The sequence below is a fragment of the Theobroma cacao genome, chromosome 1 (assembly GCF_053813885.1).
Source record: "Theobroma cacao isolate CCN51 chromosome 1, ASM5381388v1, whole genome shotgun sequence".
In the NCBI taxonomy this organism is placed as follows: domain Eukaryota; kingdom Viridiplantae; phylum Streptophyta; class Magnoliopsida; order Malvales; family Malvaceae; genus Theobroma; species Theobroma cacao.
In genome coordinates this window covers 31,881,673-31,951,972 of record NC_142639.1, presented here as the reverse complement: position 1 = coordinate 31,951,972, position 70,300 = coordinate 31,881,673, and the positions used below count along the sequence as shown (strand labels likewise).

The following is a 70,300-nucleotide window of genomic DNA, read 5'->3' as shown; positions in this document are numbered from 1 at the left end:
TTATTTTATTACTTTTTTAAATTGTACAGAATTTAGGATAGAGGGATGTGAGATTGTCCGTCAAAGGTTGGTACGTTCCTTCACACACATGACACATGTTGTATTCATGCATAAGCCTTCTACTCGGGCTTTGTCCTTTATTAGGAAGGAGTTTAATAGCTACGCTCTCGTGAGGTGATAACCTTAGTATGGACTAGTGAACACTCCTACTCAAATTGAACCTGGTTCATTTGAAGCTTGTAATGGGTAGGTGAGGACTAGGGTGACTTACTATGTTACGACTCGGTACTCCCCTCGAGCCAGTGACAACCGTCGTGACGTCTCAGTAGACATTCGTTACTCGTAGTGTCAACCAGAATCCCACAAGGCTTTAGTACCATTTTTCTCATCTCCCTTGTGAGTAATCATCACCAAACCTGGTTTTTAAAGAATTTTAAGCTTTTTCCCTTTCAAAATCGTGGAAAAATAATTTTTGCCTCACAGGGGCGTTTTCATCATTTTTCCTCGAGATTTTTCGAACTCGACTAAAAATATAGTAGATGAGTGGAAAACACATATTTCATGATTTAGAATAAATTTGGGTGTCTAAAACATTTATTAAAAATGATATTGCAACTATTTGAATAAAATAAAAATATTCAATAAAAAATTCTAACTTCTCGTAAAAGAATATTTATAGAGTCATTGGTAAATAATTTTTGTAATGTAAAAGCTAAATAAATTCATTCATACTATAATACAGATAACCGGGATATGAAATTTACTTTATAGTGACTCGTGGGCCCACAAGCAACAAAAGTGCACAAAGACAGTAAACCTACAGTTTTTGGAGTAGTAAAGCCGACTATAATCCTTGACGATATCTACTATCCACAGGCTACCTCGGGGCCTGAAATGGTTGAAAAGGAGGGTGGTGAGATTATAAAATTTCAGTGAGTAAACAGATACCATTTAAACCATCTAAAGTCGAGTAAATGGAGACAATTAAAATAAGTCATCATACTATAATTTCATTACCTTTCAACTCATTTCAACCAAATAAACAACTAGGCTTATGATTTCCTGAAAAGCTTGGCTCGTGCCAAAAATCATTCTCATACTCAGTTATCAGGGATACCTTAGCCGAGGGCTATCCCAATCGAGTCCGCCAAGGCTGTTAAAAAGTTATGTACGCATAAAATCATATTTTTATTTTGAAAACATAGCCGTTACTTGGCGTTGGCCGAGTTCACCCTCACGTGGTGGTTTGGCGTGAAGCGAACTTTAAAGTGTTAACCTCAGGAGTTATCCATCCGCGCCTCTCATACTGAGGTATGAATATGACCAGGTTTCGTGCCCCTCTAATAGGCTAGTCCATAGAACCAGCCCACTGCAGCAAGCTAAACCCACCATATAATAAAATTTTGCAATAGCATGACAATTATTTTATTTTATAGCCTCTCAAGGCAAACAATAATTTATACATTTCAACACAAATACCAATTTAGCCATTCATGCCAATATTGTCATAAGTCATTCAATTTAAACCTTGAATTTACAAGATATGAAAACAGTCTCCAATTACTCTATTTTCCAAACCATCATTTCATTTCAAGACAATTTACAAAATCATTTTATTAAATCACATTTTAATTACAAAACATAAAGATTTACCATTTAACTCATTTTTCATAAAATCACAAAATTGGATAAAAATCACTTTAGATAATTAAGACGATAGTAAGGTTACTCACTGTACTAGGAGTTCGATATACTCCTATTCCCAGTCTTCGGGGCATAATCTCTTTACCCTTGTTAGAGGGCTTACCACCTATACATCATCCGTGACATGAATTTCAATAAATTGTGTCAATTTATCGTAAACTATTTCAGGCTCTATAAATCTATATGAATGCATGAAATGTGATGCAAAATGTCTGAATAGCCGTTTAAATACGGTATTCGACCTAATTCGTACTATTTTCGGTGTAATTGGCTAAAACCTTCAATTTAACTCCAAATTGATTTCTTTCACTTTTTACACTCCAATTATACTTAAAATACCTCAATGACTGTGAATATGATTCAATTTATCGGTCCGAACCATAAATCGCACATGTCTATACATTAGGTAAAAATTTGGATTTTCATGCTAAAATTTTTTATTAAATTTCTAGCCTCACCAATCATTAAATACCCCAAATTTATCATGAAATATCATCAATTTCAGCCTCAATATCCTCCCTAGAAAATTCGGCCTCTTGTGGGTTTGTTAAGAACAAAGTGATTCATTGCTAGATTTTCATACTTTCCATTACCAACCAACCAAAAACACTTAATTAGCTTGAAATCTAGCAAAATCAATGCTAAAAACCTCTCATCTCAAATTCGGCCAGCATGGGTTCATCATGCAAACTTGAGTTCTAAGCATGGAAAATGAAAAAGAAAGCATGGTTAATGTAAATCACAAGATAAAATCACAAAATTTTACCTTTATTAGCTTAATCCCTTGAAATCTCACACTTTTTCTTCAGTTTTCCCACCTAGGGTTTGTGTTCTTTCCTTTCCTCTTCACTTCATGCTTTGGCCGGCCATATGGGTGTGACTAAGAGAGTTTTAAATAGATTTTACAAGGAAATTCTAGAATAATCCAAGCTTAACACATGGCACGTTTCCATTGGTCCATGTGTAATACTTATCCATTAAGCAATCTCTCTCCACCACATAAAATGTTTTAATTATCCACAACGTAAAATGTTAATGGCTGAAATCCATGGGCATGACAAGTGTTAGGTGGTGTAAAATTTCAAAATTCTAACTTTGCCCCAATAAACTAGTAAAATTACCGTTTTGCCCCTAGGACTCCAAAAATGTCAAAATTTAAAATTTTCACCTCTCAAACTCAAATCATACTCCAATGAGTCAAATGTGATAAAAATTTTTTCTAAAAATTCTTATTTTGTCATCGAGTGACAAAATTACCATTTTACCCCTAGAACATGAAAATTTCAAATTGATTCCAATTCAGCCCTCGAACTCCAAATCATCATTTTAAGTCATTCTGGGGTTTTAAAATTCTCAATTTCATCTTAAGATCTCTATTTAGACTAGTTTGAAGTTTAATTCAACTTAATAGTACCATTTGGTACAATATCGACTTTTGACGATTTTTCGGGGCTTTCCAAGTATGCAAGCATATTGTCAATCACATGAAGGACATGACAAGTACTTTATAAGATCGAGCTTGACATCCTAGTCCTAGTGGACGATAGTGAGGAACAATTTGGGAACCTTTAGCCTCATTCAAAACCCAAATCCAACATATAGAGTGTCCGTAAGTGCCATTTCCCTAGGTAGACCTTCACCCATGCATTAAAGAGTAAGACCTTGAATCAGGACACTTGAAGGAACAAATCTGTCCTAGTAGTCTTTTTTGATAAAATAAAAATAACACGTGTTAAAGTGATTTAAAAAAAAAAAACACAAAAAATGCTTTCCTTTTCCATCTTTAAAAAAAAAAAAGAGAAAGGAAAAAGATTTTTGACATTCATTATTTTTAGAATACTTTTCTCTCTACTTTTACTTTAAAAATCTCATATGAATAGCTTTCTTTATTTTCTCTTAAAAAAAAAAGATAAACATGAAAAAAAGGGAGGATTTTTTTTCTTTCACGAAAAAAAACAAAAAAATAAAAAAAAAACAAACAAAAAAAAAAAGAGAGAAAGAGATATTCCCTTCGAGTGAGGTCTTCTCAAAAAAAAAAAAAAAAAGAGTCTTTAGTTCTTGTTGTCCAAAGAGAAAGAGAGAAAAACTTCTTCTTTTACAAAAAAAAAAAAAAAATAAAATAAGGAAGGTAAAAAGAGAAAATGATGTTTCTTGCGAAAAGGAAAAGAGAAAGAAAATGGTTCTTCATTTAAGTAGAAAGAAGAGAGAACATAAAAGGGTTTTTTTTTTCTTCCATTTTCTTCAAAAACCACAAAAAGAGAGGGATTTTAGTTTAAATAAAATTTTCTACCTCTCACTATACATGATTTCCAATAATGTGGTTTTCCATTTCATTTCATACCATCCATGCATCAAGGCATCATAGCATTTCATGCATACATGCAAATATCATATTTTCATCTATATGCAATCATTTCATGTTTGTTCTAATTAAGAAGAACCTTACAATGTTGTTAGCTGTGTAGGAAAGAGAATAAATCCCTTTTTGAAAATTTTTTTAGTAAAGTTTCAAATTTTTTGTTTTTAATTTATTTTGGTTTGGGTTAAAAGGATTGAACGATATGGTACATCAATTGGAAGTAAGTATAAGTGCATTGGAACGTAATCAAGAAGAATTTGGACATGACCTTCGAGAGATGAAAGGACAAATGGCCAAATTGATGGAAATGGTTGAACGTCTCAATGAAGCCAAAGGAAAGCACCCTCAAGAATCCCATGCTTCAAATCGAACCAAACCAAAAGTAATCATTGAATAAAAATCAATTTATCCTTGATGAACCCAACACATTGCTTAGTGGCTCAAGTAAGGATCAAGGTCTGGAAAAAAATTGTAAAAGGGATGGATGAGTTGAACACGTAAATGATTGAGTTAAAAAGTTTCATGACCAAGATGGGATCTCCAGATGCTACACAACCACCGAACAATGGGTTGCAACCAAGGGCATTTTCTAAACCCACCACTTTTCAACACGCAAGAATCAATTTGCACCCAAATTCATACTTTTGTCCAAGCACTTTTCGACCTCCTTTTCAACAGGCCTTTCAAAGCCAACCACGGGCACAGTTATCAATCACCCTTACTCTTAGCTTAGGCACCCCTAAAAAACAATCCAGAAAGAAAAAAACAATTTGACCCTATACCCGTTACCTACAAAGAACTCTTTCATTAATTAGTGCATGATCATCTTATTGCCCCAATGCCTTTGGAACCCTTACGACCTCCATACCCAAAGTGGTTCAATTTAGATGCAAGATGTGATTATCATGGTGGAGCTATGGGAAATTCCATCAAAGATTATAATGCCTTCAAGTATTGAGTGCAAGCATTAATTGATGCCAAATGGTTCGATCCAACAAAAGTGATAGGGCATGATTGTGGGGAGCACAATTAAGTGTCAAGATGAAAGAAAGTTTGACTGTGCTGATTTTTTTTAGAAAAGTTTTTGTTAAGACCTTAGGATATTTTAATCTTTGACTTTTTTTGAATCTTGTAAGAATGGGTTCATGTTTTTGAAGAATTATGTTGACTTTTGAGGTATTGTTCAACATTTTTCTAAATGTTGTTTTATAAAAAAAACCATTAAAAAATAAAAAAAGAAAGTTTATTTGAAATGTAATCAGGTTGGTGCACTATTCATAATCAAGTGTCTTTGTGTTTCAAATCACTCGTCATACATTTAATCATCCCATCATGCATTCAAACATCCTTCGATTTGGACACACATGCATGCATCATTCATCTTCCTTTGTTGCAAGTAGCATCACCTGACTTTACTACATTCCATGAAAGAAGAAGTAAAATTACTGTTGATTTTCACGAATAAAAGATCTCTTTTTTAATTATATTGAAAGAGCGAGATACTTAGAAAGATCTTTGGTATAATTTGTTTTCATCTTGTGAAAGGAGAAAAACTTGAGGGAGCCCACTTACAATTGGCACAATATAAGGGCTCAAGCCAGAATCATGGGAGATGAATAATCAAATTTGATAGACAAGATGGAGAAGACTCAAGGAAAGATGAGAAAACAGTTGGCAAAGCTAATGGAGATAGTGAATGCCAACGAAAAGAGGGGGACTATCGAAGGATCTTTAATTTTCAAAGATTAAGCCAATTGTCAACGCAAAGGTAAACTATGCAAATTTTGGGGGCAAATCTTTCTAATCAGGTTCTTTCACTTGACTTGAATGACTTTAAGGAACACGAAAAATTGAAAGTGGACTTATCAAGACCAAGAAAAAAATTGAGAATGCAACAAAAGTATGACATTTTAGAAGAGCGCTTCAAAGCCATAAAGGTAACGGATCTTTATGATTTTGTTAAGGCAAGGGAATTAAGTTTGGTGCCTAATGTGGTTATCCCACCCAAGTTTAAAGTCCTGGAGTTTGAAAAGTATGATGGAACCAAATGCCCTAAGGCACATTTGATCATGTATTGCAACAAGATGGCTCCATATGCCCATGATGAGAAATTGCTCATTCATTTTTTCCAAAATAGTTTGAAGGGAGCTGCGGTTAAATGGTACTTCAAGTTGGAAAAAAATTATATTTGCACATGGAAAGATTTGGCCAAAGCATTTTTGGGACGATACATGCACAGGCTAGAAGCAATTCTTAATCGAATAATCTTCCAAAACATGAAAAGAAGCCTTTCTGAAAGTTTCAAGGAGTATGCTTGTAGGTGGAAGGAAATAGCATCACAAGTCCAATGTCAAACCCTGCTTTGTAAAATAATTATAATGTAATTTACATGCTCGATAGAATGTTTGTATATTTAGGAAGTTCGAGAAATCGTTAAATGATGATATTGCCCTTAATGATACCATTGAGTCGATTAAGCCTCGAACTAGTTTAAATAGGAATTTTAAGGTGAAATTAAGAGTTTCACAGTTCAGGGATGACTCAAAATGGTAATTCGGAGTTCGAGGATCAATTTGGAGTCAAATCAAAATTTTCACTATCTAGGGGTAAAATCGTAATTTTTCCACTCGTAGACAAAATTTGAGATTTTGAGAGAATTTAGATCACTTTTGACAAATTGGAGAATGGTATGAGTATAAGGGATGAAAAATATGTCTATGGGCAATTTTTCAGTTTTTGAGGCAAAAATGTAATTTTTCACTTTAAGGGGGTAAAAGTGTAATTTTTAAAAATTTACCCCACCAAAACTTTGGAAAAGTCTAGAAATTTCATGGAAGACATGGATAAGTGAAGAGGATTGAGTGGTAGAAAAAGAAAGTCAAAAAGATGGCTAGAAAAAAATAAAATAATAAAATATTCAAAAGGTAAATAAAATAATAATATTTTATTAAGCCTATTAAAAAGGCTTGAAAATTCCAGAATTATTCATTGGGAGGGTCAGCCAAAACCAGCAGGAGAGAGAGAGAAATAAGAACAAACCCTAGAGTGAGAAAATTCAAAGAAAAAGTGTGATTTTTCAAGGAATCAAGTGTTTAAAGGTATGATTTTTCAAGCTTAGCTTAAGATTTATCATTTCCATGCATTTCTCCTTATTTTTCATGGTTAAATTATGTGTTCTGATGATGGATTCAAATCTGATCATATGGGTTTAGAGAGAGAAAGTTGTTAGATTAATTTGATTTTGAACTATGTTAGTGTTTAGTGTTAGTTTAGCATGTTTATGAGTAAAACAACAAGAAAAATATTCATTTTCTCCATGAATTTCTCTAGCCCGAATCTAGCCAATGGTGTGTGAGGATGAGGTTGACTTTATTTTAAGAGAATTAGATGGAAAAATGATGAATTATGAGGTTGAAAATTTAATGGGAATTTTTGGTGCAAAAAATTGAAATTTTTACCCATTAGGGGTAAAAGTGTAATTTAGGATCCGAACTGATAAATTGGACCACATTCACAGTCATTGAGGTATTGTGGATATAATTGGATAATTGAAATTGAAATGGATGGACTTGGAGTTGAATTGAACGTTTTAGAAATTTACACTGTGTATAGGCGAGTTAGGTCGGACACTGTGATTAAGCGATTGTCCAAACATTTCACACCCTATCTGGTGCATACGCATGGATAAGAGCCTGAAATAATATATATTGATTTGACACAAATTATTGAATTTTTTTGTGTCATGTATTGTGGATAGGTGGTGAGCTATCTGATACGGGTAAAAGACTACACCCAAGGGCTGAGAATAAGAGTATATCTACTCCTAGTACAGTGAGTAAACTTACTATCGTCTTAATTATCTAGAGTAGATTTATTTAATTGTGTGATTTTATGGAAAAATGGTTTAATTGGAAAATTATTGTGTTTTATGGTAAAATGGGATTTTATAAAATAATTTTATAATATTTTTGAAAATTTAATAATGATTTCAAAAATAGAGTAATTGGAGACCTATACTATGATTGTGTTGTTTATCCATGATTTTACATTAGATGGCTTATGATAAATGTGGGTATGACTGGTTGTTTTTATGATTTAAAGAATATGTGAACTGCTTTGATTTGCCTTGAATGTGTTAAGTGAGCCATGTCATACTATTGTGATTTTATTGGTTGGTGGATTATAAAGTGGGCACTGCAGTGACGGGGGTTCCGTGGGCCAGCCTAATTAGAGGGGCACGGTTCCCAATTATTGAGCGTACCTCGATTGGAGAGGCGCGTAGGATAACTCTTGAGGTAGGATTTGAGTACACTTCACGCTGGCCACCACGTGAAAGTGGGACTCAGCCAATGCCAAGGAACGACTGTGTTGTCAGAGGTGAAATGTGTTTGTGTGTGTGACAATAAACAGCCTTGGCGGTCTCGGTAAGATGCTTTCGCGAGGTATCCCCGAGAATGGATTTTTGGCAAGGGCCAAGTTTTTGAAAAGTGCATAAGCCATGTTGAGTAATTAGATGAAATCCAATTATTTATATGGGTTGAGATGAATTATTTTAATTGTCTCATATTACTCGGTTTTAGATTATTTTGATGATGTCTGTCTACTCACTGGGATTTTATAATCTCACCCCTTATTCCTATACATTTTTCAGGCTCAAAATAGGCAATAGACTGTCAATTGCATCGAGAAGTAAATTTCGGAGTTGCATCCTAGAAAGCAAGGTTATAGACTTAAACCTTCTTAGTTATTTGGGGGCCCACGTGTCATTGTAATTTAAATTGCATACTCTAGTTTTCTATATTATAGTATGTATAAATTTATTTTATTTTATGTGCAGATAATTAATTTTTGATGTTTCAAAATATATATATATATATATATATTGTTTTACATTAAAATAGATAATTTTAATTAATATTTTTATTTTATTTTATCATTCAAAAAAAAAAGGAAAAAAGAGAGAGGAATGGAAAAACTGGTACAAAAGCCTTGCGAGGTCTCGAAAGGTGTTCGGGGGAAGAATGTCTATAGAGGCTTCGCGGCGGTTGTCACGGGCTCGATGGGAGTTCCGGGTTGTGACATCCAACCACCCCTTACTAGTAGAGAATTAAATTCTCTATTTGTTGATACTCTTCCTCCTCCATATTATAACAAATAGGTGGGTAATGCTTATTCATATTTCACGGATTTGGTGTTCTCCGTGGGAAGGATTGAAGATGGAATAAAAAAGGGAAGGATTGTAGACTCTCGAGCAAATGATCTTGTCAAAAGAGAATATGATGCTTTTGATAAAGGAGTTCAAGCAATGACTTTTGAAAAAAGAAACAAAAAGAAATTTTGTGACATAGAAGGAGATCTTTTGGGCGCTCATTCACACATCAGCATATGTCCATAATCTACCTTGACCTTTCGCTCAATCATGATTTACACAAGCTCTTCTACCTTACATGCCTTCAAAGCAATAAGAGAAAGAAAGCCAAAGTGTACCATTCATTACCAATGTCCTACGTAGAGCTTTTCCCTTATTTGTACAAAACCATAAGGTCTCCATTATTCCTGCCAAGCCTAGGAAACCTCCTTACCCAAGATGGTATAACCTAAATGTTAAATGTGATTACCATTATGGGGTTGAAGGTCATTCCACGGAGAATTGCATTGCATTCAAGAACAAAGTTCAAGCTTTAGTCGATGTAGACCTATCTAAATTCAAAGAACTTGTCAACAACTATCGAAATCAGGAGTGATGGATGCAAGGCTTGGGTTTTAGAACAATCGAGTGGCATGCCAATTCGAGGGCAATTCTGGTTCACTTTTTGGTTGTTTACATGTTTTGAGGGTAGAAACTCTTGGGAATATGGACTTTTGTCTTTCATGCAATTTGAGTTAAGTGTATTATCATAACATACTATCATGAGTTGAATCAGGTTTGAAAATTTCTCAAATTTCTTTTGGTTTTTATTTATTTACTGTTCTTTCTAAAAGAAAAAAAGAAAAATGGAAAAAAGTTCTTTGAATGTTAGTAATTTTAAAAATAAAGCCCCATATTGCTTATTTTCAAAATCATACATGAAAAAGAAAAAAAAAAGGAAAAAAAGGTTCTTACAAAATAAATGGTGAAAAGAATCTCGAAAGAATTGGTGGTTGCTATTTGCAAATGAACTCATCTTCAAACACTTTCAATGTCTTAACCAAGTGAATAAAGGCCATTCAAGGGCCTGAACCCAAAAGGAAGCAAAAGCTCTAAAACTTCATCAATCTCATCATTTGACATCTAAGGATGATGATCTTCGTCTAAGTAATGATTAATGTCGTGACAAGGTAAAATTCATTTTTTTCAAAAATAAAGAAAATCTTACACTCTTGGAAAGAATTTGAATTTGGTAATTTGATAAATGTCAAGACTAGCCAGGGCTTCAAATACATCGAAACCATTCAACTTCTTTCAATTGGATCCAAAATGTGAGCTTTTCCACCCATTGCCTAAAGTTGTCCTCCATCCATACTCTGGGGGCAAGATGGTTGGAAAAGGAAAAATTTCCCAATACTTCCAAGACAATCGACTTGTAAAATAACTTTTGTTTCTCCCTCGTTTAGAAATGCTAATAAGAGAAATTTGCGAAATTGAAGATTGAAATGAGATCTCTGAAGGTTTTGAAAAGGCATAATTGCTCAAAGTTTGCTTAAGCCTTCGTTTGAGTGGTTGATCGAGGAAAGGCATCCTTAGTGAATTTTTCATTTTAGAAAATTTGAGTCAAGCTTTGAGTTGTGAAGGTATGAAAAAAGAGAAAAAAAGAGAGAAAAAAAAGAAAAAAAAAGAATGTAGTGAGAAAAGTTGATAATAAGATCATGTACTGAAGACATTCAAACAATGTCAAAGAAAGAAAATAAAAAGAGAAAAAATCAATTTTTACTTCAAAATTCATCCATTCTAGGGATTGCTCTTCAAGGCAACTAACCACATTTGAGATGAGAAATGGCCATGTTTCATTCTCCCATTCGCAAATGAGAAATTATCCACTTGCTACCCCTTTAAGCCTATCAATTTTTTTTCTAAATGCATCTTAACCAAGGATAACCTCTCATTTGAAGAATAAGATCTTGTCCAGGAACATGAAGAATAAGATCTCATTTGAAGAAAGAAAACACTCTGTATGAAGAGGTGAATGCAAAAGAATTTGAGTTTTAAACCCATCAAAAAGAAAAATGGAAAAAGATGATCAAAAAGTGATGAAAAAAGAAAAGAAAAATTGATGGAAAGACATGCTTTGAAAAATTGAAAAGATAAATGTCTCAAAAGATTTTCACATGAATGATCCTTGGTTGATCACCCTTAAATACATGTTTTGAGCCTTTTTATCCATTTTATCAAAGCCCTTAACCTTAACCTACATTACGTGCTTTAAAAAGTCCATTTTGATCAAGTGTGGATGTTTAAATTGAAGAGCTTTCTTATAGAAGGCATCATAAAATCAAAGTGGCCTTGGCATTTTTTATAAAACTTGACCCTATAAACACATGTCATGACATACATGCACTGAGTAGCATATTATTATGCTAGGAAAGTCCTTAAGAATAGACGAAACCCGGTATTGTACCTAATGGTACACTTGAGTTGATTTAACCTTGAACTAGTTCAAATAGGAATCGTAGGATGAAATTTAATATTTTACAGTCCAAGAATGACTAAAAATGATTGTTCGGAGTTCGAGGGTTCATTTGGGGAAAAATTAGAAATTTTGATGTTCAGGGGAAAAATCGTTATTTTGCCACCTAAGATAATAATTTGATCATGGAGTGAAAATTTTGATCAAGATTAACTATTTGGAGTGTAATTTAATGATTGGAAGTGAAAATTTTCAATTTCGACAATTTTCGAAACATAGGGGTAAAATGATAATTTTGTTGCCTCGGGGTAAAAATCGTAATTTTCACCACCCAAAACTTGTCAAAATCATAGGGTTTACTTATTTTTGGTATGAATAACTATGGTGTGTTAAGTGGTGAAAAATTGAAGTTTAAAGGATGAAATTTTAAAAACGGGCCAATGGGAAAGTGACACATGATACTTTTTAATGATTTAATATTATTTTAATGAAAAGTCAGCCTATTTAAACCCCATATTAAGTGATGGCCGGCCATAAGGAGAGAACAAGAGAGAAAATAGTGAGGAAAGGAAGAAAAGAGAAAAACGAAAGGAAAACTAGAAAATTCAAAGGGAAAATCGCGTTTTTCGACCGTTTGCGCGTCTAACGGTAAGATTTTTCGACTTTAGCTTGATTTCTACCTTTCTTATGCCTTTGTTTCCTTTTAGCATGCTTGAGGAGAGAGATCAAAAAGTGATATCAAGGGGTGGATGAAATTCAAGGGGGAGGAAGTTGAAATTTTTATGTTTTGATTTTTAGTTAAATTGATAGTTTTAGTTAGTTAAATGTGTATAGAAATCAAATTGGGCAAGAAAGCATGAAATTTTCACAATACCCACCCTTGGCTGAATGGTCAATGATGTACAATGATGATGAAATGATTTTTATTCTAAGAGAAATGAAGAGAAAATGATGAAAAATGGTTAAATGTGATAAAAAACAAAGTGAAAGATTTACCGAATTAATGTCCCATTTTTGGCTGAATTTTCCAAGGAGGAAAGTGAGCTGATTTTGGTGATTTTAGTGAGTTATTGGCTGATATTTAATGGTTAGAAATGTTGGAGAGAAAATGAGATAATTTAGAGCTAAAATGGAGCGCGTTAGCAATTTATCGGGTAAAGTGCCAAAAATAGGTTAATACCGTGTTTAAGCCATTTCAGGCTATTGCATTTCATACCATGCATTAGCATAGAATTTAAGTCAATTACATAGTGATTTAGCATCAATGTGGTGAATTGTGTAATTTTTGCAATGTGTCTAGGAGAAGAGGCTTTCGGTAAAGGCAAGAAAGTTGTACCAGATGAACAGTGATCAGGGCACCTAAAAAGCAATTGGTTTGTACAAACGGTGAATAAACCTATTATTGTTGTAAATTATCTAGAGTCTATTTTTGAATACTCTTCATAGATTTTATGAAACGAAAATGAGATTAAAATGGGATTTTTGATGTTTTATAAATAAATGTGACAAACAAAAATATATTGTGTTGATTATGAAATTGAGTAATTGGAGGCTGCCAATTATTTTGAAATATATATTTTCCTATGAATGGCTTATGATATATGAGTATATATGGCTATATGTTATAATTGCATTGGGAATTTATGTAAGCTGTTTTTGACTATGTAGGCTGGGTAAATAAATAAAAATCACGTTATACTGTTGAAAGTTTATTAAAATTGGTGGGTTTAGTCACTGCAGTGACGAGTTTTCGTGGACTGCCTATTAGAAGGGTACGGTAAACCCGATTATATAGTTACTCCAGTAGTAGAGACGAGGAGGGTAACTCCCGAGGTAGTATTAGAGCTCACTTCACGTCGAATCCCCACGTGAATGTGTAACTCGGCTAACGCCAAGGAACGACTTGTTTTGAAAATAAAAATGTGTTCCACATGTAAATATCTTAACAACCTTAGCGGACTCGGTTAGATGCCTAGGCCAAGGTATCCCCGAGGATTAGTTTTTGGCTTGAGCCCTGTTTTTAATAAAAGTCATAAGCCTTAACAATTGTTTTGGTAAATTACAAATATTTTATGGTTTAAGAAATAAATTGAAAACCTTATGAAATGGTTTGTAATTTGTTGTTTAAACTTGCCTCCATTTTACTCACCTTTAGATATTTATGATAATGTTTGTTTACTCATTGGGATTGCGAAATCTCACCCACCTCCTTTCCAAATATTTCAAGCTTATGGTAGCTTGTAGATACCTGATTTTGTCGAGGATTTCAATTGACCCCTCTATCTCACAGATAGTAGGTTACTATCACCAACGCTTGATGTATTTACGGGCCACTTGTCATTGTAATTATTATTGTATATTATGACTTTGTAAATTATTGTATGTATGAATTTGTTTTACTTGCACGTGTTTCTATAAATATTGTTTTATATAAAAATGCTATATTTTTTTCTTTTGATTTACTTGAGCCAGAAACGACTGCAAATTGTTTAAAATTGATATGCAAGCCTTACTTTCGATTGGTATTTCGGGTAATGAGTATCAATCGGGACATCGCGACGGTTGTCATGGGCCCGAGGGAGATTCCGGGTCGTGACATTTTTTTCTTTGCCAAGATTATCCATGTGAATGCATTAATCCATTTTAGATAGAGTTTGAATTTTTCTCAAGTGCATGGTGGAACGATCAATGAAAAAAAAAAAAAACAAGAAAAAGTGATAAAAAAAGGAAAAAAAAAGAAAAAGAGAGAAAAATAAGCTTTAGGGTGAAAACCTGAAAAGGTAGCCTAGAGCAAAAAGGGGAACTTATGAAACCACTTGTGATTTTGAATGATAAGAAGCACGATAGAGAGATTATTTCAAAGCAACCAGAGTGCATCGGAGACCCTCAAAATGTCCAAGAAGGTAAAATTCAAGGTTTGTCATAATATCAATGCTGAACTTTGAACTATTCTCTTCCAAAATAACCTTGCAAATCTTAAGTCTCTAAAACTGGTCTTGACATCTATCAAAATGCCACACATCATAAGACTAGGAGAGTGTCAAAATTGATTACAGTTTGAAATGAGTTTTTTTGTGAAGAGTTTGATTTTCAAAGAGTGTAAATTTGAGAAAATCATGCAACATTTGTGAGCCTAGACGAAGAAACATTGATCCTTCCTTTTCCCACAAAATGGCAAGACCTTTTTGTTATGCAAGACTTTAATATGTTAAACCTTTCAATCCATAAAGATCAAATTGTGATTTGACCCACCCAAGTCATTTAAAATAGTAATCACTGATTTTTGAAAGATTCAAATATCACATGTTTTTCTAGACTTGGATATTTTATCACTTCAGCAGGAAAAGTATGGAATTGATACATTCTTGTTGCAAGATCAAGCTATCTTTGATCATGAAAATAATTGTGTGGGGCAATTTTGTTGTGATTTTGTCAAAATCAAGATGTCTTTGAAAACAAAAGAAAAAGAAGAAAAATGAGAGTCTTTACGATCTTTGTGAGGAAAATCCTTCAATCATTGTAAGATAAGACAAACACTTTTGAAAAAGACAGATTCATTTTTCAAGAAAAAAAAATAGTGAGAAAAAGCAATGCAAGGAAGAGCTTTCATGATCAAGAGGTGTGGAAACATTGAAATCCAATTTGAACTGGTGATCTTTTGTTCACATCCATTGTGGGAAAGTGATTTCAAGAATCCAAATCAATATGACGAGATTAGCAAAAAGGTTTTTTGGAGGTGAAGAAATTGGTAACTGCATAAGAACATTGTCAAAAGATGAGAAGTTGAGAAAAATGATCTTTCAAGTGAGGAATATATGGTGCAAAACAAAGGAAAGCAATGCATCATTTATCCATCATTCAATCATGCATACATGTCCAATCATGCACATGACCATGCATCATCAAAATTAAAAATTGTCAAACAAATGTCAAGACTAATGCAGTTTTCAAGCAATTAAGTGAAGAAAGATTTGAGTCTTTCATTGAAAAAGAAGAAGAAAAGTAAAAAACTAAACATGAGAGGATTTAAGCCTAATTTATCTGGCATCCAAGATGTATAAGCCCAGTTACATTGGCACAAATGGAGTTTAAGCCCAATTGACCTGGCATCCAAGATGTATAAGTTTAGTTACATTGGCACAAAGAGATTTAATCCCAATTTACCTAGAATCTAAGATGTATAAGTCCAGTTACATTGGCACAAAAGGAGTTTAAGCCCAATTTAGCTGGCATCCAAGATGTTTAAGCCTAGTTATATTGGCACAAAGATGTTTAAGCCCAATTTAGCTAGCATCAAAGATGTTTAAGTCTAGCTATGTTGGCACAAAGAGATTTAAGCCCAATTTAGCTGGCATTCAAGATGTTTAAGCCCAGTTATATTGGCACAAAGATATTTAAGCCCAATTTAACTGGCATCCAAGATGTTTAAGTCCATTTACGTTGGCACAAAAAGAGTTTAAACCCAATTTACCTGGCATCCAAGATGTAGAAGTCCAGTTACGTTGGCACAAAAAGATGATTAAGCCCAATTTTACTAGCATCCAAGATGTTTAAGCCTAGCTATGTTGGCATAAAGAGATTTAAGCCCAATTTAATTGGCATCCAAGATATTTAAGTCCTGTTACGTTGGCACAAAAAGAGTTTAAGCTAAATTTACAAGGCATCCAAGATGTATAAGTCCAGTTATGTTGGCACAAAGAGATTTAAGCCCAATTGACCTGGCATCCAAGATGCATAAGTCTAGTTACGTTAGCACAAAAGGAGTTTAAGCCCAATTTAGCTGGCATCTAAGATGTTTAAGCCCGGTTATGTTAGCATAAAAAGATGTTTAAGCCCAATTTAGTTGGCATCTAAGATGTTTAAGCTCAGTTATGTTGGCACAAAGACGATTAAGCACAATTTAGCTGGCATCCAAGATGTTTAAGCCCAGTTATATTGGCACAAAGAGATTTAACCCTAAATTAATTGGCATCCAAGATGTTTAAGTCTAGTTATATTGGCAAAAGAGTTTAAGCCCAATTTACCTGACATCCAAGATGTATAAGTCCAGTTATGTTGGCACAAAAGGAGTTTCAGCCCAATTTAGCTAGCATCCAAGATGTTTAAGCCTAACTATGTTGGCACAAAGAGATGTTTAAGCCCAATTTAGTTGGCATCCAAGATGTCTAAGCCCAGTTATCTTGGCACGAGAGAATTTAAGTTACATAGCCTCGTTTTGAGATGAGGAGCTTTTCTGGTTATTAAAAAAGTGGACAAAAGAAAAGATTCGATCTGGCTCGAGCAAGGTGTCTATGTTTTTGCACTATTCTTAATTCTCAAAAAGGTGCAAAGAAGGGCAATTGTAGAGACCTATTCCCCAAATAAAAATATATATAATAAAAATTAATCAAAAAATAAATAAAATAATTAAATAATATAGTAAAAATTAAAATTAAAAAAAAAAAGAAGAACAGAGAAGGGAAAAAATTGAACGTTTGTTCAACCTCCCTCTCCAGTCACCTCTAGCTGCTTGCCCCAAGTTTGCTTGTGCTAGGAGCCTTGTGAAATCACATGATTGCACTCTTGTGATTGTCCAAAAATTTGGATAATCTAGATCTTTTAAAATGAAGGCAGATTCAGCAAAAAGAGAGACCGAGGGGGAGTTTTTGGAAAACCAAAAAACATTTAAAAAAAAAAAACCAACCTTTCAGAAACCAAAAAACCAGATTCAAACAAAATAAAAAAAATCAAATCTTTCAAAAACCAAAAAATCTCAAAAACCAAAATGTCCTAGTCTTCTACCAACAGACTACCCTAGCCACAATAAAACAAAACTAAAACATTACAACAAAAAAGAAATCAAAAAATACAAAAAAAGGGAATAGCCAGATCTAAAATTTGCCATAGGAGTCGGTGGTAGGGAATGAGAGTTGGAGACAAGGCTTTTGGGAGTTTGAGAGAGAAAAAGAGAGAGCGAGAGCATGGATCGATTGCTGGAGGTTTGAGAAAAGGAAAGGGAGAAGAAAAAGAACCAAAGAGAGAGAAGAAAAGAACTGAAGAAGATAGAGAGGGGGAGAAAAAAGGAAGAAAAGTTGGCATCGACGAGGAAGAGGGAGAAGAAAGAAAAAAGAAAGAGAAAGAGAAGAGAAAAAAAAGAGTGACGTCTACAGTGGGGAAAAAGAGAGAAAGAAGGAAAAGAAAAAAGAAAGAGAGGGAGAAGAGAATAAGAAGAGTGACGTCAGGGGGGGGGGGGGAAGACTTTGGAAGACCAAAAAATGAAAAAACACCCACTCTTTCAAAAACAAAAACCAGATTCAAACTAAAAACAAAAATCTTCCAAACCAAAAAAAAAGAAAAAAGAAAAAGAACTGAAAAATCCTAAAGTACCAGTAGACTACCCTAGCCACAATTAAAGAAAAATAAAAAATCATAACCAAAAAATACAAAAAAATACAAAAAGAAAAAGAAAATGGGAGAGATGGCGGTGGCTTAGGATTTTGGGTTCGAATTTGTTTGGGTGAGGGAGATTTTTTATTTTTTTGGAGGGTTTGATGGTGGGAGAACCGACACCAAAAAAGGAGGGAGAAATTGGAGCTCTTTGGACTGATCAAGAGCTGGTTGGGACAAGGAAGAGATATTCAAGGTTTTGGGGTGATCGGGCTTCAAGCCACTAGTGGAGGGGAAGGTGAGAGAAAAAGAGAAAGAGGCAGCTGAAAAGTTTAGAGAGAAGTAAGAGGGTGGCTGCGGCTAAAGAGAGAAAGGGAAAGAAGAAAATGAAGGGAGAGGAGAAAAAAAGAGTTTTTATACCTAGGGTTAGTAGCTATTAAACAGCGTAGTTTTGAGAGATAGAGAAATTGCCGCATAAGCACCAAACGGTGCGTTTGGTGTGAAGCACACTTGGCTGAAGAGATCGGCTTGAGGTGCTCTTGTGTGGACTGATTTTCTTGGGTCACTACTTAAGCCCAAATCAAGTAAAGGCTTTATTTTTTTATATAGATCTGTTGTGGCTTGGGCTAGTCCATTTTGTTTGTTCTTAGGATTATTGTGTAGGATTGAGTTCAAATTAGTTTAGCATAATATTCTAAAATATCGCTAGGTAATATTTTTAGAGTTAGGAAATTAATGTAAACAAAAAAGTATGTAAATAATAATAGCAAAAAGATAATAAAGTAAAAATATATTTTTTTAGAAAAAAGTTTAGTTATAGAAAGGATTTTTATTTAGGAGAATATTTATTAAAAATATATAAACCTTGGCAAATGAAACATACATATAAAACAAAAATAAATGTCTAAAAAAAGTATAGTTGTAGTAATGGATTTAATTTAGTTAGAGAAATAAATAATAAAAAAAGAAAGAAAGATAGGATAAAAAAGAAAAGAAGAAATATTTATATTATAAATATATTTAGATACTTGTAAATATAAAAAATAAAAATGCATGATGTAAATATAATTATTATAAAAAAAATAAAATAATCATTTTGAGTGATGCGATGATAGAATTCCACTTAAAAAGGGTAAAAAGTTACCTCTTTCGGGTAGATTTCTTTGGTGCGAAGTTTTAGACAGATTTTCTCCAAAGCATTAGGATAAATCCGAATTCTATACTCCAATACCCATTAACTCAAATAATCATTGTTAAAAAATAATATATATTAGAGAAAAGAAATTTACATAATGTTCGATATGGATTTTAACCAAAGGATCGGTGTCAAACCCTGTTCTATAAAATAATTACGACGTCATTTAAATGGTTAATAGAATGTTTGCATATTTAGGAAGTTGGAGGAATCTCTAAAAGACGATATTGCCTCTAATGGTACCATTAAATCGATTAAGCCTCGAACTAGTTCAAATAGGAATTTTAAGGTGAAATTAAGAGTTTCACAAATCAGGGATGATTCAAAATGGTAATTCGGAGTTCGAGGATCAATTCGGAGTTAAATCGAAATTTTCACTATCTAGGGGTAAAATGGTCATTTGCCACCTGAGGACAAAATGAAAATTTTTAGAAAAGATTTTTTTGGCCCCATTTAACTTATTGGTGTATGATTTGAGTATTGGAGTATAATTTGAGGGTTTGGCAGTGAAAAAATTTAATTTCGGTGATTTTTGGATTGTAGGGGCAAAATCGTAATGTTTCCACCCGCGCACAAAATTTGAGATTTTGAGAGAATTTAGATCACATTTGACAAATTGGAGAATGGTATGAGTATAAGGGATGAAAAATATGTCTATGAGCAATTTTTCAGTTTTTGAGGCAAAAATGTAATTTTTGACTTTTACGGCTGCAAAAGTATAAATTTCAAAAATTACTCCATCAAGACTTTGGATAAGTCTGAGAATTTTATCTAAGCTATGGATATGTGGGACAAGTGTATGGTGAAAATTTGGAAACAAATGGATGGCTAGAATTTAAGAAATCAACAAAACAAAAAAAATGAATAAAATAATATTATATTATTTAGCCTTTAAAAAGGCCAAAATTTCCAGAATTCTCATCTTCTTCAAGCTGTCCAAACTAGGAGAGAAAAGGGGGAAAAGAAATAAGAACCCTAGCTGAAAAATTTGGAAAAAATCAAGAGAAATCAAGAAATCAAGCATTAAAAAGGTAAATTTCATTGATTTTCCTTGTGATTTTCACTACCCATGCATTTTTTTCTCATTTTCATGCAAAATTAGAAAGTGGGTATGGACACCCATGCTGGCCAAACCTCCATGGATGAGTTTTGAGCTTGAGTTTTGGTTGATTTTAATTGAATTAAGTGATTTTAGTTAGGTTATATTGAAATATAGCAAAAATAAGCTAGAGAAATACTTTTCTCCCATTGAAACCCATTATGCCGAATTTTCTAGGGGAATATTGGCTGCTGATCTTGATGTTTATTTGAGGAATTATGATGAAGAATGATGAATTATGAGTCTAGAAAAATAATAGGAATTTTCGGAGCAAAAATACGAATTTTTACCCATTAGGGGTATTTTCGTAATTTACTATTGAGACTGATAATTTGCACCACACTGAGGGACATTAAGTCAATTTGGGTGCAATTGAGGTATAGAAACTGAAAAAAATTAATTTGGAGTTTAAACGGACGCGTTTATCGATTTAATCGGGTAATAGATCGAATTAGGTCAGCACCGCATTTAAGCAGCAGTTGGATAAGTTGCATATCATATCATGCATATACATCAAGCCTGAAATAGCTTATGACTGTTAGACACAATTTAATTGGAATATGTGTCATGGATTAGGGCTAGGTGGTGAGCCATTGGATACGGGTAAAGGACTGTACCCGTAGACTGAAAATGAGAGTATTTCTACTCCTAATACTGTGAGTGGACAATTTATCATCTTAAATATCTAGAGTAATTATACTTGTTTGATGCTTTTATTGAATGGTGAGTTTAAATTATAAAATATTATATTTTCCAATTAAAATGTTTTTTAATAAAAATGAGATTTCTACTGGTTTTGAAATCAAATATTGTTTTGGGAAAATTAAGTATATGGAGATTGTGTTGAAATTTATGATTTTATATGTTATTGAAATTGTGGCTTATGACACTATGGTAGCATGATGGCTAAATTTTTTGGGTTGGCATGAAATATATGAATAGTATTGGATTGGTCTTGGTAGACTGGATTACATTTTATTCTCCATATTATGCTACTAGAATTTTTATGGGTCTGGTGGTATATTAAACGGTCACTGCAGTGGTGGGAGTTTCCGTGGACTGCCTATGAGAGGGGTACGGTAACCCAATTATATAATTACCTCCGGGGGGAGATGGTGGATGAAGTATCTCCTGAGGTAAGATTTGAATGCACCTCACGTTCGGGCCACCACGTGAGAGTGAGACTCAGCCAACGCCAAGGAACGACTGTGTGTCAGATGTGAAAACATGTTTATGGGTATGGGACATTTAACAGCTTTGGCGGTCTTAGTGGGATACCTTGACGAAGGTACCCGCGAGAATGATTCTGGCAGGGGCCAAGTTTAAGAAATTCATAAGCTAGGGAAATTTTGACGAAAAGAAATTGTTTTGTATAGATTGAAACGAATTTTGCATTATGAACATTATTGAGATATAATGTTTTGATATTGTCTCCATCTACTCGGCTTTAGATGCTTTTGATGGTAATTGTTTACTCACTAGGATTATGTAATCATAATCTCACCCCTCTTTCTATCCATTTTTCAGGCTCAAGACAGTTTGTTGATAGTTGATTAAGACGAGAATTAATTTCGGAGTTGCATCTTAAAAAGTAACGGTTCGTAGCCCTACACCTTCATGGTCGGTTAGGGGCACACGTGTCACTGTAAAAATAATTTTATACTTCAGTTATCTGATTTAAAGTATGTATGAACATATTTATCTTTTACACCATGTTTTTGGTGGGTTTCAGTATTTTTGAAAAAAAATGACTAAAATGCCTCTGTGAGACAGAAATAAATTTTCATTGTTTTTGGATGGGAAAATGGATCATATCGTTTCAAAACATGATTTTAGTTACTGTCGATCACAGGAGAGGTAAGAAAATTGATACGAAAGCCTTGTGAGGTTTTGATCAGCATTTGGGGTAAAGAATGTCTGACGAGACTTCGCGACAGTTGTCACGGGCTCGATGGGAGTTCCGGGTCGTGACAATCGGGATAAATCTGAATTCTATACTCCAATATCCATTAACTCAAACAATCGTTGTAGAAAATAATATATATTAGAAAAAATAAATTTACATAATGTTACATTTAAATCTAAATTAATGTAGTTAGTTAATGAGCTTAAACAAAGATCACTAAATAAAGTTAATTCAACCCTTAAAAATTAATTAATTATTTATTTGATAAAATATATAGTTAAGTAAAAAATATTAATCCACATTGTTAATTAAGGAATATAGATTTAAATAGAAAACTCTAAAAAATAATAAGTAATTAAAAAATAATAATAAATATATGAACAAGGTAATAAAGCACCCTAAATTATTAAACATATTATCAAATGAATAACAAACCAACTAAATTAATGAACACGTTCATGTAGATATCATCATTTTATCCTGTCATAGCATGCCACGTTTGTTTTGTTAATGGGGCGAGAATTCCGATGATGGGATTTCCTCAAATAGCTCGTAGAGACGAGTCCTTCTCAAGATATCCCTAAGTGAGGAAAACTTCGAGACTTCACCAAAGCGTTGGGATGGTCTACGAACGATTTTTCGTTAAAAGATGGCCGACCTCATCATTTAAAATTGAACAAATCATAACACCAATTTACGACTGTATCATGTGCATCAGTGAAACCGAATAAAATACTCAATAAGCTAATATAACAAAGAATTAATTAATAAGCAAAGATTAAGGAAATATAGGAATAAAACTAAGGGTAGGCTACAATAGGATAACTTAAAATTAAATGGTACCATTCGTGGAACGGGCGCCACGGAGGTGCTAACCCTTCTTCGTGCGTAACCGCACTCATGAACCCATCTCTAAGAATCGTAGACCAGTTCTCGTTCTTTTGACGGACTTAAAATTAATTTAGGATTTCATCGATTAGAATTGAATTAATAGGTGACCAATCGCACTTAGAAAAGACGATTGGTGACGACTCCTAATGTGTTGTTTTTTCACCACATTTAGCGGTCAGGTTCTCAAACCTGCACGTTACGACAGATGTACGGACTATGAGTCCAAAAACTTCACATTTTGCAGATGAATTCCATTTTTATTGTGTCTTTCCACATTAGTCAATCATTTCTATGTCTACATTCTTCAATAAATATAAGTTCAAGATCCTTATTTTTCTTTCATAATATTGAGTGCTATATTATACAAAAATAATTTTGATGTTTATTTCATTCCAGTTTCATCTTTTCCTATTATGACATAATTGATTGAGATCTTTTCATTTTCAATGATTTCAAGTATCTGAATTTCTTTTGGAGTTTTTATTAATTATGTCAGGGGTCTCTTTTAGAGTTTTTAATTTCTTTTTTTGACCATCTTAAATATGTACTCATTTTCTTTTACGAGGATTTTATCTTTGGAACCAGTTGGTCTCCACACTTCTGGTGTGCCTTGTCTTACAGGGACATTAATGCCAATAAGAGCATTTGCAACTAGTATATAAGATTTAGTTATTCTTTTTAGATCAGTAAATAGGTCTGACAACTGATTTACTATATTTTGTAAAAAAATTATCTTTTGAACTTCAAGTTCATATTGATTTGTGCGAGGATCAAAACTAGATAATGATAATTCATTCTAAAAAATTTCCTTTTCCAGCTGTTTATTTTCTCCCTTTAATGTTGGAAAAATTATTTTATCAAAATAACAATTGACAAACTTTGTCATGAATAAATCTTCTATTGATAATTTTAATTACAAATGGAGATTTGTATCCAACATTTATTCTTAATCTCCTTTGATGACTCATCTTTGTGCATTATGGTGGAGTAATTGAAACATATGCCACACACCCAAAAATTCTTAGATGAGAAATATTTGTTTCCTAACTATAAACCAATCTTATAAAAGGGAATTTAGTAAACTTCTAGTTTACTATGGATTTCAATTATTCTAATATTGTGTAGTTTAATCTAGAGACCAAACTGATTAATAATTTTTTTTAACACACACTTTCAATTTGAGATAATAGATGTAATATAGGGGTATTAACTATTTCTTTCATTCATTGTCTCAATATAATATATATTCAGATGAATATCTTTAAAACTTATTAAACTTATTTGAGACTTAATAGAAAATAAAACATCATTTATTATAAACTTTATTCCGCGAAGTAGTAAAATATTAGCCCTTTTAAAACCTTCAATTAATTTTGTACTACCAGATATTGTATTGACAATTTTTTTTTTTCGTTGTCAAGTGGAAAAAATATTTCTTATCTTTAAATATAGTGTGCATTGTAGTAATGTTTGCTAGGCATATATTTACATCAGGGATCTTGGATCCAATAATATGAATATCCATATTTTTCTTCTACAAGAAAAGATATATACAATAAGAAACTTACAAGTTAATATAAAAGAACATTAAATATAGAATTAAAACACATAATAAGAATATATCATTGAAATATAATGAGAACATATAAAAACATCATTATAATAGAGTTATACTAGAATATACCAACAAATTATTAAAAAATTTTCATTCTTGATAATTTTTTTACCAATCAAGTGATCAATTCCTCTTTCAGGGTGGACAAGAAAATTAACAACAGATATTTCCATTATCAATCATATGGTCAATTCCCTTCTTAGGGTGGATGTGAAATTCAACAACATATCAACTTGGCCATGGTTAAAATTATCACAATATGTTTTAGGTTTCAGTGATACTTGATAAAATTCAAGACGTACAACAGGTATGTGACCAATAATCTTTCATGCCACATTAATGATAATATGTTTTCTATATTCCTTTGATTCTTTCCATTTTTGTTTTTTCATTATTTATCCACTTATGGTGAGTTAAAAGTATTCATCCACTTTTCTAGTGGTTAGTGGGTTAATGGGTAGTGGGTTAAGGTATCCATCCACTTCTAGTGATAAAATTATTTGTAGATTCTGATGGTAAAATTATCCATCTACTTCTGATGGTAAAATTATTCTTAGAATTAAAATAGTGATAGTGTAAATTATTATGATGATCATAATTATTAAATGATTTTGCATTCACTTCAAGGAATGGATGGATTCATGACTATGATCATAATTATCAAATGATGTCGCATTCTTTTCAAGGAATGGACGGATTCATAATTTTTTATTAGTAGCTCGTTTGTCGCATTCACTTCAAGGAATGAACATTCATGATTTTTCATTAATAGCTATATATTAGCAATTTCACTTTTCAATCAAGGGACAAAATATAATATATACTCCATGATAGAAAAATTCATATTAAGGTTGATTTTTAGGGAATGAAAATACTAAAGAGATATCAAGTCACTTACTTGATTTGTTAGAACTAGAAATTAAAAAACAACCTTTTAAAGCTTAGAAATGATGAAAACAAAATAATATCAACACTTAATTGATTTGCTAAAACTAGAAATTAAAACCCAATCATTGAAATCTTTTTAAAGCTTGAAGATGATGAAAACAAAATAAATCAAAACTTGAAAGATCAGATGATTGTGTTGATAACGTGTTATGAAATATAACTGAAAGAACAACTATATGAGAAATATAAGATAAAGTAAAAAGATAACGTGTTAGAGGGAGTAAAAAGATTTTATTCAAGTGTGTGTTTACAAATGAAATGAGGGACCTATTTATAGGCCAACGACCCCTTGAATCATAGTCCTAATCTAATTCTATCTAAGAGTTTGAATTAGATTACATTTCTTGTATCTTGCCTATTGGGCTGTTTGACTTGGTTTGCCTTTTTTGGGTCATAACATAATGAACATTCATGCATATGCTCATAACACTTTTGTATATTTTCCAAAAGTAAAAATTCAATGAACTTTGATCAAAACAAATGAAAGGTGAATATTACACTTTAATATTTAACATGTTAAATATTATGGTAAAATACTTTCACCCCCATAACTTTTAGTAATAATTACAAACGGTTCCATTAGTTTTTAAAATAGACACTCTATCCCAAAAGTGTAAACATCGTTAACAGAAATAATGAAATGACTTAAAAGCCCTTTCTTCTTTCTCTTTTTTTTTTCCCTCTCAAGCAATGTGGTCGGCCAATGATGCTCCCATTCACTGGCCGACCACCCATGATAGGTGTTTCCCAAAGAAAAGAGTGACCGATCGGTCAGTGCTCTCCTGATATATTTTTTTTACAAAAAATATTATATAATAGTAATTTTTAAATTACTAAAAAGTAAAATTATCCTTTTAATATTGTTACGTCGCCAAACAAATGGAAATACTAGCAGTTAGACCTATGCGTCTAGTAAAAGATATTTTTTTGAAACAGAGTGTTCATTTCAAAGACTAATGAACCCATTTGAAATTATGACTTAAAGTTAGAAGATGAGAATATTTTACATTAAATATTAATATATTAAAATATTAAAGTAGGTTATATTAATGCACTCCTTCGCTTTGTTATATATGATTATTTATGTTAGAAAGTCAAACAATTGTTGGAAATTACCCGTCATTCACCATTATATGTGTAGTTTACGTGTAAAATTCATGAGGCATTTCTATTGAATGGATAATAATTGGCTAATAACTGTTAGATTAATATTAACTCGGATTCATTTCGGTAGTTTGGTAAAATGAATATGGAAATGCAGAAAGATAGGATAGCTTGAAGTTGTTGAACATGGACCAAATGAATAAAACAATACGTACTAAAAAGAAAATAAGAATAAAAAAAGGGGACATGCTATCCATGTTTTTTCCTATAAAGTAGAACAAAAGACAAATGATCAAACCTTGTGGAAGCTGAAAATTAGACTGCAATGTCAAAAGTTCAAATAGGCTTCACTTTGAACAGCATAAAAGGATAATAAATTATGAACAAATGGTAGTTAACATGTTCAAAGTCAACTGTTTAAATAATAATTTATGTTGTAATGAACATTGTTTAATTTCACAACTAGAATTAGTCAAATCATAAGGCTAGACCATGAACTAATTTACTTCTCTTGATATCAACTTTCACATCAAATTTAAATTCAGACAAACTTTGCTTAGATCAGTTGGTGATAACTACCGGTAAAACTATATGTTAAAACTGTGACCAATGAAATGAAATTTTACTTATATATTATATGCAAAGATCGCAACAAGTACTTGCTATAAAAAAAGAGTTAATTAAGAGGAATGAAACAAATATAGAACTTAATTACTAACTAAGCATGTCAACTCCTCAAAAGCTTTCCATTTTTAGTTTCCATCTTCTCTTCCTTTCCTTACTTCCATTGAAGATTACCTCTTCACAAAGAACACAAGCCGAAGCCCTTATCCAATGGAAGAACACCTTGCTTTTCTCTCCAGTTTCTCTCAACTCTTGGTCAACAGCAAACATCAACAATCTCTGCAACTGGACTGCCATTGCTTGTGACAACACTGGCACAGTCTCTGAAGTAAACCTCTTCAATGCTAACATTATTAGAATGCTCAACCAATTCAATTTCATACAATTTTCAAATCTCACACGCTTCGATCCCAAGAATAATAGTCTCAGTGGACCAATACCTTCTGCCATAAATAACTTGTCAAAGCTCATTCTCCTGGATTTGAGCAATAATTCTTTAGAAGGCAATATACCGCTGATGCTAGGGTGATTAACGGAGCTTCAATATCTCAGTTTGTTCAACAACAATCTCAATGGTACCATCTCTAACCAAATTAGCAATCTCCAAAAATTGTGGTACTTAAACCTTGGTTGGAACAAATTAAACTTTCCTGATTGGTCCTAATTTTCAACCATGCCATTTTTAAGACACCTCAATCTAGGAAACAATTCACTTAGCTTGGACTTTCCTGGTTTTGTAGCTGATTGCAGGAATTTCACTTTCCTAGACTTGTCAGTGAATCATTTGAATGGGTCTATACCAAAATCAGTTTTTACCAATCTGAGCCAGCTTCAGTATCTCAATCTCACAAATAATTCATTCCAAGGACCATTATCATCAAACATATCCAAGCTTTCCAAGCTCATAAATCTCCATCTAGGAACCAATAAGTTAAAAAGGGCCTAATTCCTGAGAGTATAGGATTCATGTCTGATCTTCAAACTTTGGAATTGTATGAAAATTCATTTGAAGGGAATATTCATGTTAGTATAAGCCCTACAAGCCAATCTGTGGTTGTATGGGAATTACAATTTTGAGATATTCATATATGACATTTTGTTATTCATAATAACATTAAGGTAGTTCTTTATCCATAAGTTTGTGATTTAATTACTTTTTGTACTTATGTAGATAAAGCCCATGGAACTATATATGCCTTGCAAATGAATTGTATTGGGATACAATTATGAGATCTTTATGCATTAAAGCATTGTTCCTAAAAGTTCTTGATCATTGTATTATTGAGACAAGGCATTAATAATGCTCAAAGATTGGCACATGTTATGTTCCTTACTTGTGAAGTAAGCAATCGTTTTAATAAGTTGAAGTATAGAGATACTTGGAACTAGCATGTGGGTGTTTGCCATGGGAAAGTGAGTTCACTGAACATGACCCGCCATGAGAAGTGCAATTGGTATTTCACTCAAGTGTCTATGTAATACTTCTCATGTGTCAGTTGTGTAAATACTCCATAGAGTTGAGACACCAGGTTGTCTTATGTGTGGAGTGCTATGCTTTGATTTCATCCCTATAGGTGCCTAACCAAGGATGCCAAAACAGGATGCTTTTGGGTATAACATGAAGCATGTGAAGGCAAATGAGTGGTCAAGATAGGAATCATCACCTCAAGTGATTCAAAGGGAAATATCTCATTAGTTCTTGGTTGATATTAGCTTAATCAAATCATTGGCCAAGGAGATTAAGAGATTATGAAATGAGTTTCATAAGTCTCCATAAGGATAATGATCTAACTGTAAAAACAAATATGGAGATCAATAAAAGTAGGCACTGCATCAAGCTCTTATCATCTTCGAGATATATGATGAGGGAATGAATTACACTGAAAAACTGTACACTGAAAGGTTGTCAAAGAATCCTTTGACTCTCCTAACAATTGGATGGCCATAATGCATTGCTAGATGCCCATCATGGTTTATGAAATTGAATTAGTTAATTTAAAATTGAATATGATTCATTTAAATTAATTAATTAATAATATTATAATTCAATTCCATTGTCAACATGTTAGGAACCTAATGGGTCACACACAAAGGTTGCAATTTGGATTAAATTGGGAGTATGATGATTTAAGTTAGACTTAAATCAAATTCTAGGTTTTAACTACTAAGGACCTAATTAAAAGAGTTTAATTAGGTATTGGTTAAATATTATAATTGTTATAATATTAAGGACTTATTTTTCAAATTTCAATAAGTTAAACCTAGATATAAATATCACATTATAGCCACTCTTTTTTTTAAGGAGAAGGAACAAAAAAAAAATCATGTGTGCATCATTAGAGGCCAAACGATTGAGTGGCTGGGATTCTTTCATACAAAAGGTGTTCACGTTTTGTCACCAAAAGGAATCCATTTGGTTACGATATCATTTGGAAAGGTAAAACTTTTTTTTTTGATTTTATGTGGTGCTTAACTTTGCATTAAACAACCAAGGTGATTCAAAGATAGGAGGCATGGTTTTTTATTTTATTTCAATTTTTTTTCACTGCATTGATGCTCTAATCATGCCGTTCCTAGCATTGGTATCAGAGCCTCCCTTGGCTCGTTTTAATGCAATGGTATGTCTTGTTATTGTTAATTTCAATTCTGATTGGATGTGAAGGATTTGGAAGATAGCAAGTAAGTGTTAAATTTTGATTATGTTTTAAAGTAGTTTATCCCATATTCAGGTTTTGATTTTTAATACTTATTTGTTTCAGTAACTAATCTTGTTTAAGTGTCTCAATTTTGCAGAACAATATGTGTACGAGATGCACAAAAGAGTTTAGCAAGAAAAGGATTCGAATTCATGGGAAACAAGATGCGGTTTGGTAATAGAATTTGATTTTGTCCAGAATTGCATGTGGTTTGATTTTCAGTTTTGAACAGGGGTCTAAAAGCCTCCAAAAATTCTGAAAAAATTTGGAAGTAATCTACACTGAAATTGTTTCAATATGATTAATTACCAGCTAAAAACGGTGAAGGAAAGGCCATGAAATCATGGCTGAAACCATTGCTGCCAGCAGTAGTTTCTGGTCATGATTTTGCTGAGAAAGTAATCTTCAAAGAGTTCTAAAATTGTGCAATTGTTCTATCTTTTTGGATAAATTTTGAAGTTTGAATATGTTCAAAAGATGCATGGAAAGATCACAAAAATTAACGGATTTAATCCCTTAATTTATGCCATCATAATGCCACATATGCAACCCAAAAACTGCAGCTATGTACAGGATATATAGGCTACGTTTTTTTGAGGTTTTGACTAGCTAAATCAAGTCCATGAAATTTTAGTACGAAAAGGTTCCATATGTTAGCTTACCATGTTTAAAATTTGGGAATTAAATTTCCTGATTTCATGCTGCATCAAGCCATTAACAATTAGAAAATGAACTCGAAATTAGTTGTACGCTAATTTTGGATGCCTCATATGATTAACAATTAGAATAAGACATAGTTTTAATTTTAGGTTCATGTGGATGGATGAATGTGGATGATTATGGACTAGGCCCAATATGATTATGGATGTATGGTTAAATTGTATCATGGTATTTATTTATTAAATAGGGTTTGCACACCTTGCCTTTCTCTTGATTTTCAGGGATTGTAAAATTCTTTCCTCACCTAAATCCCTTCGGATGTACCATGAGGTTTCTTTACTAAAATGTAATTAGTTACATATAAGTGTAGAATTAGGATTAGTTTAGGAGTTATTTTACAATTTGAAGATGAAGACCTAAAGGCGCCATGAAGATTCAAGGAGGAAGATATTGTATGTTATCCCCTAGGTTTGACCAAGCTAATTTCCTTCGATGGCTCAAGGAAATTAGTATAGATAAAGTCCATAATCATCCAAAATAGTATGCATGAGATAGATTTATTTATGCAATTAATAAATGCTATGCATGCAAAGATGAGACCTTAACTAAGTTAAAAATAAGAAAATCCCTCGGTAAATATTGAGTCACATGCCACGCATGATTAAGTTACCTTCCACCATATAGCAAGATAACCTGACTGATCTTTTAATCGGAGACTTGTTGAGCACACTCAAGGTCACACTTTTACACGAGTATGTTTGAGGTATTAGTGGGTCTTACTCAACTAGTTTCATAAAATTCGGATGCTTGGAAACTTGATTATTATGGAAACTAGAGGAAATGGCTAGGCGAAACATATATAATATGTTTAGGCAATGTGTTGTCACATAGCTAATCTAGGAGTTGTATAGAGATACAATTGGTAAGTTTAGTTACCTACCTAATCCACATATCATGGTTTGTTGAGCACACTCAAGGTCATGACTAGAATAGATAAGGATCCTAGCCCACTAAGAGAATCTTTGTAGAGATCTCTCGAGGTGATATGGAGGGTTATCATCTTGAAGAAAATAGTGGGAGCAATCAATTTAAGATTTACTATCTCATCTTAATTGATTATAACACATGATTACTCATAAACGTTCTTAAGTGTCTAGGTTGTTAGAATGCAAATACATATTACTTTGCTCGGCATACTTGATGTCATCATGAAATTTGGGCCAAAATGTTTGGACTGGTATATCAAGTTGAGAAATGTTCTCAAATATCTATTTAGAATAGATGTCGTTAAGGAAGATGTCCTTGCCTTCTTGACAAGGTCAAAGAATGAGAAACTTGTTGAAGTTTCACCTTTGCCATGTATATGATTGAAGTAAATCTATCTACTATTGATCTGTCATCATGGGTATTAGATATTGGATGTGGGTCACACTTATGTAATGACATGAAGGTGCTGGAAACGAGTAGAAGATTAACGAAGGGAGAAGTGGTCTTAAGAGTAAGAAACGGAGTAAAAGTTGCTGCATTGGCTGTGGGGATAATTACCATACCTTTACCTTCTGGGTTGATCTTGGAATTAAGATACTTTTACTATATTCCTTCTATATCTCGAAATATCATATCTGTGTGATACTTGGCATTATATGATGATATGAAATTTTGCATTAAGGGCTATTGTTGTTCTTTCTCGAAAGGAGAGATGCATTATGGTGGAGGGACACATTTGAACGGTCTTTATATTCTTGATCCCAAGAGACCCATACTTAATATAGAGGTAAAGAAAGCAAAGAAAGATGATCCAAAACTAGCCTACATCTGGCACTGTAGGCTTGGACACATCAATGAGACTTGCTTAACCAAGTTATACAAACAAGGTTACATCGATCCATTTAATTATGAATCTTACTGAACATGTGAGTGTTGTCTCCTTGGTAAGATGACCAAGTTGCCTTTCACTAAGAAGAGTGAACGAGCTGGGGTCTTACTATGACTTGTACATTCGGATGTATGTGGTCCTATGAATACTAGTGCTAGAGGAGAATACTCCTACTTCATCACCTTCACAGATGACCATTCTCGCTATGGTTATGTATATTTGATGAAATATAAATATGAATCCTTTGACAAGTTCAAAGAATACAGAGCGGAGGTTGAGAAACAAACTGGGAAGAGTATTCTCACTCTTAGATCTGATCGAGAAGGAGAATATCTTAGCCAAGAGTTTCAGGATTATCTGAAAAAGAATCGAATTCTCGCACAATGGACTCCTCCAAGGACTCCACAGCACAATGGGGTGTCTGAGAGAAGGAATTGAACATTATTGGACATGGTTCGATCCATGATGAGTCGTGTAGATTTTCCTATATCTTTCTGGGGATATGCCCTAGAAACTGTTGCTCGCATACTGAACTAGGTTCCTACCAAATCAGTTGATAAGACACCATACGAGATATGGAGTGGAAAAAAGCCCAACTTGTCTTATGCTAGGATTTAGGGATGTACTACTTATGTGAAGCGTACAATGTCTGATAAGCTAGAAGCGAGATCAGACAAATGTAAATTTGTGGGATATCCTAAAAAAACACACAGATATTATTTTTATAATCTTATTGAGCAAAAGGTGTTGGCTCCATTAGTTTTTGATGATAATAAAACATTCTCATTTATTTGTGTCTAATATCTTTACTTGAGTGTGCAGGAAATTAATATATAAAATTAATTAATTTAATTCTTCAAAAAGTATATCAAAAGAAAAAGAGGGATAAAAATAACAAGAAGCAAGTGTCTAACAAGGAGGAAGCTTATTGGTGAAACAAGGAATAATATTAGTTGACCAAGATTCAAAATTGGAGAAATGGTGGGTTGAAAAGTTTGAGAAACAAAACTAACTTAATCGATCAAGTCAGTTGACTAAGTGCTCTCTGCCAAGATCTGTAAACCAGAAACAGAATCAACTTAGTCAACCAAGTCAGTCGACTAAGAGCTCTCTGTCTACAATTTGAACCAGAGCACTACAAGACAGATTAATGGCTAGAACTCATCCTCAACTATTTCCAACGGCCATAAACTGTCAAATTGCCATTAGAGTTGCATCTTCAAGTATAAAAGGGTCTTTCAACAATTAGAAACAAGTTTTTTAGAAGCCTTGAATGAGATTTGACTATAGAGAGTTGAAAAAACAAAAAATCTTCATTGCACTTGTTTGCACTTAAATGCCTACTCTTTGCATGTATATTTTGCACTCAATCTTGTACCAATTAGATCAACCAGTGATTATAGATACTTTTTTTTACTACTCTTCTTGTATTCTTAGAGTGAGGAAGTCACTCTAAGGGGTTGTTCAAGCTTGGGACGGCTTGATTGTTGAAGGTTGTGGTTGAGCCTTGAAAAACCACTTTGGGTTTTAGTTGAGCCCGTGAAAAACTAGTGTAAAAGGTTTTGGCTGAGCTTGGTAAAAGTTATTGTAAAGCTTGGTGAAAGCTTGTGAATTTCACTAGTGTTTAGTGAATTTATGGGAAAATCCTTGGTTAGATAATCAAGGTAGTGGATGTAGGTCTTGGACCAAATCACTCTAAATTGCTGTGTATCTTATACTCTGTTTTTATTTTCTTAAGTTCTGAAAATTAGTTTTCAATACTGTTAAGAGCCAAGTTGTGTTATTCACCCCTCCTCTAGCATATATTATTGGGACCAACAATTAGTATCAGAGCTAATTCCCTGTTATTAAGGCTTAACATCCTTTGAGAGGATCCAAATGGCTCAACAAAAATTCATAGTTGCTGAGGGACAATCAATAAACGGACCACCTTTGTTTGATGGCTCTAATTACCCTTATTGGAGCACTATAATGTCAATTTACATTAAAGCTATAGACTATGAAATGTGGGACGTCATAACTGATGGACCCTTTATGCCCTCAACCGTGAAAGTAGTGACAAATGTGTTGATGCCCAAGCCAAGGTCTGAATGGACTGAGGCTGAAACTAAGAAAGTTCAAATAAACTTTAAGGCCATCAACACATTGCATTGTGCATTAACCCCCACTGTATTTAACAAAGTCTCAAGATGTACAATAGCTAAGCAAATGTGGAAAAAACTTAGAATAATTCATGAAGGGACTTCTCAGGTAAAGGAGTCAAAAATTGCTCTATTAACACATAATTATGAAATGTTCAAAATGGAGCTTGGTGAAGACATCACCAGCATGTTTGATAGATTTACAAACATCACAAATAAATTGAGTCAACTAGGCAAGCCTATTCCTGAACATGAATTAGTAAAAAAACTGCTTAGGAGTCTACCAAAAAACTGAAAGCCTAAAGTGATTGCCATTAGAGAGGCTAAAGATTTGAACATCATCACACTTGATGAGATTTGTGGTTCTCTTCTTACTTATGAGCTGGTGCTTAAGGAAGAAAAAGAAGAACACCGAAAGGAAGCAAAGGAAAAGAAAAAGAGTATTGCATTTAAAGCTACCATCCTTAAAGAAGAGTTGGAAGAACTTTCCTGTGATGATGATGAAGAATTAGCTCTGGTTGCAAGAAAATTTAGAAAGCTAATGAGTAGAAAAAATTGAAGGCTAGCTAGAAGAGGTTTCAAGAAAGACCAAGGTGCCTCATGGAAAAACAAAAACAAAATTGACTCTAATAAAAAGGAAGAGCTCATCGGCTACTAGTACAAGAAACCTGGTCACTTTAAGTCTGAAAGCCCATTGCCAAAAGATGAAACTCCCAAGAAAAATAAGAAATCCAAGAAAGCAATGGTGGCTGCTGCATGGTCAGATAGTGACACTTTAAGCTCTAAAGCTGAAGATGAAAAATCTAAGGAAATAGCCAATATTTGTTTGATGGCACAAGATGATGAAATAGAGGTATCCTCATCCCCCTGCAATAATTATTTTGATGACTTGCAAGATGAGTATGAATGTCTTTACGATGAATTTGAAAAGCTTTTTTCAAAATACAAATCATTAAAGAAAAAGGCTGCATTACTTGAAAATGATTTGGATCAAATCAAACAAGAGTTTACTTCTGTTTTGAGCAAAGAAATATTTTGCAAGTTGAGTTAGAACACTTAAAAATAGACTTTAAGGTTTTAAAACAAGAGTTGGAAAACAAGTCTGAAGCTTTGCAAATAATTCTTGATGAAAACACAACTCTTTAATGTTTAAAAAATGAATATTCAAAAAGAGATGTCTACCATAACAAAAATTCAGCTAAAGCATTACCTAGATGTTATAATTGTGGTAAATATGGTTATTTATCATATGATTGTTTTAAGAAAAGAAAAATGCAGAAAGTTAAGAAAATCTGGATTCCTAAGAGATCCTTTGTTGCAACTAATACTTAAGGACCCATCAAAGTATGGGTACCTATAAAGAAAAACTGAAATTCTATTTTGTAAGTTGAGCTGGACTTAAAGGAGACATGTTCAAGAGCTCAACTTAAGAAGAAACAACCTTAGTACTTAGACAGTGGCTGTTCATGGCACAAGACAGGACATGAAATGCTGCTTGCTCAGTTGGATAAGAAAAAGGGGGGAACCGTATCCTTTGAAGATGATTCAAAAGGTAGAATCCATGGTATAGGTACCGTTGGTAAGAATTCCCAAACACAAATCAATCATGTGTTGTTGGTTAAAGGATTAAAGAACAATTTACTAAGTATTAGTCAATTATGTGATAAAGGATTTAAAGTATGTTTTGATTCAACTAAGTGTGAAGTGATAGATATGAGTACAAATAAAATATCATTTATAGGAAATAGATTGAAGAATATGTATGTAATTTTTCTTGAAGATCTTGAAGTAAATAGTGAAGTATGCTTTGTTGCAAATGCTAAAAATGATAGCTGGTTATGGCATAGAAGATTAGGACATGTAAGTTTGCATACTATGTCAAAATTAATTAAGAAAAATCTTGTTGCTGGACTGCTGGAGTTAAAATTTGAGAATGATAGGATATGTGATGCTTGCCAACTAGGAAAACAAGTAGGACATCCTTTAAGACTAAGAAGATAGTGTCAACATCTAGACCTCTTGAATTGTTACACATTGATTTATTTGGTCCAATAAGCACAACTAGCTTAGGAGGAAAATCTTATAGCTTTGTAATAGTTAATGACTATTCTAGATATACTTGGGTGTATTTTCTTGCTTATAAGAATGATGCTCTACAAGCATTCTTAAGTCATTGTAAAAAAGTGAAAAATAAAAAAGGATTAGCCATAGTTAGCATAAGGAGTGATCATGGAGGAGAATTTAAAAATGATGAGTTTGAAAAGTTCTACAATGAAAAGAGCTTGGATTACAATTTTTCTGCACCTAGAACACCCCAGCAAAATGAAGTTGTAGAGAGGAAAAATCAAATCTTAAAAGAAATGGCTAGGACCATGCTATGTGAGAACAACCTACCTAAATATCTTTGGGCTGAGGTAGTAAATACAACAGCTTATATTCTTAATAGAGTATCAATAAGACCCTTGATTTCAAAAACTCCATATGAACTTTATAAAGGTAGGAAGCCAAATATTTCTCACCTTAGGAGTTTTGGCTGTAAATGCTTTGTATTGAATAATGGAAAACAGCCCCTAGGGAAGTTTGATGCAAAGAGTGATGAAGCAATATTTTTAAGATATGCATTAAACTCAAAGGTCTATAGGATTTTTAACAAAAGGACCTTAATCGTTGAAGAATCAATTCATGTACTTTTTGATGAGTCAAATGCTTTACAAAAAGAAGTTCATGATGATGATGTTGATGTAGAAATCCTAGAAAAACAAATGGAGGAAATGAGCTTAGAGAACAACAAAAATAATGAAGAAAGCTCACCTAGAAGAGAAAATGAAACTCCACCTTTAGAAAATCTGCAAAGAGCAGAAAATCAGCATGATGATCTTTCAAAGAGTTGGAGAATTGTAAGAGACCACCCACAAGACCAAATAATAAGTGACATTTCACAAGGAGTTAGAACTAGAAAAGCAACAAGAGAAACTTGTGAGTTTTTAGCTTTAATATCTTAAATTGAACCTAAAACTTTGAAGAAGCTAAAACCATTGAAGGTTGGATAATGGCCATGCAAGAAGAACTTGATCAATTCACAAGAAATTGTGTATGGTCATTGGTACCTAGACCTTCAAATCACCCTATTGTTGGTACAAAATGGGTATTTAGAAATGAGGTAGATGAGTAAGGAAATGTAGTTGGAAATAAAGCTAGACTGGTAGTAAAAAGATACAACCAAGAGGAAGGAATAAATTATGATGAAACCTTTGCTCCCGTTGCTAGGATTGAAGCCATAAGGTTGTTGCTAGCTTTTGTATGTTTCATGAATTTTAAACTGTTCCAAATGGATGTAAAAAGTGCCTTCTTAAATGGATTAATTCAAGAGGAAGTATATGTAGAATAACCACCTAGTTTTGAAGACTTTGAAAAATCTGATCATGTTTTCAAACTTCATAAAGCCTTATATGGATTAAAACAAGCTCCTAAAGCTTGTTATGAGAGGCTTTCAAAATATCTAGTTGAAAAAGGGTATGATAGAGGCAGCATCGATACTACATTGTTCATAAAAAGATATCTAAATGATTTAATTATTGTGCAAATATATGTGGATGATATTGTGTTTAGTGAAACTAATGAAGTTTTATGCAAGAACTTTGCAAAGGAAATGCAAGGTGAATTTGAAATGAGCATGATGGGAGAGTTGAAGTACTTTTTTGGTCTTCAAATTAAACAAAGTGAGGAAGGAATCTTCATCAACCAAGAAAGATACACTTATGATATGCTCAAGAAATTTGATATGCTGAAGCTGAAATCAATTTCCACACCAATGAGTCCATCCACCAAACTTGACCTAGATGAAAAAGGTAAGGATGTAAATCAAAAGCTCTATAGAGGTATGATCGACTCTCTTCTCTATTTAACAGCAAGTAGACCAAATATTCAGTTTAGTGTGTGCCTGTGCATTAGATTTCAGTCACAGCCTAAAGAATCACACCTAACAGCTGTTAAGAGAATTTTTAGATACCTCATAGACACTCAAGAACTAGGAATATGGTACTCTAGACACTCAACTTTTAGCTTAGTTGGATATTAAAATGCTGACTTTGCTGGCAACAGAACTGATAGAAAAAGTACTAGTGGAACATGCCAATTTTTAGGAAAGATGCTTGTGTCTTGGTCTAGCAAAAAGCAAAACTCAGTAGCTTTGTTAACAGCTGAAGCAAAGTATGTATCACTAGGTAGCTGTTGCGCACAAATTTTTTGGATCAAACAACAATTAAAAGACTATGGAATAACTATGCATAATGTACCAATATACTATGATAACACAAGTGCAATCAATATATCAAAAAACCCTGTGCAGCACTTTAGAACAAAGCACATTGAAATAAAACACCATTTTATTAGAGACCATGTTGTGAAAAATGATATTAAAATAAAATTTGTGAACACTTTACATCAATTAGCAGACATTTTTACCAAACCTCTAAATGAAGATAGATTTTTTGAGATTAGAAGAAATTTAGGGATGATTAGTATGAACGAATTATAGGAAAACCTTTGGCTCTCACATAAAAAATAGAGTGCATTCAGTCGACTAAGGAAATCTTAGTCAACTAAGAGTGGTCTGACAGCATTAAATAATAAGATTGAGTCAGTTTAGAGAATGAGGAATAAAATGAGGTAAAAATATTATCGGGTGCAAAGAGAAAGAAGAAATACTGCCAAAGGTAAATAACCAAAATTTTAGAGGGAATTTTGAAATTATAAAGAATGAAAGTAGGGCAGCACTTAAGGGAAGGTGAATAGTTTTTCTAAGAAATAATTGCTGACAACCTTTCCTCTTATCTCCCCTGAAACCCATTACTTTAAAAACAAAAATCTAAACCTTCCTGTTTACCTATGAAATCGACTCAAACCCTCAGAAATTTCTAGAACCAAAATGGCCAGAACATCTCAGAGTAAAGAGATATCAGAAAAGAAGAAAGGGAAAAGGCCAATGTAGGGAGGAACATGAACAAAAAGTTTGAAGAAGAAACAGAAAATCATGCCTGCTTCAGTGAAAGAAACATCCAAAAAACTAAAAAAAAAAAAGTAAAAAATTGACAAAAAGAAAGAAATAGAACCCTCACTTCACAAAGGTACCAGTTCTTCTTCTTCAAAGTTTAGGAATAAGTTGCATGAATATTGGTTCAAAAATATCGAGAATGCACCAATCTCCTATGGCAAAGTTATTGATTGGAAGAGTTTTGAGGAAAATGTAGAAATCCAAACTAGCTTATCTGAGTACTTTGATGAACTGAAACTAAAAGGTTACAACACCTTTAAGAATAGGTCTTATAGTCCAAGTCTGGTTAAAGAATTCTATTCTGGCATTGCTTTGAAAAGAAAGGAATTAATAGACTCTGATGATTATGATGAAGATGATTTGAATGTATATTTGAATGGAAAAGAATTTATTGTGACTGCTGAAGATTTAGGAAACCTGCTAAAAATAGAATGTAAAAAAGGTGAATTTGAGCTGCCTGAAAAATATGATCCATCCTCATTGTGGGAGACATCACTGGGAGGAAGGAAAAGTATTCCTCAAAGAGCAATTCTGGTCTGATAATCAGTCCTTAGATTAGGATTTTACATTATTTTATAGCAACCAACATTCAAGGTAGAAGTGGAAGCCTTAGCTACATTAGCTTTCAAGACTTCTGGCTGATGTGGCATGCCTTTAATGGAGTGTCTTTGAATTTGGGAAGATATATGATTGAAAAGATGAGAAGTGCCTGTAGACTTGATAAGGTTAATTTGTTGTATGGAAATGTAATTACATCCCTTGTGCAGAAAAAAGGAATATGGGCAAAAAGGTATGATATGGACTTGGTAAAAACTAGAGATCGAGCTATTTATTATGTGAGTTTGGTTAAAATGGGGTATATACTCGATGGGGAAAGGTTCATTAAAACCTCCAAGATTGATCCAAGAAAAGAACATAGCCTACCTACTCAACTTGAAGGAGCCTCTTCTAGATTCTCAAATGAAGTAATTTTCAACTTGTTCATGAGGATTGATGGAAAGTTGACTAACCAAGGAGTAAAGCTACAGAAAATTGAAGACAAAATCACTGAGTTGGAAAACAAGCTAAAGGAGAAAGGAAACATGCCAACTGAACCTGTGGTTGCAGACAACTATGCAACATCTAGCGCTGCACCAACACAGCAAGGTGCTGAAGGTTTAGCTAAGTCAACAGAAAAATCTGCTCCTCATGTTGGAAATTATGGCATTCAAGCTGAAGGTTCCCCTACAAATCTACCAATCCTATTCTGCAGACTGAAGACTCTCACCAAGGGGATGATTAGCCAGCCAAGACACCCTTTCCTGAACTTCAAAGCAAAAATTAATCGGAACAAGGGACTGAAATGGTTGGTTCAGAAACAAAGAAACATCAGGCCTCTCCTCAAAATTCAGAGGAAGTTTCCATTATGAATGTCTTCCACCAAATGGTTAAGGAGGCACAAGCTGAAAAAGACACCTCCAGGACAAAAACTCAAAAAGATGGTAAAGATGCAGGAAAAGGAAAGAAACTGGCATCAGCTCTCAAAGTAAAGACAAAATCCCGGAAAGAAAAAGCCACTCTAGCACTATCAACTAAGGCAAAACCACCAACCAAGGGAAAGAAGACTATGGCCACTAAAACAGCTTTTCTCAAGAGAAGAAAGTCTTCCAGGTTGGCAGATAAATCCATACCAGTTTTAGCGTCTTCTCCTCAGAGTCCAATCCCTATCTCAAACAAGTCCTCACCAGAACCTTCCCTTAGATAGTCATCACCTCTCCGATAGCCCTTTCCTTTTCCTCTAAACCCTTTCTATGACACTGAATCCTCACCCTCTGGCACATCAGCTGAATAGAAGCCCCTTCCTTTGATGCTGACAAAAAGAGGAGTAGAATAGGTGCAGGAACCAAAAAATAAATTTTGAGAAAAAAAATGTTAGGGTGGAGGAACCAAGAACCTAGGAAAGAAAAGAAAGCAGAATCAGGAGCAAGAACTTAAAAAAAATAGGAAATAGGAATCAAAATTGTCCAAGGGCAATTTCGAAATACTTTTTTATTAACTGCTCTTTATGCCATGGTGGCACTTGAACACTTAAGTTTAATTCTGTTGTTTATATAGTTGTGTCTGAAAAGTGAATGATGAAATGTCTATGTTGTTTAACTGCTACAAATTGAAGTCTGCTGATATTTTATTATCTTGGTATTTTTACTGTCATGAACAAAATCTGTTGATGCTATGTTGATATTGATGCTGATAAATGATTTTTGTTATGGCATTATGAATAATTTCTGTTTGTAAATAGATATAGATGGGGTGTATAGTATATCAATTGAAACATGAATGATGTAGACAAAATCTGAAATCAATAAACTGTTGATAGCTGTTGGAATATTTATGAAATCTGTCAACACTTACTACTGAAAGTTTAATGATGATTTGCTAATACTTACTTGTTGCAAATCACTCCATATTGCTGCACATATGTACAATGTCATTTTCTATATGACAAAAAAAAAATTTGATGAAATAAAGTTAGCAAAATATGCACATACTTAGGGGGAGCAATCTCATTTTTTGTAAAAAACTAAAAAGAGTTAAAAAGACACTATGCTATTAATAAAGGAATGTTTTGCCATCATCAAAAAGGGGGAGATTGTTGGCTCCATTAGTTTTTGATGATAATAAAACATTCTCATTTATTTGTATCTAATACCTTTACTTGAGTGTGCAAGAAATTAATATATGAAATTAATTAATTTAACTCTTCAAAGAGTATATCAAAAGAAAAAGAGGGAAAAAATAACAAGAAGCAAGTGTCTAACAAGGAGGAAGCTTATTGGTGTAACAAGGAAGAACGTTGGTTGACTAAGATTCAAAATTGGAGATGAGAAACAAAACCAACTTAGTCGATCAAATTAGTCGACTAAGTGCTCTCTGTCAAGATTTGCAAACCAGAAACAGAATCAACTTGATCAACCAAGTCAGTTGACTAAGAGCTCTTTGTCTGCAATTTGAACCAGAGCACTACAAGACATATTAATGGCTATAACTCATCCTTAACTGTTTCCAACGGCCATAAACTGTCAAACTACCATCAGAGTTGCATCTTCAAGAATAAAAAGGTCTTCCAACAATTAGAAACAAGTTTTTTAGAAGCCTTGAATGAGATTTGAGATATAGAGAGTTGAAAAAACAGAAAATCTTCACTGCACTTGTCTGCACTTAAACGTCTGCTCTTTGCATTTGTATTTTGCACTTAATCTTGTACCAATCAGATCAACCAGTGATCATAGGTACTTTCTTTTACTACTTTTCTTGTATTTTTAGAGTGAGGAAGTCACTCTAAGGGATTGTTCAAGCTTGGGATAGCTTGATTGTTGAAGGTTGTGGTTGAACCTTGGAAAACCACTTTGGGTTTTAGTTAAGCCCGTGAAAAACTAGTGTAAAAGATTTTGACTGAGCCTGGTAAAAGCCATTGTAAAGCTTAGTGAAAGCTTGTGAATTTCATAGGTGTTTAGTGAATTTGTGAAAAAATCCTTGGTTGGATAATTAAGGTAGTGGATGTAGGTCTTGGACCGAACCACTCTAAATTGTTGTGCATCTTATACTCTGTTTTTATTTTCTTAAGTTTTGGAAATTAGTTTCCAATATTGTTAAGAGCCAAATTGTGCTATTCACCCCCCTCTAACACATATTATCGGGATCAACAAAAGGTGTTTGTCTCAAGGCATGCCACTTTTCTTGAGAAAGAGTTCTTAAATGAAAAGGCTAGTGGGAGTAAAGTTGTACTTAAAGAAGTTCGAGACCCACAAATTGACATTTCATTAGAACTTGAGCTTGAAATTGTGACATCTGATGTATAACCACAATCTCAAGAGGCACAACCACTCAAAAAGTCTAGTAGAATACGTCAAGCTCTAAAGAGATATGGATTTCTCTTGGATAAGGACGCATTGCCCATAAATGATGAGCCTACAACCTATGAGGAGGCGATGTTGGACATCGATTCTGAGAAATGGCTAGAAGCCATGAAATCTGAAATGGATGCCATGGATACCAATCAAGTATGGACTTTGGTGGATCCACCTGAAGGGATAAAACCCATTGGGTGCAAGTGGGTCTTTAAGAGAAAGATCGATGTAGATGGTAAGGTGCAAACCTTTAAAGCTAGACTAGTAGTAAAAGGTTACAAACAAAGACAATGTATTGACTTTGAAGAAACCTTTTCACCAGTTGCTATGCTTAAATCCATTAGGATTTTGCTTGCAATTGTTGCATACCATGATTATGAAATATGACAAATGGATGTAAAAACTACATTCCTTAATGGAAACTTACGAGTGGAAGTGTACATGACACAACCTGAAGGTTTTATATCCAATGCTAATGCTAATAAGGTGTGCAAGCTTCAAAAGTCCATTTATGGACTTAAGCAAGCTTCTCGGAGTTGGAACATCCATTTTGATGAAGCTGTAAAAGGGTTTGACTTCATCCAAAATGAAGATGAACCATATGTCTATAAAAAGGTTAGTGGGAGTGCCATAATTTTCCTAGTGTTATATGTTGATGACATATTGCTCATAGGAAATGATATACCATTGCTGCAATCTACAAAGATTTGACTGTCCAAATAATTCTCCATGAAGGATTTGGGAAAAGCAACTTACATTCTAGGAATAAACATCTATAGAGATAGATCTAAAAAGTTGCTAGGTCTTTCCCAATCTACATATATAGACAAGGTGCTAAAGAGGTTTAGCATGATGGAGTCTAAGAAGGGACACTTGCCTATATCACAAGGCATCTATCTCTGCAAGGACATGTGTCCAAAGGATCAAGAAGAGAGAAATCGCATGGATAAAATCTCATATACTTCAACAATAGGATCTATCATGTATGCGATGTTTTGCACTAGACTAGATGTATCTTATGCTCTAAGTGTCATGAGTAGATACCAAGCTAATCTTGGTGAAAGTCACTGGAAAACTGTGAAAAACTTCTTGAAGTACTTACGAAGAACTAAGGATGTATTTCTGGTTTATGGATGAGGTGAACTCCAAGTTAGGGGTTATACGGATGCAAACTTTCAAACTGACAAAGAGAATAGCAAGTCACAAAGTGGATATGTGTTTATACTCAATGGAGGTGCAGTGAGTTGGAAGAGTTCCAAACAAGAGACGATTGCAAATTCTACAACCAAGGCCGAATACATATCTACTTCTGAGGCAGCGAAAGAGGTAGTTTGGATTAAAAAGTTCATTACCGAACTAGATGTGGTTCCCAGCATTGTTGATCCAATACCTTTGTATTGTGATAACAATGGAGCCATTGTACAAGCAAAGGAACCAACGTCTCATCAGAAATCCAAACATGTATTGCGGCGTTACCATGTGATCAGGGAGATCATTGGAAGATGAGACATTTGCATAGAGCCTATACCCACTGAGGATAATATTGCTAATCCTCTCACTAAAACACTATCCCAGCAAAAGCATAATTGTCATGTTGAGAACATTGGTATTAGATACATAGGCGATTGGCTTTAGTGCTAGTGGGAGATTGTTAGTATAAGCCCTACAAGCTAATATGTGGTTGTATGGGAATTGCAATTTTGAGATATTCATGTATGACATTTTGTTTTTCTTAATAACATTGAGGTAGCTCTTTATCCATAAGTTTGTGACTTAATTACTTTTTGTACTTATGTAGATAAAGCCCATGGAACTATATATGCCTTGGAATTGTATTGGGATACAATTATGAGATCTTTATGCATTACAGCATTGTTCCTAAAAGTTCCTGATCATTGTATTATTGAAATAGGGCATCAATAATGCTCAAAGATTAGCACATGTTATGTTCCTTACTTGTGAAGTAAGCAATCGTTTTCATAGGTTGAAGTATAGAGATACTTGGAACTAGCATGTGGGTGCTTGCCATGGGAGAGCGAGTTCACTGAACATGACTTGCCATGAGAAGTGCATTTGGTATTTCACTCAAGTGTCTATGCAATACTTCTCATGTGTCAGTTGTGTAAGTACTCCCTAGACTTGAGACACTAGGTTGTCTTATGTGTGGAGTGCTATGCTTTGATTTCATCCTTATGGGTGCCTAACCAAATATGCCAAAACAGGATGCTTTTGGGTACAGCATGAAGCATGTGAAGGCAAATGAGTGGTCAAGATAGGAATTATCACCCCAAGTGATTCAAGGGGAAATATCTTATTAGTTCTTGGTTGATATTAGCTTAATCAAATCCTTGGCCAAGGTAATTAGGAGATTATAAAATGAGTTTCATAAGTCTCCATAAAGCTAATGATCTAACTGTAAGAACAAATATAGAGATCAATAAGAGTAGGTACTGCACCAAACTCTTATCATCTTCGGGATATATGATGAGGGAATGAATTACATTGAAAAACTGTACACTGAAAGGTTGTCAAAGAATCCTTTGACTCTCTTAACAATTGGGTGGCCATGATGCATTGCTAGATGCCAATCATGGTCTATGGAATTGAATTAGTTAATTTAAAATTGAATATGATTCATTTAAATTAATTAATTAATAATATTATAATTCAATTTCATTGCCAACATGTTAAGAACTTAATGGGTCACACACAAAGGTTGCAATTTATATTAAATTGAGAGTATGATGATTTAAGTTAGACTTAAATCAAATTTTAAGTTTTAACTACTAAAGACCTAATTAAAAGAGTTTAATTAGGTATTGGTTAAACATTATAATTGTTATAATATTAAGGACTTATTTTGTAAATTTTAATAAGTTAAATCTAGATATAAATATCACATTATAGTCACTTTTTTTTTAAGGAGAAGGAAACAAAAAAAAAAGATTTTCTCTTGAGTGCTGCCACTCTTGAGAAGTTTATTTTTTTTTGAAAACTTCTCTTTTGATTCTTTACTGAAAATCAAAAAAGAAAAGAGGACAAATCGTTGTCCACTTATTAACACAAGCCCGTGGCATAAAGCTCTTTTCTTGAGAAAGATCCGTTGTAATCGTGTGTGCATCATTAGAGGCCAAACGATTGAGTGATTGAAATTCTTTCACACAAAAAGTGTTCACGTTTTATTACCAAAAAGAATCCATTTGATTACAATATCATTTGGAAATGTAAAACTTTCTTTTTTAATTTTATGTGATGCGTAACTTTGCATTAAACAGATAAAGTGATCAAAAAATAAGAGACATAAATTTTTTATTTTATTTTAAATTTTTTTATTACGTTGATACTCTAATCACGCCGTTCCTAGCAATTCCATCTTCTTTAGGACGACTATCAAAGCTCCATATACTTGATTTTCACTCAAATGGCTGGAACTCTACAATTCCGTCTGAGCTTGGTTCTTGTTCTAACCTCTCCTTTCTAGTCTTAGCCGATAATCAACTTACTGGGGAATTATCTATGTCGTTGTCCAAACTCACCAAAATATCCGAGCTGGGTTTGTCAAATAATTCTCTTTCCGGTCAGATCCTGCCATCTCTCATCACTAATTGGACCAACTTGATCTCACTGCAACTCCAATACAACTCTTTCACAGGAAAGATTCCACCAGAACTTGGCTTATTGACAAAGCTCAACTATCTGTTCTTGCTTAACAACAAGCTATCAGGGTTGATTCCCACCGAGATAGGGAACTTGGAAAATCTAATAATGTTAAGCCTTTCAACAAACCAGCTTTCTGGTTCAATTCCGCCGACAATATGGAATCTTAAGAACCCAGAACTCTTGCAGCTTTTCGCAAATAATCTCAACGGTACTATTCCACCAGAGATCGGTAATATGACATCGCTGTCCTCTTTTAACCTTGACTCAAACCTTAACTATAAGGGGAGTTGCCAGAGACCATCTCTCGCCTCACTAATTTACAGGGCTTTTCATTGCATACTAACAATTTCTCAGGAAGAATTCCTCGGGATTTTGGGAGATATATTCCGCGGTTGGCTTATGTTAGCTTTTCCAACAACAGCTTCTCTGGGGAATTGCCTCCTGAATTATGCAGTGGCTTTGCTCTTGAATACTTTAGCGTTAATGGCAAAAACTTCTCAGGGCCATTGCCAGCTTGTTTGAGATCTTGTAGTGGACTAAATAGAGTTCGTCTTGATGGGAACCGATTTTCCGGTAACATTACAAATGCATTTGGAGTTCATCCAAATCTTGAATATATTACTCTTAGTGACAATCAATTCATCAGTGAAATCTCTCCAGAATGGGGAGAATGCAAAAGCCTTACCAATCTACAGATGGATAGGAAACGAATTTCTCGTGAAATACCAGCTGAGCTTGGGAATTTGACTCTGTTGCGGGTGCTAACTCTAAGCTCAAACGAGTTGGTTGGGAATATTTCTACTGAGCTTGGAAATTTAAAAATGTTGTTTAACATCAATCTGAGTCAAAATCATCTGTCAGGACAAATCCCTCAGAGTATAGGTAATTTGGTAGATCTTCAATATTTAGATTTGTCAAAGAACAGCTTGACAGGAATAGCACCAGAAGAGCTCAAGTACTGTGACAAGTTATTGAGCCTGAGCTTGAGCCACAGCAATTTATCTGGTGCCATTGCACGTGGGCTAGGGAGCTTGATTTTCCTGCAGTATTCATTGGACCTTAGCAGCAATTCATTCTCAGGGAAGATCTCTCCAGAGTTGGGAAAACTTGTTTCGCTGGAGAATCTTAATGTTTCAGGTAACGATCTCTCTGGTGAAATCCCAACAACATTACCCGGTATGATTAGTCTTCATTCATTTGATTTCTCCTACAATGAGTTGACAGGTCCAATTCCAACTGATGGTCCATTCCAAAAGGCGCCCAGCGAAGCCTTTGCTGGAAACTCAGGTTTGTGTGTTTATGTCGACGGATTACCTCCTTGTAATTCAATTTCAACCAGCAAAAGGTTCAGAATGCGTACTGTGAAGGTGGTTGTTGTAGTTCTTTCGGTCTTTGGCGTATTAGCATTAATTGCTGCTGCAGTTTTTGCACGTCATCGCCTAAGAAATCAACCGGGTGGGGAAGCTGAAGGTAGTGAGTTTGAAGGTTCTGAGTCGATATGGTTTAGAGGAAAAAATTTTAAATTTAGCGACATTGTAAAATCGACTGAGGATTTCAATGAAAAGTATTGCATTGGGAAAGGAGGATTTAGAAGTGTTTACGAAGCATTGTTGCCCACAGGTCAAATAGTTGCGGTTAAAAAACTCAATATATCAGACTCCAGTGGTATTCTAGTTACCAATCGCCAGAGTTTTGAGAATGAGATTCGCCTATTGACAGAAGTTAGGCACAGAAATATCATCAAGTTATACGGGTTCTGCTCTCATAGGGGGCTTATATACCTAGTTTATGAGTATATGGAGAGAGGAAGTTTGAAAAGTGTACTGCATGGAGCAGAAGGGGAAGTGGAGCTAGGCTGGGCTACAAGGGTGAAACACGAGTGAAACTTGTGCAAGGAATGGCTCATGCAATTGCCTACTTGCACCATGACTGCTCTCCACCTATTATTCACCGAGACATATCTTCGAGTAACGTTTTGCTGGAAACAGGATTTGAACCAAAACTCTCAGATTTTGGCATTGCAAGATTGTTGGATCCTAATTCATCCAATTGGACATCAGTTGCAGGATATTTTTGCTACATGGCTCCAGGTTAGCTACCAATTTGATTTCTGCATTTTGATCTCTTATCCTCACTTAGTATTGATATATCAACATTTAGCAACAACTTCTATCATAAAGGGTTTGTCTCTTATGTTTGCTTGGTTTTTATATGAATGCTAACATTGTTTCTCAAATGTTTAGAGCTTGCACTCACAGTTCGGCTCACAGATAAATGTGATGCTTACAGCTTTGGAGTAGCGACATTGGAGTTTATGATGGGAAGGCATCTAGGGGAACTCTTGAATCCCCAATCATCATCAACTCTGTCAGCAGAAAATACAGAAGTGTTGTTGAAGGATTTGCTAGACCAACGACTGCCTCCTCCCACAGGCCAAATAGCAGAGGAAGTTGTGTTTGCAGTGACTATGGGCTTAGCATGCACAAATATCAGGGCAGAGTCAAGACCCACCATGCGTTTTGTGGCAGAAGAACTATCAGCAAGAACACAGGCTTCCGTGGGTGAGCCACTTGGAAAGATTAACCGTTAGCAAGCTAAATGGATATCAGAAGTAATGAGCAAGCTACAGTTTGCGGAGGGAGAAAGATTGGCCACCCAAATCCCAGTTCACTATGGAGTTAATCCTGCAATACATTTCTGTCACTTAAAGAAGACAAAACTTCTGTTTTTTCGGTAAGTGCTTTTCCTACTTAGTAAGTTGAATTATGGAGGTTCCACTAGAAATCGGCAGCCAGGGGTATCCTACGGTGGCCTCACAGGCTTGGCACCAGTACATTACTCTGTTTCAAACCCTTGTTTGGCGGTAAAATACTAACTTTACTGGTCCAATTGAGTTCAAAATGTTGAGCGTAATTTTCTGGTGTGGAAACTTTGGAGCCTAGTCATTTTCAGAAGTGGTTAATGGAGAGTGAAGGGTCATTGTTATTTATTATTTATATTATTTTTCAAGGAGAAATTTAGTACGTTTTGCTAAATAAAATTCCTACAATTTTCAATTAATAATTATAAAACAATGATCAAAATTGACAAATATGATTTTTCTATACATTATATTAATTTAAATTCATTTGAACCATTGAGCTAGTTTTGACTATAAACCATGGTTTTGACTTTTGAACAAGTTGTACCGCATACATGCCTATGGTAAAATCCAATAACTCCAAATTACTTTATTTGTTTTTTTTTTTTAATTTCTAAACGATATCTTTTGTCTTAATTAAAAAACAAATGAGACCCAATTACCACATAACCTATTGGACGTTAAATAGACATTTTATGACACAAATATGCCTTATACCATTTTCAATTAGACATATTCTCTTTGAAAGAAAAATCATTTCATCCCTCCCCAAAAACCTTGACCAGGAAAAAAAACCCAGAAAGGAATTTTGATTATCAAGCTTGTGCCTCGTTATTTTTCATATATAAAAGTAGAGTTTTTTTTTTTTTTTTTTAAAAAAAATGGGGAATCAATTGTGCTTATGAAGGAGCTGGTATTACTTGGCAGCACATCTGAAATTCGTTGAGAACCAAAAAATGTCAACTAGGCGAATACTATCTTGTAAAAAATAAAAATAAGCTACTCATTTAGATTGTGGTGGTATGCTGTTTAGCATATTGTTACTTGTCTACTTTGTTTAGGTTTTCCCTACATAATTCACCAATCAAATTTATTGATTCTTCTCCTGTTTTCGGTCACTGGAAGGGAGCAAAATTTTGGTGAGCATTCTTGTCACCAATCTCACCAAAATTTTGATCAAAAACCACCGATTTGTTGTCAACTTTCATCCATCTCAGCATTGTAACTGAATCAGACAAAATCAGTTTTCCTACTTCCAAAGTTGTTAACAATCGCCACAATTGGTACTATCTTTCCCGAATCAAAACTTGAAAAAATTTCCAAAAAATGACGTCCCTTTCCATTGAGCCCAAGGCATGGATCTGGTTCGAGAAGGGCTGGACGAAGACTTGGTTGAGCCTGAACCCAATGAGCGGCACATTTCCTTGAGAAGCGGCTGAACTGCTACGAGCCGTTAGTCCCTGGAGAGCGGTGGTATAATCGGCAGGTTGCTGATACGAAGGACGAAACATAAAGGCAGCAGAAGTTCCAGGTGAGAGACCTACTGTGGTAAAAATCAAAGCAAAAATGGTAGAAGCAATTCATTTGCTTTAGAGGATTATCACAGGATTTAAATCTAACATTTTTAAAGTAAATCCCGAAGTGGTGGCCAGAACACACACCCAAAAAAAGAAAGGAAAGGGTAAAGTGGTTGCTACACTGTACTTCTTAACTAGCAAATATGTTTTGCAAATAGAACAGGTCCTTGGTGGGACAAAATTTAGGTGTAGTTTGAGAATTAGTGAGCAAAAGTGATTAAAAGAAAATTAGAATATAAAATCGAAATCTAATAAGATAACAAAAGAAAAATGTGATTGACATATGATTGCGATGGAGTTTTGAATAGGTGCGTTGTATAATGTATGAAATAAGAGGGCAATTTGTCTAAAATAGGCATTATCTTACATGCTTGTATTAGTCAATGACACCCTTCTTAGCATTACCAACAAAATCTTAAGAGACTGTATATACAATATCAATCCCTTGAAAAAAGTTTCAAAACCATTTGGGGAATCGAAGCAAATCAATAGCGGCATACGGCCAAAAAGAAATGTTGAGGAGATTGTAACGGACACGATTAGCACTCCACTCCACATGGTTTGAGGACTGGACCTTTTTGCTTGGGCAAGAAAGGATCGATCCGAACCCAGACCAGCGAGAAAATTGATGCAAGAAGTATAGACCACAGCACAACGATGGTCGGAGTCCTGTTTTGCCTTCCCATCAAACCTTTGAGGAAAGGATAGAGGTGAAGAATGACCCAGAAAGCGAAGAATAGCTTGCCGAATAAGGGACCCCATGAGCCATAACCATTATTAATTGCATCAGAAACCCCAGCCACGACTCCCACCATATTCAATATAATTAGAGTTGTCGGAGGGATAAGGAGGGTGGTCCATTTGAAGAGGTAAAGCTCACCAAACTCAGCATCGTCTGCGGCTTTTGATGTTACGGTGAAGTTGGTGTCGACTCCAGCAAGGACTTTGAGAAGGCCTTGGAAGACTGCAAATAGATGTGCAGAGACACCACCGATCACCCAAAATTGTTCATTACGCCACCAGTCTTGGATGCTAACTCCGCTCCATCGAAGTTCAAGCACACCAGTTGCTATGATGGAAAGGAAAAGTGCCAAGAACCATACACTTGTAAAGTTGCTCAGCTGCACATAGAATAAAAATGGTCATCCACTAGAACCATGCATCAAGCTTAAAGAATCAAGTTCTGGGACTAATAATTCCAAAAAAAAAATCCTATTATCCTATTCCTCTTCTCCTCTTTTATAGCTATAGATGTTACAGACAAACAGAACAAATTATTCCAAACTATCATTTTAAATTGTATATTTCAAAACTAGATAGCAAGAGCAGTCAGTCTCCAAGCAACTAAAGATGAGGTTTTCTGGTGTTTCAAAGAGACTTATTACCAAGTTTCATGTTTTATTTCCACAGCCTAATAAATCAATCACTTTCAGAATGTTTCTCCTATATTACTTACAGTTGGGATGATGAATTTTCCAGTCAGGAGACAAACAGCTGGGATAGTACAATAAGCGAGTAAAGGAATGGAAGTGAAAGGGTAAACGATGGTGTTGATGTAAGCAAGCCTCTCCAGCCGTTTCAGTTTTCCGCCGTAGCCATACCAAAGTGGGCAGTGACGACTGAGGAAAATTTCTACAGAACCGAGAGCCCATCTCAGAACTTGGTGTAACCGATCTGATAGATTGATTGGAGCTGACCCTTTGAATGCTGGTCTTTTTGGTACACAGTAAACTGACTTCCATCCTCTACAGTGCATCTTGAAACCTGTTAAAATATCTTCTGTGACTGACCCATAAATCCATCCAATCTGTAAACCAAAACAATTTCCATCATCAGTAATTTCCAAAATAAACTATATATACAGTGAGTAGGGGCTCATTATAATATTACTCACCTCTTTGCCCCACTCAGTTTTCTCTTCATAACCACAGCTAATTACATGAATGGCCTCCTTAATAAGTGATGTGGTATTGGTGCCTTCAGGAAGGCCACCATTTTCCATCAGAGTTGAAGCAATGAAGACTGGTGACTGTCCGAATCGTTTCTCAAAGTTCTTCTGTGACATTAGTGATGATTTCTCCAATTCCTCGTATCCTTCAAGCCCCTCTTCAATCTCTTCAAGATCAAAGACTGGTGCAGACCCCTTTCTCACATAGTTCTTTCCCATCATTTTCTTCTTCTTGGTGTATAGAAGACCTCCAAGTAAGCCCTTTTTCTCTCCTTTCTTCTTTGACTTTTTCCTTGACCCCCCACAGCAACAGCAACACCATGAAGGCCAGCAGTCGCATGTCATCTTTGGTCGCTTCTCGGATACTGGTGGATCATAGCCATACAGTGCCTGCCTGTTGAAGACACAGCCTGTGCCTACATATACAGGACCTTGAAGCCCATCTAAACCTAACATGTTGATCTATAACAAAAAGAGGCATTGTCGTTTTTAGGTATCAATTTTTCAAAACCAAAATGAAATGAAAAATAGCAAACAAAAAATATCATTTTATTCAGTGACTTACATCGAAGAAGACAACGTTTCGATTAGCATATCTATCGTGACGATCAATACCATCGAACCTCTGTGGAAATTGAACATAGCAAAGCTTCTTTCCAAATTGGGGATCCATTAAAAAGCACATCGCCTCCCTTAGGGCCTTGCTGTTGTTGATGTAGTGATCACAATCCAGATTCAAAATGAAGGGTGCATTACTAAGCACTGCAGACACTCGAACCTGTCAATGGCATCCATGATCCAACAGGAGCAACAAATCATTAACTGCACTCTTTTGATCTCACAAACGAAAGCAACAAGAGCATTACGAAACAGTACTCACCAGAGCATTCTCGGCACCGGCTTTCTTGTGGTGTTGATAACCAGGCCGTTTCTCACGAGATACATACACAAGCCTAGGCAGTTCCTTGCCATCCACATCAAGAGCACCGGCGCTTCCTAGATATACCTGTAAAGCAAGTAGCTTTTGAGCACCACTTTGATCTGGTCCGCAATTTTCAGGGTTAAAAAAATAATTTGATATGCTCTTATCTAACCTGAATCATCCCAGGATGATCACGAGTAATATTTCCAGGCCATGGGGTGCCATCCTGCATCACCCATCCTTCTTCTGGTTTCTTCTGAGCCTTTGCCACCAGTGCATTGATCCTCACTTTAAATTCTTCATATTCCCTCTACGGTAAATCAGAAGCAATATATTATAAACTCTTGTTAACTTGCATGTTTGAACACGATGAGGACATTGTTAGCACAAAAATGTAAACAGAGAGTTTGTAAACGTACTTTCATGGCTCTGCGTTCTTTTACAAAGCTAGGATGCACCTTGTCTTTCAAGTAATCTATCTTCTCGGAGAAATAAAACTCAGGTGCCCTAGGCTCGACATTATGTTTTTTGCAAAACGGTACCCACCTCCTTGCAAATTCAGCGGTTTCAGATAGTGTGTCGAAAAGAAGCATAGAAGCACCATCATCCGACACATAACAAGTCACTTTCTCAACAGGATAATCGACAGCTAATATTGATAGAACTGTGTTTGCTGTTATGATGGGTGGTTCCTTGAGAGGGTCAACAGTACTCACGAAGACATCAACTGAGCCCAGTTGATTTGGCTCTCCCTCACGCTCAAACCTCAAGGACAGGCGATCCAGGTAAGTTTCACGGGTAATGGGGAGCCATTTGGGGAACTGGTCGAGTATCCAGGAGAAGGCAAACCATACTTCACATATAACAGAGATGAGCCATAAGGGGTAAGCATCATAAGCCGGTGTTAGAATACGAAAACGAAGGAAAAAGACCAGAACTATGAAGCGGAGGACGATGACTATCCGATAAGGGTTGATCAGGCTTGAGGGAATTGGGACTTTTCGCCAGAGAGGTTGTCGAGCTTCGGCCATGCTGCAAAAGGAATGAGAAAATTGTTGGTACAAGGTGGTATATGCATGTATTTGTGTACATATTTGTGTTAAGACTGTTATCCAGTGGTTTAAAGTGCAAGAAAGATGGATAAAGAGGAATTTACAGATAATCATCTTCTTCAGCTTGATCGTTTCCTCCATCATCATTGCTCATCAAACCTCTTTTCTCTTGTCTGACTTTCCATTTCTCAACTCTCTCTTTCCATTCTGCGCTGCCATATATCTCTTTGTCGCCTTCAAAATCCTTCCCAGCAGCTGCACCCCGTCGACAACCCACCCATAGATATAAATAAAAATCAGGTTTTCGAGAACGAAAGCAAATGAATGTTAAAAAAGAAAATTTTGTTGCACTTACTGCTTCCTGCAACTGAGAAAGCTTGACCATTTGGATGCCATTGCTGATTATTATAGTCCCCATTTTCCTGCAAAATTTGACCATCCTGGGCTTAGCATTCTTCTTACTTTCTATATGCTGTCATGTACTTCAATCAAGTTATCCACTATTTGAAATTTAGACTATCTGATCAGATTATTATCATTGAAGACAAAACTTAATTAATAGTCCTACCGTATGAAAATAAGACAATGACATCGAAGACAATTACAATATGAAATTAAAGTGTCTATTCTATAATTAACTTACATGTTGCCGATCTGAGTCATCTTTGCGGTTCTTAGTCTGAAATTCATCATCAAAGTCATCTTGGTCAGAGTTGTCTTCCTCATCTCCTGCAACTCTTGGACTACCTGGGGGACAAGAAAACATGTTAGTTCTGTTCAAACTTTCTCTAACAAATTAATGAAGTCTTGAAACATAATGGAGAGCAGGAGAGTAAAACAAATTAACCTTTAAGACGCTTGTAGCGAGTGTTGCACTGGGGGCAGCACTGGGTTCCTTCACTCCTCTCGTACTCATAACAGGGCCGGCAAACCGGGAACCCACACACATGACAAGCCACAAACAATGCTCCATCTTCCTTGTGGCCAATCTCATCCCCGCAAACTTTGCATATCTTTCCTGAAGACTGCCGGGTCGGAGGCCGGTTCTGCCACCCACATCACATTAATAAGAAACACGTTAGTCTCAGCACAGAGACAATGATAAAAATAAAGAAAGGAAGAAGAAGGAAAAATTAAGAAAGTACCTCGTCGACGGCAAGTGAACCAAAGCCAGCCATGGTGCTTGAGGCCATGGCACGCAAAGAAAAGAAACAAGAGGTGAAGGTAGATGAAAAGGATATGAGACAGAGAGGAGGTGAGGGCAGAGAAAGGAGAAGAGGGTATTATAAGGTAGGGGGTTGTGGGGAGAGCCAAGGTAAGTGAAATATCACATGGAAGGGGAAGGGTGTGTTGTGGAAGGGATCAGAGTCTACCAAACTGTGAGTTGAGAAGTCGTAGGTTTGAGTCTAAGAGACGCTAAAGGAGCGGTAGGAGGGACAAGGAAAGGTTTGCTTCAGCGAGCTGTGCCAAACGCCTGACATCTTTGAATAGCTAGCTTCGAATCAAAGGCAGGTGCTTCTCATCTCTAAGGCTGACACTTAACTTCTTCCTAACAAATAAACTTAGCTGAACCCTAAAGAGATGATTAACGCATTTCTTGCATGTGTCACGTACCTACCATGCCCAAAAACCAAGCATAGATTCACAGTATGTATGTCTTGATAAAATAAGAAAATATGGGTTCTAGAAAAATGAAACATTATACATACTTGTACTACTAAATGTGAGAGAAAAAACATATTAAAGAAGCCATACTTGGTTGGCCTTTAGGGTGTAAGTCTTCAATTCATAAAATGATGGAGGATATTTTTGTTTGCAACCAAAAAAGAAAAAACAAATTCAATCCAAACCTTTTTTGACATGGAATTCATAGTAGGTCCGAAAATATGTTATCAAATCTTGATCGCACCATCTTACCCTTTTCTTTCCTTGACTAATAGTATAGTAAAGAACGTAAACAAATGAGCAAATTGTAATATATATGTTTCAAGCCTGTGAAAATTTAAAAAAGAAAAACATAATATTTTTAAAATTATCTAAATTATATAAAAAAATTTTAAAAAAAATTCTTATTCTTCTATTGTATTTAATTAAGTTTTTTTATTTTTTATTTTAAATTAAATAGAGTCTTAATTATAATTAACGATTAAATAATTGTTATAATAAAAAAAAACATATTTTGTCGACAGAATTTTTTTCGTCAGTAAATTTCGTTGGAAATTACCGATGAAACTAGAATGTTAAAAATACCGATTGGTTGCCAACGAAATTTTGACAAAAATGCCGATGAAATATAATCATTAGTAAAACAAAAATGTGCATGAACAATAAGATGGGGCAAACGTTATCAACGGAATAAGTCCGTCGGTAATGTTTTGTCGACGAAATTTACCAACCGTTTGTCGACGAAGTGTGTGGTCAGTAATGGGGTCAAGTTGTTTAAGATATTAGTAAGCTTAGCGACGAATTTGCCAACAAAAATTCAGTCGGTAATATTACTTAAAAGGTTAATAAGTTTACCGACAGAAATTCAGTCGCCGGTTTAACAGACAAAAATTATCGTTAGTGATTCTGTTAGTAGGCCAAATTAAAACCCTCAAGCGGTTCGTTTTCCCCTGTTTCTCTCTTTTCTCTTCTCCTCTCCTCTCTACCTCTCTTGTCGTCGCACCCCATACTCGACCTTCGCCACTAGAATTGCCGATTGAAATGCACCGGAGCATCATCCATGCCGGACGCAAACCCTCCGTCAATTGCTTGCTCCTTTTCTCGCCGTTTGAACCTTCCGATCCTTCTACCCATTCGATTCCCTAAGCTCCAGTTGACGTCCTCCTCCCCATTGTTGCTCCAACCGATAAGATTTGTCAAGCATTTTTCCCATTATGGGTTTTGGTTTCCCCATTGTTATTACTGCCCTATTGTGGATTTTGGTTTCCTCATTGTTGCTGCCCCAATATTGTAGGTTTTGGTTGCTGCCCCCATTGTGTTTTAACTCTTGCTATGAAACTGTTGCTGTATTAAGACTGTAAATTTCCTTATAAAATGTGAAATTTAGGTTATTGTTTGTGTGAAATTGTTGTTATTATTTGAATGTTGTTTTGAATAATCTATTGTTGTTTTAAGTAATCTGCTTTGATGAAAAATTTGAAAATAATTTAAATAATTATTAGTAATTATGCAAAATATATTAGCGTTTAGTTGTTAATCAATTAGAAAAATGTTTTAGTTAATTAAGCAATTAAATGAATTAGTAATAGGATTTAATTTAAAATATGTTTAAATTAATTAAGGTGTTAATGAGCTAATTAAATAATTTAGTTAATAAAGAATCATGTAATGTATTATAAGTGGTTCAGAAATAAATTAACAAAATAATATTAGATAATATTTTATTTATTTAAATTAATTAAGGGTTTTGGGAAATAATTACATAATTTAACTACTTATGAATAATTATGTATTGGTAATTAAGCAATTAATTAAATTAATAATATTAGATCATTTTAAAATATTTAAAAAAAATTAAGATGTTAATTAATGAGTTAATTAAATAATTTATATAATTAAGTAAGATAATGTGTTATAAGTAATTAAGCAATTGCATGTGTTATAAGTTAGATTTTGTTGTTGATTGATATTTGTGTTAACATCTGCTAGCTAACATATAATTTAATTATATAATTAAATTTTGGGTTTACTTATATAAATTAGTTAATTAAATTAGTAATATTATTTAATTTTAAAAATAGTTAGGGTAATTAAATTAAGGTGTTAATGTATTTTAAGGTTAAGTGTTATAAATAATTAAGAAATTAATTCAATAAATGATATTATATAATATTATATTTATTTGATGTAATTCTTTCAACTTCTCATAGATTAAAATTCTGTTGGACGAAGGGGTAGTCACGTGAATTGATTTATAACTAAAAGTTCTATGGTACGTATGAGTTAAAAATTCTTTTTTTTTCAAATTAAAACTTAGATAAACAATTTGAGTTTTAGTTTTAATATTAGAGAAGTAGTGGTATGCAAAAGCTAAACTATAGCTTCCTACAATGGCCAACGAGATGATCATCATAGCCCCATTTTTTTTCAAGGTAATTCTCAAGACCAAAAAGCCCCATTTTTTTTTCAAGGTAATTCTCAAGAATGCTATTGATTATGAAAAATTGATGAGTAATCTTTTCTCAATTATAAACCATAATTTTGAATGTGATTTTAAAATCTACTATATGAAAAATATTCTTAACATATAGTAGACTTAAAAATCACATTCAAAATTATAATTTATAATTGAGAAAAGATCGCTCACTAGTTTTACATAATTAATAGCATTCTTTAGAATTATTTTGAAAAAATGGAATTTTTCATACGGAAAGTTGAAGTTGTCCTCTTTAGCCATTGTAGGAAGCCATAGCTTTAGCTTTTACAAACCACTTCTCTAATATTAAAGTCAAAGCTTATTTATTAATCTAAGCTTTAATTTGAAAAAAACAAACTTATCAACGGAATTCCAGATGAAAATTTCTATCGATAACTACCGACGAAAATTATTGACAGAATTCTCTCATTGTCAACTACAAATTGGCTAATGAATCAAACCCATTACAGATCGAATTGTCAATGAAATATTATGTGGCACCAATAAATTTTCCATTATCAACTACATTATTATCGATGAAATTTTCTATCAAGATTTCGTTTGTATTGTCACATATAGACGAAATTATCAACAAAAATTTCTATCAACAGTGTCCTGTTTCTTTATAGTGTGTTATTAGTCAAAATGTCACATGATATTGACGTAATGTTGACGTGGAAGGAAAAAAATGTCACATGACTATGTTATTATGTCAAATCAATGTCATTTTACTATTTATTATGACATGTCAATATTACATAATATAAAATGATAAATGAATATTTGACAAACAGTAATTGGACAACGGTTAATTATAAAAATTTATTTAATTTATAATAAAAGTATAAGAGCTTGCTTGAATGTTATAAAAATTTATTTGATTTTTTTTAAAAAATAATTTTGAAGGCTCTTTTTAAAGATTATGTATAATCAAAAATTTTGTCTATGCTGTATATAATTTTTTTTTATGAAGAGTGGACGAGGGAAATCGATATCATGAAGCGTGCATGCTAAAAATTGCTACTAGTATATTTTTCTGCTAAGTAAATTACTGGTTAGATCCAGTTGATCACATCTTAGTTGTTTGTTGGGGCCGAAAGAAAAAACAAAAATACCAAACTTTAAATAAAGGCTGCTTAGCCCATCTCATTTGTAGAATTCCAACATTTTAGCTGGCTTAATTATACCTGTTCTAATTTGATATTTTATATCATACGACCCTTCTCTTTTAATCCTACCATAGATGCTGTCTTGTTAAGCAAACTCTAAAAATTACAAAGCAAATTGGCCCTTCAACAAGATACTCATAGAAAACATGAAATTTGACAAAAAGGGGGGGAGGGCTATATTAATATTATCAAAAATGCCACCCATCGAGCAACTAGCTAGAAAAGGAAAATCATAAATACAATTTTTCCTTTTTTATATATGATCACCTTGAAGCTATACTCTCTAATCTCTTGTCAATTTTATTGGCAGGGAGAACAAGTTCCTTAGTCCTCCATTAAACCAGTAGTGTCAGGTATTAGGTAACCAATCATATTCCTCATTGAAAATGAATCAGGGGAATACCCTCTACTTTACTAATAAAGATTTAACCATGGTGGCCAGTTCAGTCACGCCGCTGGTTTAGATTATCCTCAAATCCAGCTTGTGTCAGGAAGAGCTTAAATCATCTTGGAAGCCGAGCCTTTGTTCTGCATTCTCCATTCCTTTTCTTGTTTAGCGATAGCAGTACCGCAGGGTATTCCCAGTTCCTGTAGCTTTGCATGTCCGCTGATACAGCTTTCATCAGTTTACCCCAACTTTCCTCTCTTGCTAAGAAATCTGAATAACACCCCAAGATAACATACGCTGGAAATATTCAAACAAAGGGTCATTGTCATTTATATTACTTATGTGCATACACGTATGCCCTGGAATATAGTTCCAAGTTTTCCTTTTTCAGAAAGAAATACTGCCAACTACAATGTATGAAGGATATTGTGGGGTAAGAACTGTGGGGGGTACAAAGCAGGATTGGAATGAAAGCCATGTACAAATCTAGGAGTAGGAATTTTATTGGGTTCTTTTAACAAGTTAAGACAACAACATTCCCTAAAAAATGGGACACCTTCACTGGCATATCTAATGAAATTTGTGCAACTGTATTAAATGCACCTTCATTTCCACTTGGGGAGGTTGGAGGCTAGGAAAATCAAACTAAACCTTATAAGCTTTTGGTTTATCAACTAAATATCAGAGTGTTCTACACAATTGTCCACAAGGACATAAAAAGAGGGAAGACGACCTTAAAACCTCAAAAGCTCTATCCATATCTCAACTTGGTCTATCCTACTAAGGTGCTTGTCAGTTCAAAGCTGTTATAACTTATTCTTCAATTCTTGGACGCTTTGAGGGTTGTGAACTCGACTCAGAAACACAGGTTTCAGCTTTCTCCAGATCACCAGTTTCAGGTGCCTTTTGCTTTGCAACTATTTCTTGTGAACTACTCTCCAACATCGAGTTGGCATTAACAGTTTCGGTTCCTGAATTTACATGGTCCATCTGGGAGGCTTCCAAGTCACTTTTTGCAGGAGACTCTTTGGTAGCATCTGAAGGTGGAGCAGGTGGATTCTCCAGATGATTAGAAGATGACACCTTCAGCTTGTCTAAACCTGACTTTTGCTTCTCAAACATCATTTGTAGGTACCTCCCTTGTTCTTCTATTCGCAACTGTAAATTTCTTTGAATCTGCAGAAAAAAGGAAACATGTCAGCATTATACCAATAGGCACCAGAAAAAAAACTGAAACATCAACAAGCGATGAGTTCAGTCAGAACTTTGACTATAGTGGTGCACACCTCCACAAGGCATAATGGATACACTACACAGTAAATCAGTTCACCATTTAAGCCAATGTGTGTTTAATTCTAAAACTGCAAAAGCCAGTATCCTACAAAATCTATTTCAGATAGTCAGTGTCTTCATTCTAAGAATTATTAAGCACATTTAATTGCCTGATAGTAATAAAGTCAAGGTACATATCTCCCCTTCAAAATTCTTGCTGAGAAGAACAACAAGAAAGTGAGTTAGCTAATGCAACAGCCATACCACATATGATATGATATCCCAGCAACAATGACACCCCATCTCCAAAATGCCCATTATCTGATAGGCGTAATGCACGCTATCTAAGTGAAAAGAGTTCCAATGAAAATAATTTAATTAAATGCCCTTGATCCTACAGGGTTATGGCATCATATCCCCTCAATGTGCAATACCGAGCAGATGCTCCCACCTTCCCCGACCTGCTCACGGCAATAAAATTAGTTTGTTTGGGTTCAAATGTTTGAAGCCATGAGTCTGAGGGAGAGCACACCAGAAACAGTGTTTCTACTTGTCTAAATGAAGAAAAGAATTTGTATTTCTCTAATTCCTTCAAGGCATACTTTAAAGATGGATTCTATTCAGTTCAATTTCTTAAGCACGACGTATGTTGCTTTCATGCCACCAAACCCATTATGACAAACAAATTCATACCTCAAGCTGTTCATGCAACCGCTTCTGGACTTCCATCTGTAACCGCAGAGCTTCAGTGATCCCCATACCCCTGTTCCAGTTTGAAAAGAAAAATGAATTTACTACAGTTAACGAAATTAAACAAATCAATACAATGAAGCTTCAGTAGACCCTTGAATATTATGCACGTTGGTCCTTCAAGATTCCATTTGGAATCTTCTATAACCAAATTTTTGCACAATACAAACACCAAAATGGGAAAAAGTTATCATTTTGCAGCTTCCTCTCCCCACCAGATAGAATTACCAAGGAACATTCATGGCAAACTTATTCTTTTTTATCTTAAAGCATATGACAAAGTTATTCGTGCCACAACTGAAACATCAGGTGCATTTATAATGCACAATCCAAATCGGTTCAAGGAACTGAAAACATAAACTAATGGACACATCAACCACCCCTTTCATGGTTTTAGATCAACATTTTCCATATGAAGGGCATAGCAGACAGCCTGAAAGATTTGAAGATGAAGCATTTTCCAATTAATAGAGTTCCTGCAAGTTTTAGAAGACCCTTTCCTTGTCTCGCTAACCATTTTCTTAAAAGTAGATATTTCCCCATTAGGAATGGCAGCATCCCACTCATTTTTAACAATAAAGGTCCAGATAGCTACTAAGTCTGCTACTCAGAATTTATGGAAGCCCCCCAAGTGTAAAAGCAGACGCTCAAACAATTTGTCAATGATGCAATTCTCTATACCGACAAAAAGAAACAAATAGATATACCATACAGTATTATTGGAAATCCTTGACAAATCATTAGAAATTACTTACGTTTTCAAGTCCAGAGATGATAAATCTTCGATAGGAGTCAATTTTTTTTCTGAGGATCCTGCAAGCAATAGTCGTTATTTCAGCTATATATACAGTGACGCCCCCAACCCAACATTGGTAAGTTGTGAGGATTCAAGATACATAATGTAAGTCCTTTAAATCTGTTATGATCCAATAACCAAATTGAACATGACAACGTTTCCATGCCAACTAAAAAGATAACCAGTTTCATGGATAAATTAAGGAGGGGCAAAAAGTGAGTGAACACATTACACTGATGTATGGTTTTTAAAGCATAGTGGAGTTATAGGCTCATAGAATAAATAAAACCCATAAAGCTAAGCTAAGAAATAGGTAGTCTAAAAGATCTCCATCTCCCCTCGCAAAGTGATGTGAAAGGGCAAAGTTCGCAACGATGGTTCAGACTAAGAAAATTAATCTAAACTACACAAGAAATGAACCAGTGCAAGATGATGTCACTGAATGAGAGATGTAAATACAAAAAATGCATGCTTTAATCAAAGGCATAGCTTTGGTTGACATAAATTACAGACACAAATGTATACTACCAACACCAGAAAGCTCAAATCAAGTACTTAACATGCATGCGTCCATGTGGATAGATGAATCTGTACACATATGTGCATAAACAAGACAGAAAAAACTTCTGGGACGTATTGTACTATGATATTTAATGATCTCTTCTTGGATTGTAAGCAATCTCCTTAGCTTGCCATCCATCTAATTACATTGCTATGATTTCTAATATATCAGCATGGGAGGCTAGGATTGTTGGAGTATGCATCATAAATTTTCACTGGACATCTGAAAATTCTGGGACCAATTTAACCATATGAAGAAAAAAGTGATCTCCTATTCATTGAAGATGACAACATGGACTATATACCTCTCAACAATCCCTCTTGACAAATCCCCCTCAACCCATACAAAAGTTACGAAGAGATAATATATGTACATGTATCGAGAAAGAACCACCCTTTCAAAGCCTAATTTTCCCCTAAAGCAAAACAGGCACTAGAACATACCTACAACCCACCCACTGCAATAGAAGCAAATATAGGCAAATGCAGAGAAGTAACACAAATATGAAAAAAGATAAACTTAGAGGGAGCTGGCCATATACCTTCTGATGACTCTGGTCTGTACCTAGCTGTCCTGTATTTCTGCAGTTAACAGACGGATATCTCCAGTTAAAAGGAATCTAACTTCTAACCAGCACCAATGATCACACATACAGACACAAATTATTTAATAATTAAAAAAGGAGAAGTGTACCTGCAAGTGGCTTTTGACATGATAAATGGTCAAGCCTTCAACTTTCATAAGCTTCAGCACACCCTTAGGAGTAGCTCCTGTAAGTTGAAATTACCAAACAAATTGAAACATAAGCCTAACAATTTTAGGCAACCAATTTCATGCGAGCAGAAAATTACACACTTTCACTGCCACCCAGTTGGTTGACAGCCTCAACAAAGGCTTCATGAAGTTCTGGTGTCCACCGCATTCGTGGCTTTGCAGGGGCATTATTTGCAGATGAAGACGGGTTTACAACGCTGCGACTTTCTACAGATGGTGAAGGAAGCTGCTGTTGTGCTTGGGGTTTCTGTGCAGGCATGGTTGTGCATGGTTTGGCCACCTGGTATGCCATCTGAAGCAACAAGAATGGAACATGATACAAAGAAAAACAATGCCCACAAGTTTATGTTGTAAAGCTTAATCTTCCATGGTATGAAATCCACACCTTTGGTTCCAGATCTGTAACATTGTTGTCAACAAGAAGCTCATTCCAATCGGAGGCCAAAGCCTCATCATCAGTGATAAGCTGGTCTGCCCATTCTTGCCAATCATTCCGTTTGCTGAAGTCCTCAGATATCATGATACCACTACAACTATTGCTTTCTACTTGACTGCTCTGGATAGGGGTGTTTACAGGAAAATCAAGAAAACCTGGATCTGTACACCAAGAACCACTACTTTCTTTGTTGAAATGACTTGATATTGTTGATTGAGGTAGCGCTGAATTTGATGATTGTGGTAATGGCAAAGCTGTGGCATCAGTTGGTGACTGAGAAATGAAAGGAGCATTTCTTGAATGCTTTTCATGTGGTGATGCAGACGAATAGTGAAGATCACTCGAAAATCCTGAGGATGATGAAAATATGTGGCCAACCACTCCACTATTGGTGGGTACACAAGTTGCATGGACCAGAGGCCTTGTCATCAATTCCCTATCTGCGGACACTTGTTGCGTGTCCGACAACTTTTGATATGTCTCTTCCAAAGGTGTTGTAAGGGCTGGTAAAGATGATGATAGCCCTCCAGACACCCCCAGGTTACTGAGAGGCCTTGCACCTGATCTCTGAATGGATAAAGCAGGTCGTGCCTCCATGGTTGTCCTTAAATTAAAAATGAGGGTGTCAATTGTTTGGTCAATCAATATCAGCTAAATTGGCACAGTTCATACTGCTGCAGAAAAACCAATAAAAGCCCCAGAAAACACTCTTGTTACTGCTTCCAAATGCTATGGAAAAAGGAAAGGTCATAACTTTTGGCATCAGTAAACATTATGTAATAAAATAATTAAATATTTTTGTATATAAAAAGATCAACCCCAAAAATCTCCTGGGAGAAGTGGAACCAAAATTAGGATGCGCGGGCAAACAAGAAAAAGAAACACAGGCTCTTAGGGATTATTTTATATATTTTACATATTCAATGTAATTTGTAGTATTTAGGGAATTTATGGTTATATTTGGTATTTAATATTTATGTTAGTTTTTAGGCAGTAGCTTATATGGACCTATGTTATTTCAATTTCTAGTAACTATTGGTAATTGAGATTTGACTTTTGCATGTTAAGATTTCCATTCCTAGGTTCTCTCTGTTCCTCTTCCCTCTAATTCCTCCATTTCCTCTACTTTCCTTAAAATTTATATATACTATGTATTTTCCAAGTATCTCTTTCCCTCGCTTGTCCTACAACAAAGATACAGCGCAGAAGTAAAAAAGAATCAAATGCAGAGACTCCATCTTGCAAATTGGTGCAGAGTCTAGATTGTACACCAGAAAACTAAAGGAACAGGCAAAAGAGAAGATGCAAAACTGTTATAAAGCCAGTGCTTGATAATGAATGAGATGCAAAATTAAACTCAACATTTGTAGTTTCCTCCATCAGCAGGAAGGCTCAAACTAACTTTATTCCTCCAAAAGGCGCTATATCCCTATTTCTGACCTCCAATATGCTTCAGGTTTAGCTTTGCATGCCAAGAAATCTTCTAATATGTCTTTATAAATGCCATTTCAAGAATACAAACCCATTTCATCTACAACGGTCCACCAATCCCATTAACCTAAGTTATGCTTCTATTCATACATCCAAGAAAGCTTTAAAATACCTATAATTAACTCTCAACCATGGCAGGCATTTCATATTTCAGGATGACCATTAATATCTTTGTCAGCCCTTTGTTAAAATACAACCCTAAAAGAACAAACTTTTAAGCCAAATAAACTTATCTCATATATCTAGAAGTGGGATAAATAAATGTTTTAAGCAATCCTCCCTTTTTCTAGAGCCATATATCTTCAGTGACACCAACCTTCACTGAATTTATATCAAAATACTAGAATTTTCACAAATAAAGAAAAACTAAAGCTTTTACATGTGAACACCAAACACAAATTTCCACCAAAAAATGTGATGATAAGCTCCAAAAAATCAAACATGAGAAAAACCAACAACCAAAAGAAATTCACCTCATTCACTGAAAATGTAAAATTCACAGAAAAAACATCCATATGCTCCCAACATCCAAAGCATTAAAAGAATGATTTAATATCCACAAAAAACAGAATCAACCCAATTCAATTAGAACCTAAAACATCTAAGAAACATCAAAATTTAACTGAAACTTCTTCAGAAAAAAATAAATTAAAGATTTTTTACCCGTGAAAAAGGAAAAATTAGGCAAAAACAAGAAAATGGGTACATCGATTCTTACCTAAAAACTTGATTGAAACCTCACAGGATTGAAAACACGCCGAAAGAATCGAATCCAAAATTTGGGTCACAGCAAGAAAAAAAGGATTGGGAGGAAACCTATTCTAGAATCACACGCGGGTGTTTTTTCTTAAATTCCGTCACCGGCGTTGGCCAACAAGGAAGTGAACGGTGACGAAGTGCGCTTTTGCCTCTTCTTTTGGCCCTTTCTGCCTCTGAAGCTAATAAGACACAAACAGTGATTGGGCTCACGAGCCATTCCTGGAGCGTGAGAAACAACCCCTCTGAGATGGAGGGGAATATAGTTTTCACAGTGCTTGCAGTAACTTTGGGGGTCCCAGGTTGGCTACGTGGAGGGTTTTTATTGGTAGGTGAGCAATATGTATTTGGGTTGCACGTGGGTGTTAATGTTGCTTAGATCATTAGAGAAGTGGACTTTCAAGTTGCTAAAAGGCCAACGGGGCCTCTGCTTATTTCTATCTTCCCTTTTTTTCTTAATTTTTTCTTTTTTCGTTTTTTGCTTTTTTTTTTCAGGGAGAGTTTCTTGAGTCTGTCTTCTCAGTCCAAAACATGATCCATGAGAATTTAGGTTGACACGTGTCAAGAGAGGGATGGTTCTTTTGTTTGTTGGTCTGACAAATTACATATCCAAGACAAGACAATCAAGCCGCATCCAGAACTCGGAATTTACCTATTTTTTTGCAGGATTTGGATCTTCAACATCTAATTTCTTTTTGTTTGTTTATTAATTTGCTGCGTATTAACAAAAAAAAAAAAAAAATCAAAGTGTGCAGCGTGGAGAAGGTAATGGGTTAATGAGGAGGATTGCAAGTGTTTTTGAGGTGATGGCAAAGAAAAAGGAAAAGGTGTTGTAGTGGTTGGCATGTTAGATGGAATCTTTGTATGAGGTCAATCTAAATGTTTTGCCAAAAGAAATCCAACATTCTAAGATTTATTCATGGCTTGCATCCTAGAAATTTGTTTGTTAAGAGCTTTGCCTTTCCTATGTGTTCTCTACTTGTTTTACCTCTATCAGCATGCTTGAGACCCTTGTTTCAGTTTGTTCACCCTATAGTGTTAACATAATGAGTCTAGTTCAACACCCTGCTGCTCTGGGCCTGGGGCTTGATGAATGCTCAAAAATTTTATTTTAGAAATCAAATGCTGAATAGAGCATGGAAAAGGATAACTTTCATTTCATGCTTTCAAAGCAACATATATGCTTCAGAAAGTGCTTAACATTAATGGAATTGGTATCAGGGAGGACTATAATCGTGGACCAAGCTTTTAGTTATGTCTTTTTATCTACAAATGGAGTTTTCATTAATATTTTCAGCTAGACCTATCAATATGGGCCTAGCCTATAGGGTTGACCCATTTTTTATGAAATATGGAATGGGTTGTGTCATAAAAATTTCAGCTCATATTAAATTCGACCTTAAATGGGTTGGCCTATTTGATTAGGGGGCTAACTAGGGTTGGTGCGGGCTAACCCAGTGGGCCAAAAAAATTAAATTTAAAAATGACTTGTTTCAGTGTTTCATAATTTTTTTTATGAAAAAAAAAATTACCCAACCCGACACTGTTTTAGGCTTTAGCAATTCGCCAATTCGGCCTTTCCCCCAATACCCCTTCTGCCGTTCTTTCTCTCTTTCTTTCAACCTACAACAACAGCTAATAGACGAGTTTTGGTCTCTCAAATCCCCATCCCCATCAGCAATCGACTTTCAGGCTTCGGCAGTTCAACCCTTCCCCCTTCTACCGTTCTTTTAGTCTTTCCTTCAGCTTACAACAGCAGCCAGCAGTAGAGTTTTGCTCTCTCAAATCCCCATCCCCATCTAGCAGTTCAGGTCCACTCAACCCCAAACCTCTTTTCATCCTGCACCTGAAGGTTCCTCGACTTCATTCGAATATTCTGCAAGTTCATATCCGAAACAGTTCCCTCCACTTGCTAGCAATGGGAAGAACAGGGTCCCATAGAAGCCTTTTTGAATTGGGATGATACTGATCCAAAGAACCTTGATGCTGGCTTTAACTATGACAATCTTCAAGGTTTTCCTGGCGCCTTTTAGGTAAAATTGTGTAAATACCAAAGCCACTTTCAATCGTAAGTTTCAACACTTTTTATCCTTGCAAAGACTAGTTACTGTACCCACCACAAAAAACACAAAAGGGATGTAATTCCTCCTATCTGCCCATAAATAAGAATGAAAACTAGTATGGAGTTGCCCTTTCTGGTGAATTATATAATCTTGTTCATCCATGTAACTGCCTTG

The 70,300-nt window shown here is 34.7% G+C and overlaps 2 protein-coding genes and 1 pseudogene across 3 annotated transcripts; 1 reads left to right on the top strand and 2 right to left on the bottom strand.

Annotated features, from left to right (window-relative positions):
• The first annotated feature begins 27,515 nt into the window (after positions 1 to 27,515).
• LOC18613084 (uncharacterized) lies at positions 27,516 to 50,377 on the top strand (annotated as a pseudogene). Its single transcript, XR_016025750.1, has 3 exons — positions 27,516 to 28,442; positions 47,093 to 49,478; positions 49,632 to 50,377. The product of XR_016025750.1 is annotated as an uncharacterized LOC18613084 (transcript).
• Positions 50,378 to 51,947: 1,570 nt separating this feature from the next.
• CESA4 (cellulose synthase A4) lies at positions 51,948 to 56,834 on the bottom strand. The gene is made up of 12 exons (XM_018124745.2): positions 56,674 to 56,834; positions 56,376 to 56,574; positions 56,172 to 56,275; positions 55,884 to 55,950; positions 55,633 to 55,783; positions 54,896 to 55,508; positions 54,649 to 54,786; positions 54,435 to 54,560; positions 54,120 to 54,332; positions 53,501 to 54,016; positions 53,063 to 53,413; positions 51,948 to 52,727 (listed from the first exon to the last, which is right to left on the bottom strand). Exons 1-12 carry the CDS (start codon positions 56,719 to 56,721, stop codon positions 52,146 to 52,148), a joined length of 3,108 nt encoding a protein of 1,035 aa, XP_017980234.2. The 5' UTR covers positions 56,722 to 56,834; the 3' UTR covers positions 51,948 to 52,145.
• Positions 56,835 to 61,703: 4,869 nt separating this feature from the next.
• LOC18613081 (protein PHOSPHATE STARVATION RESPONSE 1-like) lies at positions 61,704 to 68,515 on the bottom strand. Its single transcript, XM_007050127.3, has 8 exons — positions 68,026 to 68,515; positions 65,766 to 66,420; positions 65,462 to 65,672; positions 65,300 to 65,376; positions 65,148 to 65,187; positions 64,004 to 64,061; positions 63,192 to 63,261; positions 61,704 to 62,402 (listed from the first exon to the last, which is right to left on the bottom strand). Exons 2-8 carry the CDS (start codon positions 66,411 to 66,413, stop codon positions 62,040 to 62,042), a joined length of 1,467 nt encoding a protein of 488 aa, XP_007050189.3. The 5' UTR covers positions 66,414 to 66,420; positions 68,026 to 68,515; the 3' UTR covers positions 61,704 to 62,039.
• Positions 68,516 to 70,300: the final 1,785 nt, after the last annotated feature.

Coding starts and splice junctions, on each gene's coding strand:
- CESA4 (XM_018124745.2), bottom strand. CDS start 56,721: ATGGCCTCAAGCACCATGGCTGGCTTTGGTTCACTTGCCGTCGACGAG. Junction 56,575..56,673: donor GTTCACTTGCCGTCGACGAG/GTACTTTCTTAA, acceptor TGTGGGTGGCAG/AACCGGCCTCCGACCCGGCA. Junction 55,951..56,171: donor ATGACTCAGATCGGCAACAT/GTAAGTTAATTA, acceptor CAAATTTTGCAG/GAAAATGGGGACTATAATAA.
- LOC18613081 (XM_007050127.3), bottom strand. CDS start 66,413: ATGGAGGCACGACCTGCTTTATCCATTCAGAGATCAGGTGCAAGGCCT. Junction 63,262..64,003: donor TCATCTCTGGACTTGAAAAC/GTAAGTAATTTC, acceptor AAACTGGAACAG/GGGTATGGGGATCACTGAAG. Junction 62,403..63,191: donor GGTTGCATGAACAGCTTGAG/GTATGAATTTGT, acceptor TTTTTTCTGCAG/ATTCAAAGAAATTTACAGTT.